The 58,045-nt window shown below is 38.3% G+C and overlaps 2 protein-coding genes across 3 annotated transcripts; one reads left to right on the top strand and one right to left on the bottom strand.

Moving 5' to 3' along the window:
* Positions 1–2,404: 2,404 nt before the first annotated feature.
* On the bottom strand, positions 2,405–4,347 carry LOC311295546 (vitelline membrane outer layer protein 1-like). The gene is made up of 6 exons (XM_084416997.1): positions 3,945–4,347; positions 3,435–3,550; positions 3,212–3,325; positions 2,765–2,956; positions 2,660–2,695; positions 2,405–2,490 (listed from the first exon to the last, which is right to left on the bottom strand). Exons 1-4 carry the CDS (start codon positions 4,140–4,142, stop codon positions 2,770–2,772), a joined length of 615 nt encoding a protein of 204 aa, XP_084273123.1. The 5' UTR covers positions 4,143–4,347; the 3' UTR covers positions 2,405–2,490; positions 2,660–2,695; positions 2,765–2,769.
* Positions 4,348–14,161: 9,814 nt separating this feature from the next.
* On the top strand, positions 14,162–53,329 carry gprc5ba (G protein-coupled receptor, class C, group 5, member Ba). Of its 2 annotated transcripts, none has more exons than XM_084433643.1 (5): positions 14,162–14,668; positions 30,011–30,039; positions 42,549–43,566; positions 43,678–43,790; positions 51,066–53,329. In XM_084433643.1, exons 3-5 carry the CDS (start codon positions 42,549–42,551, stop codon positions 51,108–51,110), a joined length of 1,176 nt encoding a protein of 391 aa, XP_084289769.1. In that variant the 5' UTR covers positions 14,162–14,668; positions 30,011–30,039; the 3' UTR covers positions 51,111–53,329. The 2 variants fall into 2 exon arrangements, with proteins under 2 accessions (XP_084289769.1, XP_084289770.1); XM_084433644.1 differs by having other exon boundaries at positions 14,186–14,668; positions 30,011–30,075.
* The last annotated feature ends 4,716 nt before the right edge of the window (positions 53,330–58,045 follow it).

Below are 58,045 nucleotides of genomic sequence, written 5' to 3'. Positions count from 1 at the left end.
ACAGAAACAATTCTTATGAATCTGCTTTGATCTACAAATGTAGCCCTATTCACATAAACTTCAGCCTCAGTCCTAATCCTATGAGTTCATAGGCAAGGCTCATGTAGGCATGTATAATCAAAATAAAAGAAAATTGTGTGGAATGGTGAAGCGCTTGTGAACTGGGGAGCTGACATTTTATTTTGTGGGTTATTTAATAAATTAAAGTTTTTTATTAACCCTGGAGAACCCAATAACCCTTTTCTTCTTTGGAAAATTATGAACTATGCATTAAATTACTGCTATAAGTTCACTGAACACCAAAATATCCACTTTTTCAATTTTAACCCTTTATTCCCTAATTTTGGATTTGGGCCAAATTTGACCCATTGGGCTTTAGGCGTATTAGGATTAGGGCCAAATTTGACCCATTGGGCTTTAGGCGTATCATGCCATCCTGGTACAACTCAACCTGTTCACCTTGAAAGTTCATGTCAGGCAACTCAAAGCCTTTGTTTCGCCAACTGTAAGTTTTTGCGGCACGATTTGGCTCCATCTGTGGGCTAGCAGTCTCGGCAAACGGCACATCTTCATCACTGGACGAGTCATTGGACGAGTCACCGTCTTGGGCAGAAGATTCATCACCATCACTTTCATGCGGTTGAAACAATTCATCAATTCATCGCTATCGCTGTCCAATTCAGGGCCAAAGTCACTATCATCAGTTTCAAGTTGCTCCAATACTTGTCTTACAGTGATCTTTCTCTGTTGCTTTCCCTGTCCTGAAATGGGAGCTGCCATACTCCCTGAAAAGATATACTACTTTATTAGTCTCTGGCCCTGTACTACTGAGGTAACTTATTAAAATATATTATACTAATGAAATTATTTCAAGGCTTTAGCCAAATACAGGCCTGTCACCATTCTCCATCAAAGTCACTCAAAGAACCAAAGGGTCATTTTTGACCCGACATTTTTTTAACCCATACACCCAGAGGGTCATTTTTGACCCGACATTTTTTTAACCCATACACCCAGAGGGTCATTTTTGACCCGACATTTTTTTAACCCATACACCCAGAGGGTCATTTTTGACCCATCGTTTTTTGAACTAGCTCAGAGTCGCTAATTTATCCAAAAAGAATATAAAACGTACTTCTAGGCATTCTGCAAGCTAATACTAAATAGATTAACAAAAAATACACAATTTTACCAACCGCTGGTTTGCTGAGAAGACGATTTTGTTTGGGTAGGTTTCCAGCTCAACAAAACAGCATGTGGTCAGCCATCTTGTAACTACCACTCTGGCACTTGTGAGTTCAATATTCATCCACTAGGTGTCTCTATGCAGGGGCCAGAAGTGGAACGCTGGGCTTTTGAAGTAAAAAAAAAAAAATAAAAAAAAAAAAAAATTGTTTGTTCATTTTGGGTAGCAGCAATTAACAGCGGCCACATTTGACCCCGTGGGTTCTCCAGGGTTAAGGAACAGGACTTGCATGACACTCGAAACCTGCTCAAGGGGTTTGCGCTATTTTTGAATCTGAATACGAAGCAGTCACGTGACTGTGTGTGGAAACGAAAGGTGTGTTCGACATCGGCTGCGGCTGGATGCAACAACCGATCGGCGAGAGTAGCCGCGTGCAGGCGGGGAGGAGCTGCAAACGGAGACGTGAAGTCGGACACTTTCTGGTTCCCGTAGTGACCGCTCACGTGGTGTTTGCATACTTTACCACAGCTGCAGTGAAATAAATGCAATATTTGCCAAATAATACACAGATGTTTCAGAGACATTTTCATTCAATACTTTTATGCACTGCTTCACACAGCGTCTGTTTGAACAAGAATAAAGTTCAACATAAGCTACTAATGAAGTGGAGTCTACATTTAAGCAGTTTTAATTTGATATCTGTAAAAAAAAAAAATTATATAAAAAAAAGGCCAAGTCCTTCCACATCAGAGAAATTAATATTTTTTAATAAAAATCTATATATATATATATATAAAAAAAAAAAAGACATTGTGGCTTGATTTGTTCTATTAATATTCATTTTTCATGACCAAAATAACATTATGCACAGTGAGGAGCCTACAGGTTACAAGCTTCACATATTAGAAAAAATACAATAAAAAAAAAAATAAAAAAAAAAAAGTGTAATTGTCACCATTGAGATGGGTGTCGGATTGTTTCAAGCCTCGACACAATATGGCACATTTGCTTCAACTGTTTCATGAAGCCTCGATCTGCCCACCACTATGGACAATTACACTTAATGTAGTGTTCCTGTAGATTACGCTGATCATTCTCAGGGAATGCATGAACGGATAAGACAATTTAGTGCAGATGGTCTAAAGTGACTTATTTAGCATTCAATGTAATGAATGATCTGATGTAAAATGTTGTGCAAAACAATGTGAGACTCCAATGTTCTGTTTATGAAGTCTTTATTGCTTATATTTGGCAACCGTTTGACTGACAGCAGAAGTTCAGGAGTCTTCAGAAGAATCACTAACCTACAAGAATGAATAACAGTTCAACTTCAATAATAGGCGGGATGTAAATGTTCTGATCATCTGGTTAGACTTTAATTTGTGATAATGACCAGCTGACTTTACATTATCCCTTTAAAATTGTATGACATGGTTCATGTTAGTTTATCATAGTATGATGATCAATTATTACCATCCATTTGGTCTTCTTGCCGTCATCCTCCCACACCTGAAAGAATAAACAGATTTAGTTGATCTGCAGTGTGTCAGTCTGAGTTTTTGATTGCGATCACGTCACCTTAATCACACCGGCGAACAGCAGAACATGCGCGCGTCATTGAGAGTGGTGTCGTCTCCACTTCCCTGTGAATCTTCTACCAGTGTCTGGATGCCGCAGATTCCTTTTCCAAGACACTTTGGACTCCAGAAGCCCCAGTCGCCCCAGTCTGTGCCGTCACCCTCCAGCACATTACCGTCAGTGCAGGTGAACCTGGAAAAAATTCAGATGTGACAATATTATGATAAAATACGTAATTGTGCTGTTGGATTGAATGTCAGTCACATGATCACCTGCAGCCGACGGCCTAATCACTGCAATCTTGAACAGCAGCACGACTGAGAGCGTGATATTAACTAAACTTGAGTTCATTTATGGGGGAAAACTGAGTCCTTAAATAGTCGAATAAAACCAGGATGGGTAAGAGATGGTGCTATAAGTTATAACATCCCTTTCCCACACACTCACCTGATGTTATTTGCGGCCGTATCATCTCCATCTCCTTGGGAAGATTCAACTTTCAGCCGGAAAGATTTCAAGACTCCAGAAGCACACCATTTGATATCGGTCCACTCACCCCAGCTGAAGAAAACACACAAGAGGTTGCCTGATCAAATCAATTGTTAGTCAAAAAAAAAAAAAAAAAACTTAAACACTTAATACAAGAATGGTTAATAATTGAGTCCATTACCCTCCTACACTGGACTCAATTGTGATGTATTCTGATGGTCCTTTGGACGGATCGATACAGTGAAGACGAATCCCGTTGAGCGCTGTATCATCACCAGCACCAATTGGTCTTTCCACCTTAAAACATTTATGCATTTGGCAGACACTATCATTCAAAGCAACTAACATTGCATTTCAAGGTACACATTTACATTATTATCAGTTCTTGCTTTCCCTGGAAAATTAACCCATGACATTGGCGTTGCAAGCACCAACACTCTACTGTGTGAGCTACAGGAAAGCAATGACACATCACAAAACAACAAGACACTCTTCCATTTGAAAAAGTAAATAACCCAACACTTAGTAACAGTTATCTTCATGCTCTTTAGTATTACACAGACACTTAAATCTTAAGCAGTTGCAGTTAAGTGGAGTAACCTGGAATCAAATGACAAACAGCAACTCCACAGTTTTGAACCTTTGAAGCTCTTCCACCCCATTAGCAAAATAGAGTCAATGCCCAACTTACCCTCAGACTAAACCCTGCGGCGAACTTTCCACTTGGACACATGTCCTTAGACCCCCACGATCCCCACTTCATCCCATTTGACACCGTCAGCTCAGATGCGTAAGCTAAGCTATAGCTGAATGGACTTTCTGCAGACGTAACGCTCACATGCCCAATAATGGCTAGCAGGGAAAACGTAATGGAAAAGAAGCGATGCATTGCTACAGCACTGGCCTGAATACTGATAGTTAGATTAATTTCTTAGCAGACTATCTGCAGAGAATGATAGAGCAGAGACAATATAGTACCATCACATTCTCAAGTTTATTAAGGACGAAGCCTCATATTTATACACAAGATTAAGCAAAATCATCCATTCCATCCAATCATAATACTCAAACCTATTAAGATCAACCCCTACCATATGTGGCATATTAAGAAATGATGTTTTATTAACAAAGTTCCAGAGGAGCACGTTCAGATAATTAAACCTAATTAAACACCTGTGGAGCACATTCAGATAATCAAACCAATCAACGTGTTAAGAGGTGTATATATACATACACAGCAGATAATCACGCTTTGAGAAGGAGGGGAAGGACCTTTGTGAATCCTGAGTGATTCACGCACGACCCGGGGGTCTCTTGAGAAACGGGCGGTTGGCAACACTGGACTGTGACTGGAGCACTGATGGCAGGAAATGACGGTAGCTCCGGTAGCGATCCGGAAATGGAGGATGAATCATGTAGCGGGAGTGTTGGAGGGAATGAATGGAGTAGAATAGCAAAGCGGAAAAGAAAGAAAACCAATAGCCAAGGATCTTTTATGGATAGTGGAAAGGAGGATCACGTGAGTAGGATTGACGTGGAAGAATTTAAAGTAATGATGAAATTCGGAGAACCCGGAGTGACATTAAACCCAATTAAATTGACCAAAGCTCTGAAAAGAGTGTTAGGAGAAATAAATAATGCAAAGACCCTGAGAGATGGAAATGTGATTATTATGTGCAAAGACGAAAAACAACAAAAGAAGGCACTGGGTATTAATTCAATGCTTGGATATTCGGTGTCAAGCACAGTGATGACTAGGAAACCATGGTTAAGAGGTGTCATTTATGGAATTCCAACTGATGTACCTGTTGATAAAATTAAAAGCGCCATTGAAGGGAGCAAGGTCGTTGGAGCAAAAAGGCTCCAATATGGTAAAAACAAAGAAAGGAAGGATAGTCTGTCGGTGATGCTTCAGTTTGATGAAGAAAGAATGCCAGAGAGGATTAAAATAGGATATGTAAGTTATCAAGTAAGACCTTACGTTCCTCCCCCACTAAGATGCTTCAAGTGTCAGAAGTATGGACATGTTAGTGCGGTTTGCAGAGGAAATTTACGATGTGCGAGGTGTGGCGGCGAACATGAATATGGTAAATGTGACGTAGGAGTGAAGGCAAAATGCTGCAATTGCGGTGATGAGCATAGTGCTGGATTTGGGGGATGCAGTGCTCACAAACAAGCGGTGAAAATCCAGAATGTGAGAATTGCGGAGGGGCTGACTTATGCTGAAGCCGCAAAGAAAGCAAAACGACATGAGCAGAGACAGGGAGAGGTGGTTAGTAAGGAAGGCAATGAAATTTCTTTGGTTCAGGAAAAGACAAATGAGGATAAATTGGTGATCGGAAAAATGGAATTCGTGTCATTTATGGCCGAAGTGATAAATTGTTCGGCTCAATCGGAAAGTAGAACAGAAAGAATTAAAATCATAATAAGGGCAGCAGAGAGATACTTGAATGTAGCCGGAGTAACTTTGGAAAAAATAAATGACATGCTAATGACTAAATCAAGTGTTCAAACTTCATGTGGAAGTACATAATATTTATGGTTTTTACGGTTTTGCAATGGAATGCTAGAAGTATTATTGCAAATGGACCAGAATTTAAGAGGTATATAGATCAACAAGATAAGAAACCTAATATAATTTGCATACAAGAAACGTGGTTAAAACCTCACCTAAATTTTGTACTGCAAGGATATAATATAGTAAGGAGAGATAGAGGGGCAGGAAATGGAGGTGGGGTGGCCACTTTTATTAAGAATGGTATAGATTACAGAGTCATTAATGAGATTGAAGCATATGAGCTGGTGGTGATTGAAGTATTTGCAGAGAATCAAACTATTCGAATAATAAATTATTATAATCCGTGTAGTAAACTAAGTAAGGTATTAGAGAAGGTTATTGGGTCAGGAAATACTAAAGTAATTTGGTGTGGAGATTTTAATGCACATAGCACTTTATGGGGAAGTAGTAGTGATGATTATAATGGGGGGGTAGTAGAAGAAATTTTAGACAGTAATGGGTTAGTATGTTTAAATGATGGCAGAAACACAAGAATAGATTTGGTTCGTGGAGTTGGGTCAGCAATTGATTTAACATTGGTTTCTGAAGAGATAGCAAATAAATGTATATGGGATGTGTGGGAAGAAAATATTATGGGCAGTGATCATTATATAATTTTATGTAAGGTAGGGATAAGTGTATTGGAGCATAATGTGTTTTTAGCACCAAGATGGAGATTTAAAAAAGCAAATTGGGAAGTGTATGAGTATTTAAGCGAGGTAGAAATAACATCATTAGATCTAAACCTGATAGAGGATATAGAGGAGTGTAATGAGAAATTATGTAAAGTTTTGTTTGAGGTAACAGATAAAGTTATAGGTAAAAAGGGATCATGTAAAAAAAGGAAAGCAGTTCCGTGGTGGACAGAAGAATGCAGTACCGCAGTTAAAAATAGGAATAAAGCATTTAGGAAAATTAAACAAACTAATTTATTTGAAGATTTTATATATTATAAGAGAGCATTAGCTGAGGTGAGAAGAATAGTAAGAACAGCTAAAAAGAAGTACTGGAGAGATTGGTGTAATTCAATAGGAGGAGATGTTGACATTACTGAAATGTGGGGATCAATTAGAAAAATGGGAGGAATATATAGAAATAACGTTATACCAGTTTTAAAAAATGATGTAGGAAAAATGGCTGTGGCAGATAAAGAAAAGGCTGAAATGCTGGCTAAAGTATTTGTTAAAGTCCATAGTGATGATAATGTAACAGAGGATATTAAAAAGAATAGAAATAAGAATAAGAGTCAGCATCCAGACGTGTTGATGAAAAGGAACCCTACTGGAGACACCTTAGATGCAGATTTTAGTATTTATGAATTAAAGATGGCTTTAGGAGGAGTCAAACATACATCTCCTGGAAGAGATGATATTTGTTATGCAATGATACAACATTTATCAGATAGATCATTGAAAGTGGTTCTAAATTTATTCAATAAGATCTGGAATGCAGGAAAGCTTCCTTCTTCATGGAAGCATGGAATAATAATACCAATAGGCAAACCTGGAAAGGACAAATCCAATCCAATTAATTATAGGCCAATTGCATTAACTTCTAATTTATGTAAGTTGATGGAAAAAATGATTGTACGTAGACTAAATTATATATTGGAAGTTAAAGGATTTATGTCACCATACCAAAGTGGATTCAGGGCAGGTCGGAATTCTATGGACGCTGTGTTAAGCCTAGAAGCAGATATCAGGAAAGCGCAGGCTAATAAAGAAGTAATGGTAGGGGTGTTATTCGACATAGAGAAAGCTTATGATATGCTTTGGAAAGAGGGACTTTTAATAAAAATTAAATGTATGGGAATTGGAGGAAAGATGTATAATTGGATTATGGATTTTCTTCTTGAAAGAACAATTCAAGTTAGGATAGGAGTAGAGTATTCAGAGACATACAAGATAGAGAACGGAACTCCTCAAGGAAGTGTATGCAGCCCAGTTTTATTTAATATTATGATAAATGATGTTTTTTGTAATTTAAAAGGTGATGTAGGAAGAGCATTATTTGCGGATGACGGGGCAATTTGGAAAAGAGGACGTAATATTGCACGTGTAACACAAAGTATTCAAAAAGCAGTAGATGAAGTGGAGGGGTGGGCAAATAATTGGAGCTTTAGATTATCTGTGGCTAAAACTCAGGTTATATGTTTTACTAAAAGGAAAAAAATACCAGAGATTAAGTTAAAGTTATATAAGCAGGAATTGGAGCAAGTGCCAGTAGTCAAATATCTCGGTGTATGGATGGATTCCAGGATGACTTTTGCTATACATGCTAAAAATCTGATTAAGAAATGTAAAAAAGGAGTAAATATATTAAGATGTTTAACAGGGGTTGAATGGGGAGCTTGTAGATTATCGTTGAAAAGAATATATAATACTTTAATTAGATCAAGTTTAGATTATGGAAGTATTATTTACGGTTTTGCAAACGAGACTACACTCAAAAAGATTGAAGCAATACAAAATCAAGCCCTAAGAATATGTTGTGGTGCAGTCAGAACATCCCCCATAGCAGCTCTACAGGTAGAAGTTGGGGTTGCTCCGGTAAAACTTCGAAGACTTAAAATAAGACTGAATTATTGGGTTAATATAAAAGGTCATAAAAAGAATCATCCAGTGAAGGGAGTACTAGAAGAATGCTGGGAACATGGGAATAAAAACATTAAAAGCTTGGGATGGAGTGTTCAAAGAGAAGTACAAGAAGCAGGTATTGAAGATTGTGATGTTAGCCCTACTGTGATATTATCCAGTATACCACCATGGATTTTTCCAATGCCAATAATTGACCTACAAATTCAAATGAAAATTAAGAATGAGAAAGACATCCTAAAGAATATTATAGCACAGCAGTATTTAGATCAGACTTACTCATCATGGGTGCAAATATTTACTGATGGGTCTAAGGATCCTATCTCTGGAAGAACAGCAGCTGCTGTATTTATTCCTAAGTTTCAAATTAGTATCAAGAAAAGAATAACTGATCATATCTCAGTATTTGCAGCAGAATTAGTTGCCATGATGGTTGCACTTCATTGGGTAGAGGATGTAAAACCGAGATTAGTAGCTATATGTTCTGATTCGTTTGCAGCAATCACAAGCCTCGTAAGTGGAAATAAAGTATCAAGGCAAGACATTATATATGAAATACTTGCAAGTTTGTTAAGAATAAGTAGTGTAAGCTTAATAGTGTTTGTGTGGGTTCCTGCTCATGTGGGATTGGAGGCCAATGAAGTGGTAGATAGACTAGCAAAGCAAGCAGTAAAACATAATGAGATAAATGTGCAAGTGACGTTAAGCAAAAATGACGTTAAAAGTAAAATAAAAGAATTCATAAACAATAAATGGCAAGAACTATGGAATAATGAGGTCAAGGGAAGACAGTTGTATAGTATTCAGAAGCAAGTAGGAAACGGAAGAAGTGTTTTTGGGAATAGGAAAGAGGATACGATTGTTTCTCGTATTAGAATAGGGCACACACAATTAAATCATTCCTTGTTTAAGATAGGAAAACATGATACGGGAAAATGTAATTATTGTGATCAGGCAGAAACAATAGAACATGTTTTAATAAAATGTTTAAAATATGGAAAAGAAAGGTTAGTACTTAAGAGGAAAGTAAGAAAATTGGGTGTGGTAGTATTCAGTATGGAAAGTCTATTGGGAAAGCAAGTAGAACAAGTAAAAATATATAGTGCGATAATGAAGTATCTTAAAGCAATAGGAGTAGGTTGGAGAATTTGAAGTATAGGGGTTACTTTTTTTTTTTTTTTTTTTTTGAGTTGATTATTGTTTTGTTTTTTTGTTATTAGTGCTTCACACTCCAGTCCAGTTGGTGGCGGTAATGCACCGGAAGTTGGTTTGCCAACCGCCATAAAACACCAAATGAAGAAGAAGAAGAAGAATCACGCTTTGAATACATAGATTACATAAAGAGAAGGTTCTTAAAGAAAATAGAGATGTGTTTATTAAAAAAGCTTGTGAGGAATGTACTATGGATGCAGAAATAAACTTGAATGAACTAGTGATAGTATTAAATGATATTAAGAATACTGCTACAGGAGAAGATCAACTAAGTTACATCATGTTCCAGAAAATACCTGGGAAAGTATTGCAGATAATATTACAGTTATTTAATAAGATATGGGAAGAAGGTAAAATGCCAAAAAGCTGGAAAAGAGCGTTAATATTGCCATTTAATAAACCTGGGAAAGACCCAAATAATGCTGGTAATTATAGACCTATTGCCCTAACGTCACATCTCTGCAAGTGGATGGAGAAGATACTAGTTAGAAGACTTAACTACACCCTCGAATATAGAGGATTATTTGCACCATACCAAAGTGGATTCAGGAAAGGGCGTTCCACAATGGATGCTGTTGTGAAAGTAAGTAATGAGATAGAGAAAACTTTTAAAATGAAAGAAATAATGAGTATTGTGTTTTTCGATATTGAAAAAGCTTATGATTCCATGTGGAGGGAAGGGCTGTTAATTAAAATGAATCAAATGGGAATTAGAGGTAGGTTTTATAACTGGGTATTAGACTTTCTGTCAGAAAGAAGATTTAGAGTTCGAGTGGGTTCAGGAATTTCTGAGGAATTTGAAATTGTTAATGGAATTCCACAAGGTAGTGTTATTAGTCCAGTTTTATTTAATGTTATGATCAATGATATTTTTATGAATCTGGACAGAAGGATTGGATCAGCTTTGTATGCAGATGATGGGGCCATCTGGGCAAGAGGACGAGATCCTATAAGGGTAAGAAATAAAATCAAGGAAGCTATAGGAAAGGTAGAACAATGGTCGTATAGCTGGGGCTTTAAGCTTTCTCCAAGTAAGTCTTGTCATATGATATTTACAAGGAAGAAAGGGATAGAAAAACAGAACCTACAGTTATATGGACATAATATGGAAACAGTAGATAATTTTAAATATCTTGGTATGTGGTTAGACCAAAAGGGAACATGGAAAATACACATTGAAAAGGTGGAATCAAAATGCAAGAAAGTCATAAATTTAATGAGAGCAGTAGTGGGGAAAGACTGGGGAGCAAATAAACAATCACTAATATATATTTATAGGGCTTTAATGAGGTCAACAATAGATTATGGATGTTATGTATATGGAGCAGCAGCTAAAACACATTTACTGAAGCTGGATAGAATTAGTAACAAAGCATTGAGGATATGTGCAGGTGTAATGAGATCAACACCAATTAAAGCAATGCAGGTTGAGTTAGGAGAAGTGCCTTCAGATCTGAGAAGAGATAAGCTCATGCTTACATATTGGAGTCGTTTAAGTGGATGTGGACATGAAAATCATGCAAAGAGTATTATTCAAGAATGTTGGGAGTATAAGTCTTTTAAAGGTAATGGCTTTGGATGGGTAACAAAAACAAAATCAGAGGAATATAGAGTGAACAATATCTGGTTTAACTTACCTACACCTATTAGTAATATACCTATATGGTTATTTACTAAAACTGAGATAGACTTAAACATTTTGGAACTAAAAAATGAATGGGAAGAGAGTGAGAAAGGACATCTGGCAAGTCAATATATAAGGAATACATATTATAGTTACTTAGAAATGTATACGGATGGATCTAAGGATGAGAAGGACAATGTAGGAATAGGAATATATATACCGACAATGAACATAAGTATTGGAAAAAGATTACCTGATCAGGCTTCAGTGTATACGGCAGAGATGATGGCGATTATTGTAGGACTACAGTGGGTTGAGGAAGTAAAACCAGACAGAGTGGTGTGTTGTGTTGATTCTGTAGCAGCTCTATTATTCAAAATATGAAATCTAATAGAGAAGATCTAATGCTAGAAATCCAACAAAGTTTATTTAGATTACAGAGACTACAGATAGATGTGAGATTCTGTTGGGTACCTGCTCATATAGGAATAAAAGGGAATGAGGGAGCAGATAAAATAGCAAAAAAATCAACCAGGACAAATGATACAATAAATATACCCCTTGGAAAAGGAGAGGCTAAGGCAATAATCAAAAAAGAAATGATGAAAAAATGGCAGGACAGGTGGGATGTGGATAAAAGTGGAAGGAAATATTACAGTTTGCAAAAATCTATTAATGCACAGGGGGTGAATAGAAGTAACAGAAGAGAGGAGAGTGTTTTAACCAGGTTAAGGTTTGATCACACAGGTTTAAATAAAACATTGTTTTTAATGGGTAAAAGTCAATCTGATGAATGTATAGAATGTAGATCCAATGAAGATGTTGAACACGTATTATTGCATTGTAAGAAATATAGGGATGAGAGGATGAGATTAAATCAAAAGATAAATCAGGTAGGAAGAAAGTGGAATATTGAAGGTTTGTTAGGCACAACAGGAGATGGGGTAAAGGATGCACAGAAAGCAGTTGTACAATATTTGAAAAATATAGGAATATATAATAGGATTTAGGTAGTATCTAATTTTTTTTTTTTTTTTTAAATGATATAGTCATGATAATATTGTCTCATGTTACATACTCCTATACAGTAGGTGGCGGTATGCACCTTTATAGTCATGGTTGCAATCTGCCATAAAACGAAAAGAAGAAGAAGAATCACGCTTTGAGTCAAAGCTATAGGAGTCGTCAACTCTGGACTTATTGTCTTTCACTTGGGGTTTCTTTTCCTCAGCTCTCGGCATCGGAGATTTAAGGCTTGTTCGTCTTGAACCGGCGCTGCACAGACCGATCGGTTTATGACATCAAAATACCGCGAGAGCGATTCAAAAGCATAAGGAGCCGTGTGCTCTCTAATTGCTCTCGCGGTACTTTGATGTCATAAACCGATCGGTCTGTGCAGCGCCGGTTCAAGTCGAACAAGCCTTAAATGACGTATCAGGCCTATACGCTACTGTATTTTCATATTGGTCATTATGGTGGTACTTGGAGAGCCAAATATTTTCTGAGGTGGTACTTAGTGTAAAAAGTTTGAGAGCCACTGATTTAGATGATTTAACGAGTTTAGACAATTCTATCTCTCCTATTGCAATGAAGGAATTAAATTTTTCCTCAGGGAGGCTACAATGCACTGCCTGATGCGATACTGTAGTAGACACTTGCATAGTTTTAATTTTCTCTCTAATATTATCAATCTTGTAAGTAAAGAAGTTCATAAAGTAATTTCTGCTGTGCTCTTTGGAAACTTAAGAAGTAAAAGCTTTTATTTCTTGTCAATTTAGCCACTGTATCAAATAAATACATAGGGTTGTGTTTATTATCTTCTAAGAGAGTTGAAAAATAAGAATATCTATCATTTTTAAAGCCTCTCTGTAAGCAATCGAGCTCTCTTTCCATGAAATGCGAAATACCTCTAGTTTTGTTTTCTTCCAGTTGCGCTCCATCTCTCTGGCTGCTCTCTTAAGGGCCCGAGTGTGCTCGTTGTACCACGGCGTTGGACTATTTTCTTTAATCGTCTTTAAGCGCAATGGAGCAACTGTGTCTAAAGTGCTGGAAAAGAGAGAGTTAAAAGTTTCTGTTGCAATATCGAGTTCTTCTAAGCTATCTGGGATGCTGAGATGATGAAACTGATCAGGAAGATTATTAATAAAGCAATCTTTAGTTGCGGAAGTTATCTAACACATAACACGGAGTCGGCTTTGCAGCCTTGGCTAAATGAAGTTTACACGAGACTAGGTAATGATCTGAGATGTCATCGCTCTGCTGCAGAATCTCAACGGCATCAACATTGATTCCATGTGATAATATTAGATCTAAATTATGATTATGAAAATGAGTGGGGTCAGAGTTCAGAATATCTCTAAATGCCAATCCCAATTCATCAGTGTCGAATTCTCCTTTGGGACAGAGAAAGCTCTATATGGATTATTGAATTTTTAATAAAGAAATTGTGTATGAAATGTTTTCATTTGAAATATCCACAGCTTAAATATACAACCATGTTGAATTTCAGCCCCCAAAAATGCAAGCCCTGAAAATACTATGCATTAAAATGCAAGCACTGTTAATTGGATGCCCCCCCCCCCTTTATTATTATTATTTTTTATTATTTTACCTCCATATTAATCATAAAGCTGTTGCTACGGCACAGAATCTGCTCTATTCCTTAATGGACAGTCAGGAGTAGGCTATAAAATTAGAATAAATTGTAAGTATTTCTGTAATTATTTCTCTTTTCTCTTGCCTCCTTCACATTCTTCATTAAGTATCTACCTTTTTAAAGATAACATAAAATCAATAAAAATAAAAAGCTTTGTAAACTGCTTGTGCTCGTGAAAGACAGTGAGGGGCGGGGCTTGATTGTGAATGACAACGAGGGGCGGGGCCTGATTGTGACTGACAGCGAGGGGCGGGGCCTGTGCTGCGCTGATTGATTGAATCAAACAGCTGAGAACGCGCGTGATTGTGAAGACAGAGGGAAAGCAGCAGATGCAGTGAAAGAAACAGCAGCACGTTAAAACATTAACCGACGAAGAAGAAAGATTCTGCGGCTAACAGATGAAACACGACGAATGTGTGTGTGTTCGGTGTATGTGTGTGTGTTGAAGTCGATGATGGTGTGATGAAGAACGAGGACGCCTGACATTTTCGTTTCTCTGTGTCAACTGATGAACTCAGTGCTCGAGGCTGAAAGGGAATACGCGTTTTCTCACGGTTTTTATTTCCAGCGCCTTTTATTTGTTGATGTTTGACCTCGTTTATTAATCGCCCGACTACACTGAAGACTAAAGGGGATATAGCCATTTTAAAGAGCTCGAAGAGGAGTAATTGTGCGACCCTTCACTGTGTGAATCAGCTGCAGGAGCCGAGATGTGACATTTCCCACACGCGTATTCAAACATCTCTCATAGCGGACGCTTTTATCGAGAAAGGTACGTGTACAGGTCAGATATAGGCTACTGTAATAATCATATGTATATCATATATAAGCTATTGAAATTACAAGAGCTGTTTTCGGGCAGGTTTCATCAAATGTCGTTGCTTATGTGATTCGAATATCGTGTGTGTGTGTGTGTTTATCTATATATGAAATCAAATCGTTCACACATTAACGTTTTATTGGTCGTTTTAATGTGATTTATTTATGCAAAAATTACATAACGATTCATAAGATGCCTCTGTGGAATAGAGGTGTATAAATATGAACAAATAATCATCACATTGGAGATGATTCCCTCTGACAGACACCATCAATATAAGAATGATTTTTTTTATTTTTATTATTATTATTCTGCATTAATAAATAGTGTATGCAGTTATACGGCAGTATTATCATCTTGCTTAATGCGACGATGCGTGATTATGTGACATGAGGAAAATGGGATCTGAAATCTAAAGCAAATTCAGGAGGAGAAGAGGATTGAACATTTTTAAATATTATTACCCAAATTGATTAGCATGTGTTCATGCATTAAAAACTAGTAACATATTAATGTTATAGCGAATAGCAGAAGCTGGAAAGCATTCATACCCAACCACTGAAAGAGCTTGTGTGATTTTGGGGTGTTTCTCTCTCTCTCTCTCTCTCTCTCTCTCTCTCTCTCTCTCTCTCTCTCTCTTCTGCATTTCATTTGAGCATCCATGTTTCTAGTGTGCATCTGAAGATTCATCATCATCATCATCATCCTGAGCTTAAAAACTTCCCTCTGCAGGCAATGGACCCTTTTCTAAAAGCTGAAGTTGATCACATTAAACCTGCATCTGTGGTTCAGCTCTGACTGATTCCCCTTCAACCACAACTACACAAAACATCTCTACACACTCAGCCTTATTTATAGCACACACACACACACACATCTCAAAATAAATCTTAACATTTAGAAATGTATACAAAACTAAGCCTGGAGTGGGATATCAGTTGCAGACTGGTTTATTATTTTTGCACACAATCCAGAGAACAGGAATAATAGGCTGTCTTTGAAACTATTATGAATGAATTGTGGTTTATTTGGTTGCATTTCATCTGATTTGAGTAATCTGCTAGTGCTGGGCAGTAAAGCGCTTTTAATTATCACCGGTATGTATTTTTTTTAAATCTCCATGCTCGATAATAATTGCTGTGTTTTTATATGGTTTAATTAACATGCAATTTAGGGTATATTTTAAAATAATGTTTACATGAGAATGCTAAGAAGAAACACGTAAAACATTAATATGTTTCTGCCTCGTATGCCACGTTAGTTTGCAATGACACGTTATTACAAACTCAAAAGTGCTTTAAAGTGAGTTTTTGAGTAAAAGCATCTATACTCGTGATGCTAAATGTGGTTATGATGCAGCTGTTACCCTGTTGTGACTCTATATTTGTATTTTGGCAGATGGATTTCATGTAAGGCCCTAAGAAAATGTTTTGAAAATGAATGTTAAAATGTTAGCATAGCATATCTATTTTCTGTTTTTACTGCATTTTAAAAATGGTTTACATTCTGAATGCTTCATATATCGTCTTTATTATTATTATGAATTCATTCTACACACAGTACACAAAATACGAACAAGTTAAACAATAAAAACATGGAAATACATACATATATGCATGACCATAAGATACACATACACATTGCTGGGTAAAACAAAAACATGACAAATAAACATGTCTACACAAAAACAACAAATGCACATACACTAAACATCTCATTTATCCACACCTTTGATTATATGCATTATTTCATGTTTCATGATCATCCATCCAGGAATTTTAGAAGAGGATCCATATTTTTTTTTATTTTTGTGAGCCAAGCAAACCTGATATGACATTACAAACCATTATAGACGTATATATAAAGGCATAAAACCATGCAAAGAGACAAAACTACTTTGAAACCGCCAGAGTCTTAAGAAATACAGTTAACAGGTTTTTGGTGTTACCGCCCAGCACTAACTATCCCTGGAGAAAGTTACAGGTGCATATTTGCACATTACTTGCCTAGTAGTGTTTACGAATGACATTCATCTAAAAATGTAAAAATAAACATTCTAGGGGGGAAGATATTTTTAAATGTGCATAAAATGCATGATGTAAAAGCGAAAGAACCACTGATTTTCCATCTGGTATTCCCACACATTATATTGAATCAATGGGAAATCGTCTGATTTTAATGAGAAAACGTTACATTATGAGTCTGTGTGTTTACATCTGAAGTCTCCCTGTATATATTTGTACTATGCAAACATCCTAAGCATGTAAATGGTTGTTTGTTTGACCTCCTGGGAGCCGGGAATAGACGTTTGTCCTCTGCAGTGGACATTATATATTTGACACCGCACATGTCTCAGTTCTCAGAGACGCCAAATGTTTGGAGGTTTCCCCGTGAAAACAACTTCTTGGTCTTTAAAAATGACTGACATTAATTTAGTGATCAAAGTCTTAATGGAAATATGATAATATATTGTAATTATCATTTAAATCTGAATGCCTTTCCAATTGTATTTCATAAATCAACATCTCAGGAAAACATTATGGGGTTTTAAAATTAAAATATGACTTTCTGTTACAGAACAGGGTATTGATTTCATACACACGTCCACTGTGGAAACACCAGGACTCACAGCATGTTCGTCAGACACACAAGAAGTGAATAGGGAAATTATAATTATACATTTATGGCCATTTTACCCACATATTGCAGAAAGTAAAATGGTGTATCAATTCATTCCATTATATTTTTCCTAACATCATCTTTATGCAAAGTTTGGTAAAAAAAAAAAAAATCCTGAAACCTAAAAATGTAATGAAATAAGTTCATGTCATTTTAATTTTTAAAAATCTGATTCCTGGTGTCACTACACACAGCATAACATATGAATAAAATATAATTTTTCAAAAAAAATTTTTTTTTTTACTATTTGTTTAACAATGTGAACAAACAACAAACGTGATAAAATTCTAAATTCAAAGAACTTTTTTTAACCCCTGCTTATTAAAAAGTTACGTTCATATTTGAACATCAGATTGGCGGACGGAGACCATACCATGATTACAAATCTCATAATGCTCGTTCTGGAGTGAATGATTGCAGATATAAGCTTTGTATGGCGTACAGTGTATGTGCTGGTGTGATTAAGTTGGGTTGTACGGTATTGTACAGTAACTGTAAATGATTTAACTATCATTTCATTAACAGCATGAACTGTATTTTGAAGCAGTTAAGATAAAACGACTTTATGTTGGTTAAATTAATATCTTAATTCAGCAAAATATGCCTATAACACGGAGTAAGATGATACATGATCATTTTTTTAATACAATATAATGCAATGTAGCAACAAAGGTTGTTTGTTCATGTTTAAGAGCATTCGTACATCGGGAGAATTTGAAATTTTGGGCGAGCCATCCCTTTAATGATCTCTATATATCGCTTGAAAAGACCATAAACATTACAGACAACGCCCGAAGTAGCAATTAATTGACACAAATATCCTACAAAAACGAGTTCTGTGCAACTGAACCGGTTCTGTCAGTCAGTAATGCTCTCTGTGGGTGGGGAACATCATTATGGTGCTGGGACTCTCCCAGTGCTTCTCCACCTGCTGGCACTTCACATCGCAGTGAGCAAACCAGTCATATATGTATATTTAGGTCAGTGGAAACATGGCAGCGATCCACAAGTGTTCACGGGACCATTCAGACGGGCGTGTGAGGAAACTTAGACTATGGAGTTAACAGTGCTCAGCTGTTTCCCATGGTTCCCTGAACCATTCCCAGTTTGTTTGTGTTGAGTAGCCTTGATTTAATGTGAAAAGCTTTGTTTGAACTTTAGGGTTCACTTCTCTGAGTATTATGTGCACTTGCACTGACTTCAGCCCGTTAATAGTCGCTCAAAGTTGCTTTTATCAACTGTGTCACGTCAGCAGCCACTTCTGCTGGAAATCAATCAGTGGGATCATGTTGCTGTGTGGCTGCGGGTGTGAACAAGCCTTCACTCAAACTAGAATAAGGGAAGGGAACACACTTACTGTAGGTTATTTGAACCACACAGTGACATGACATCATTGACGAGATATGCAAATGAGCGATAGAAACCCAATCAGGTCACAGGATGATTCCCACACCTAAATCTGTGACCAAGCTGTGACTGGGCAAAATAATCCCACCCATACAATATTTGATCCAGAATCGGGGCTGGGTGGCGATGAGCATGCAGGACTCGTCAGTGAATTAAAGTTTGTGCGTCACCAGACACGCAAGAAGCTCTTTTTTAGCCACTCGACAGCTTAATGTTGTGCTGGGTAATGGGTTAGGTCAAACTGTTTTAATAAAGAAAGAAATAATAGCTGTAATTGTAGGCTTTTTTAATTTGAAAAGGGATTTGGTAAGCGAGCCATTCTTGTTCTAAGACATTTTCTTGCTAATAATGGAGAAATACTGTGCCTGAAAGTAATGTGAACATTCAGTTTAATTGTAAGTTGAATATCTTAGTCACCCTGTGTTAGAAATCCAGCTGTTAATGTTATGTCTATGTGGTGTTTTTAATATGCTTTAAGACAAAACATGTGCGATTTCATAAGCCAACACCAATAATGAGTATTTTCTCCTTAAAACTGCTGTAAAAAATGTATTTTATATGAAAAATCGGGTACATTAGCAATATAGCGAGTGTATGGTGTATTTTGCGATGTTTTGATGAACTACGTGCCTTTCCTTTCTCCACTGACTTTCTGAGTTGTTCTGATAATAAAATAATAGTGTCAACGCAGGCAGATCAATAGCCTATTATTGTTGAATATTAAATTAAATGTTAAATGTAATGTACCCAACTAAGCAAGCCAAGCCAATGGCAACAAAGGTGGAAAAAGGTGACAGTGGCAAAATAGTCATTTTTTTACAAATCAACCCTCAACAAACTACTTGTCTGGCCTTAAAAATGTATAATACCTATAAAAATGTATCGCGTCCGTGTAGCCACGTGGCGAACAATGTATGATTATGATTCAGGCAGCATTATAGGTCAGAAGTATAGATGCCATACTTCCAGTGGTGGGCCGTCTCTGCTGGCCTAAACACTATCAGAATCACTGGCTTGCATTGTAATATATTTTTCCCGTGAATGTGTATTGAATTATTCCCAAGCTTTTTTCTTGGTTGCGCTGCTTCCAGTAGTCTAAGTTTATGTTAGAGCTTTTATCCAATCATATTTCAGCCATTATGTGTTGCCATGATCAAAGAAATCTGCCTTGAGGCCTTCAATAGTGCAGGCGCCTGTAGCTTAAAAATGAATGGCAATGTAATCAGATACTCAATCAAATTTAATCAACCAATCGGATTTCGAGATGGCGACACCGGGTCTACCTAGCAGGCTTAGAATAACGTCGGCCTTTTCACGTCCTTTGATTGGATGTTCAGAACGCGTACCATTACAGTCAGCGCAAACGGCATCTGTACAATATAACAATATATTCATGTAGCGATTAAATAACGCTGTTTCTATTTTACAAACCACAATGGCTGACAGAGGAGAAGAAAGATTTACTTGCAGAGCCATTTTCAAGATGGACTTTTCAAGAAAAGCGGGACATCGTAAGGAAAGTTCGGCCAACCCCGAAGCTAGCAAGCCTGTCCCAGCCGGGGAAAGGGTTTACCCGCCACTTCCAGTGCAGTAACTACGAGCGGTACCCCTGGCTCTCAGCCTCCGAGGAACTCTGCAAAGTGGGAATGCCTGTTATTTGCAGTCGATCGACTTGGTGTTTGGAGCCACACTGGGTTTGCAAACTTGAGTTGTCTAACCAAAGCAGCAGCAAGACACCAAATCACGTCCGGACACTTACCAGCAACAGTGCTTTTGAAAACTTTTGGGGAAACCCGAGTGGATCTACAGCTCAATGAACAGGTGCGCAGGGAAACGATAAGGTGAAGAAAAACAGGGAAATATTGAAAAGACTGATAGATTGTGTCATATTTTTGGGTAAACAAGAACTCTTGTTTTGGGGACAAGATGAAAGCGCTGGATCCACAAATAGAGGAAACTACATGGAGCTTCTTTCTTTTCTCACTGAAAACAACACAGACTTACATTACCACCTGTCATTACCACATTACCAGTGTTTTGAGGGACGCCAGGCAAAATACAAAACGACCTGATTAATGCCATTGCTGAAGTGATGGGAGAAGAGATTAAAAAGCACCCTTTGTCGCTGTAATGGTGGACGAGACGTCTGATGTGAGTAACGCAGCTCTGGTCCTGCGTTATGTGACGGACGCGAGTGTCAAGGAGTGGTTTGTCAGATTTGAAGATGTCACTAGTGGCAAGCGAGCCGATGACATTGCTGCTCTTATTGTCAGTTTCTTGGAGGAATATGAATGTCTAGATAAAGTTGTGGCACAGTGTTTTGATAGCGCACCGGTCATGTCATCTGGACTAAATGGGGTTCAGGCTAAAGTTTAGGAGAGGGCACCTATGGCCTTATTCATACACTGCTATGCACATCGACTGGATTTAGTACTGACTCAAAGCTTAAGCAATGCAAGATCTTTTTTGCCCTCCTAAATGGCCTAGCTGCATTTTCCTCCAGATCCCCTAAGCGCACGCAACTACTGGACGAAATTTGCCAGCGTCGCCTTCCTCGTGTGGCACCAACATGGTGGCAATACTCATCAAGATTGGCCAGTACAGTTTTTGAGCAGAGAGTTGCCCTAAAGGAGCTGTTTCACCACATGAACGTCATGATGAGTATGACGAGGACTCTGTGCTGATGCATTTAATGCACGTCTGGATGATTTTGAGTTTAGTTTTTTGCTTCACACATTTCATGGGATTTGAGTATTCAGATGTGCTTTTTGCAATACTACAGAGGATGTACAATTCTGTCTGACAAGGGTGAATGAGTTTTGTGACACCATTGAATGAGAGAGGGGCCAATTTGGTCAGATCTATGAAGCCACTGCGCGCATTTATGTTTCTCTCCCTCCTCAAACCCCAGCAGTTTCAGACATACCGGAAAAAATTCCCGCATACAGCCTTCACCAGCTTGACACAGAGTCACGGATCATTGTTCGATGTGTCCCGGCTAAAAACAGAACTGACTGTAATGTATGCCATGACTGACTTTGAAGGCAAAAGTCCAGCTGATCTCCTTGAGAGCATGGGGCAGCTGCACACATCGTCATGTTTGGCGCGGACTGTCCCGGTGTCCACTGCGTCTGTCGAGCCATTAGCCTCCATGGCGATAGAAAGGGGATTATTGCTGGAGCTGAAACACACAAATAACCTGTACAACAGTGTAATTGAAGTCTTCTTGAGAAGAGAAAGCAGAGTGGATTTTGTGTACAGATAGTCAGTAGTTTTGGTGAGTAGGCCTAATAGATTTTATTTAGCCTACATTTGTTTATAGTACAGTCAACCCTGACTAACCCGGGCCCGTTTTTTTTCTGTGCTGAATATGATTTCTTTTTTTATTGTAAATTCATGATTGAAAGAAAAAAAAAAAAAAATCATTAAATTATATTATTTTATTACAACATTTTCATACTATTAAAATCATGAATTTTTTTTTTTTTTAAATAAATGTCGGTTTAAATCATTTTTAATGAAAAATACTTTATATATCACCTGAAAGAAATGTATGTACTATACTTTTAATTGTTCAAAACAGTTGGTAAACTTTTTTAAGAACCATTTATGCTTTTGTGTTTTCTTTCCTGTAGAATTTGCACAAAAACACACAATTTGCCTTAATTTCAAATCCCCGGGAAAACCGTAATTCCCGAGGTTTCCGTGGTCGGAGAACTCAAAAGGTACTACAAAAATGCACGGAAAACCGAGAGCGGATGCTTCTGCTAGAGATAATGTGTGTGGTGCAGCTGTGGCTGCAGTGAAAGGAGACGTGTTAAATTTAGTTTTTTTGTATGGAGAGACGCCATTGCAAGCACTTGTGGAAAGAAGGAGAAAGCGGCGCGTTTTTAGACGCGATATGTGATATGGTTTCTTGCTTTAATAATAGCATTCATTCTCACTGCATGAGATACCTGTCTGTTACCCCTTTTCCACCAAGGCAGTGCTGGTGCCGGTTGGAGCCGGTGCCTACTCGCGAACAAGTTCTTTGTGTTTCGACAGCCAGAGAACCGGTTCTCAGCCAGGAAAATTGGTTCCAAAGCAGCACCAACTCTTTGCTGGACTAGAACCGTTCTTTTACCACGTCATGCTTACGTCTGGGACTGGGGGCGGGGTTATTGTCGAACTTCTTCTCGAACGTAACCTCCGTCTATAGTAATCCAGACGATCAGCACAAATGTGATCTAAACGTCTTCTTAGGATCACGAAGCCAGGAGAAACATTTGCAAAAGACGATGTAGTCCGCCATTGTAATTGTTATGCTTGAAGTTGACGCAAGCGTTTCTGGGAAAGCTAAGACGTATGGCAACGTACACAGTGACGTAACGACGTCGTTCGCTGGGCTCTCTAGTCAGTGGAAAAACAAACGGGTTCTCAGAAGGTTCGCAAGTTGAACCAACTTTGAACCAGCACCAGTTCCAAACCAGTTCTTTTTTGGTGGAAAAGGTGTATGTGATGCAGCAGCCTGTTATTCTGCGTTTCTGTATAATATTGATGGTTTCTATAGCCGTGGCGTCATGATGGTATTAAGAGGTGGATTCATTTGGGTAGGGCACCACTGAAGGCTTAGGTGTGAAATGCATGGCCCGCCACTGCATTCTTCTTTTGACATAACGAGTACATCGGGTGTTATGGGAAGTGTTCCCGGTTCCGGCTGTCCTAATTTATGCAGCCTAATAATCATTTAACTGATTTGAATAATAGGAATGTATAATTTTCTATGTGTATGCCAGGTTAAAGAGATGTGTTTTTAGTCTAGCTTTGAACTGACAGAGTGTGTCTGCTTCCCGGACAATGTTAGGAAGACTGTTCCAAAGTTTTGGTGCTAAATAGGAGAAGGATCTACCGCCAGCTGTCGATTTTGATATTCTAGGTATTATCAACTGGCCGGAATTTTGAGATCGCAATAGATGTGACGGACTATAATGCGTTAAGAGCTCGCTCAAGTACTGCGGAGCTAAACCATTTAGTGCTTTTTGTAAGTAATCAGCAATATTTTAACATTTATACGATGTTTAATAGGCAGCCAATGCAGTGTTGACAGAACCGGGCTAATATGGTCATACTTCCTGGTTCTGGTAAGAACTCGAGCTGCCGCGTTTTGGACCAGCTGTAGTTTGTTTATTAAGCGTGCGGGGCAACCACCCAGTAGAGCATTACAATAATTTAACCTTGAGGTCATGAACTAATTGTTCCGCATTTGTCAATGAGAGCATATGGCGTAATTTAGATATATTTTTAAGATGGAAAACTGTGGTTTTACAGATACTAGAAACGTGGCTTTCAAATGAAAGATTGGTATCAAAGAGCACACCCAGGTTCCTAACCGACGACGAAGATTTGACAGAGCAGCCATCAATTATCGTGACATGAGGGTATCATTACACCCCTAGTTTTAAGGGATAAAATTGACCACAGTGGGACTTAAACACCTCACCAGATTGCACATGCATTTCTTCATGTACTAAAATGCGTCTGTGATTTGCTCAGCCTGTGTTTGAGATGCCAGTCCTGGTTGTGTTCATCAGCAGAACTGGTGCGCGCTGGATCTGCTTATGTAAGAGGAGTCGCGAGCGAGCACAAAAGAGTGGGAGCAGATCTCCAGGGGAAAGCATGTCTTTCACTGCACACACACACACACACACACACACACACACACACACACACACACACACACACACACACACACACACACACACACACTGTCTCCAAACCAGAGAAAAGCATGTCTTTCACTGCACACACACACACACACACACACACAAACCGTCTCCAAACCAGAAAAAAGCATGTCTTTCAATACACACACACACACACACACACACACACACCATCTCCAAACCAGAGAAAAGCATGTCTTTCACTGCACACACACACACACACACCGTCTCCAAACCAGAGAAAAGCATGTCTTTCACTGCACACACACACACACACACACACACACACACACACACACACACCGTCTCCAAACCAGAGAAAAGCGTGAGAGACGAGTGTTCAGATGCTGTGAACATGAGGCGTGTAGAAACACAATCTATCACTGAACAGCCAATCAGTGTTCTCTGTTTCTATACTCATGACATCCATTATCCTTCAGTTTGGTTAATGAGGTTGTGTGTGTGTGTGTGTGTATTGCCCAGTTGCACCATTGTAAAAATATTAACCAAGCAATCGGCGAAGTGTGATGTTGTATAACTCATTAACATGGAATGAATGCTAATATTGATTTATAAACACTTTTTATTGGCTTGAGTTTGTTATAACTGGTAGTGACAAGCGTCAGTACATTTGTTGGTCACTTTGTTTCTATTTCTACAACATTGCACACACACACACACACACACACACACACACACCCTCACACACACACTGATATCTCACTGGACTGAAGCGCTGTTCCTCTGGATGTTGAATATCACACATGGACAAGGATTGTGGAACTGTAAAATAAAATATGACAAGTTTCACAGTGAAGCATCACGGATGTCACAGAAAGACATGGAGTGTGTGTGTGTGTTGCGAGTGTGTGTTAAGGTTGGGACGTGCTGTTGATTTGCAGCGGATGGGCAACCCCCCACCCCACCGCTTTCTGGCTCATGCTGTTACCATGGCGATCACTGCACAATTACACATGACATCAGCTTTCCCTCTTTCCCAAACAGTGCAGTGACATGGAAGAAAGAAACACTGCAGTTCAACTCTTTGCAAAAAAAACAAGTGTCTTCTTCAGAGTCAGAGGCACTGTGATCGAATAGAGGGTGAACCCACTTTTATAGTTACAATTTCTGTAGTTTCGCTGACCCGGTCCAACAGCTGATTTGTACGGAGGCATCTGATGAACTATATTGGATTTTGCATGGATTGAGCCTGGAGCAGTTTGTGTTCACGATGCCGGTTCCTAGTGAGCCACACCATCAGCTGAAAGCACACCGTACCCAGACCCCCTCACAAGACCGAGTCAGTTCGCTGGGCTTCGAAAGGGTCTAAAATAGTTTGAGAGTGTTATATAAGGTCCACAAATCCTGCAAACTGAGTTCTGACCCCTGAAAACGACCCGACTGCACCTGAAATCACACACTTCCACACTGTGTAGTAGCCGAAAAACAGTATGGCATTCATAGAATTCATAAAAGAGTAGGAGAAAAGTCCTCGTATGATCGATATACTTCCAGTGAGATTCTGAGGTGTGTGTGTGTGATGGACACTGTCCCATGAGGCCACGGGAGAGGGTTTGTGAACGGTCACATGATGAATGTAGTACATCCTGGATTACACTCATACTATATAGAACATACTGTACGTTTTTAGAGGCGTTGAAGTAATTACTTATTCAATACAAGTACCTACTCAAGTGAGTATGTGGTTTTGGACACAGCCCAAGTGTTTTCCCACAGCATCTGTTTCTTAAATAAATTAAATAAACTGGAAGCATGCAAGATTAATTCAACTTATTCATTGATTTGCAGCCAATGTATAATCTGAGACGGCCTCTGTAATACATTGGGTATTATAACAGTAATACAATCATAATTGATAATTACATTTCTGTTATGCGGTGGAACTCTTTTAGTTATCAGATAGATAAATGTTTTAACATTCATGATGAAAGCAGAGCGAAGCATCTGAGACGTATGGAAGCTTGTTTCCGCCACAGAATAAAACATTTTAAAAGATAATTGCGACTTTTTATCTCACAATTGCGAGTTTACATCTGACTTTATTTCTCAGAATTGCGAGATATAAAGTCAGAATTGTGAGATATAAAGTTGCAATTGCTTGTTATAAAGTCAGAATTGTGAGATATAAAGTTGCAATTGCGTGATATAAAGTCAGAATTGCGAGATATAAAGTCAGAATTGTGTGAAATAAAGTCGCAATTGCTTGAAATAAAGTCGCAATTGCGTGTTATAAAGTCAGAATTGCGAGATATAAAGTCAGAATTGCGTGAAATAAAGTCGCAATTGCGTGTTATAAAGTCAGAATTGCGAGATATATAGTCAGAATTGCGTGAAATAGTCGCAATTGCGTGTTATAAAGTCAGAATTGCGAGATATAAAGTCAGAATTGCGTGAAATAAAGTCGCAATTGCGTGTTATAAAGTCAGAATTGCGAGATATATAGTCAGAATTGCATGAAATAGTCGCAATTGCGTGTTATAAAGTCAGAATTGCGAGATATAAAGTCAGAATTGCGTGAAATAAAGTCGCAATTGCGTGTTATAAAGTCAGAATTGCGAGATATATAGTCAGAATTGCGTGAAATAGTCGCAATTGCGTGTTATAAAGTCAGAATTGCGAGATATAAAGTCAGAATTGCGTGAAATAAAGTCGCAATTGCGTGTTATAAAGTCAGAATTGCGAGATATATAGTCAGAATTGCATGAAATAGTCGCAATTGCGTGTTATAAAGTCAGAATTGCGAGATATAAAGTCAGAATTGCGAGAAATAAAGTCAGAATTGCGTGAAATAAAGTCTCAATTGCGTGTTATAAAGTCAGAATTGCGAGATATAAAGTCAGAATTGCGAGATATAAAGTCAAAATTGCGAGATATAAAGTCAGAATTGCGTGATATAAAGTCACAATTGTGTGAAATAAAGTCAGAATTGCGTGTTATAAAGTCAGAATTGTGTGATATAAAGTCACAATTGTGTGAAATAAAGTCACAATTGCGTGTTATAAAGTCAGAATTCTGACTTTTTTTTGCGACTTTATATCACGTAATTCTGAGAAAAAAAGTCCGAATTGTGAGATTAAAAAGACGCAATTAGCTTTTTTATTTTTCACTCTGTGGCGGAAACAAGCTTTCATAGAGACGAGATCGGTGCACCGATAACATTTTATTGTGAAAGGTTTCTATGGGAGAAAAATAAAAAAGCTCAACAATTGCTACAAATATATATATATATTTTCTACTTCGATTACAATGTCATTGTTTTAGTAGTAAATTGAAAGTAAAGATGAAAAACCGCACTCTCAGGTTCTATTTTCATACATTTATTATTACCATGTCCTCACCTTATTGCCATTACCATGACCTTGTGAGGACATGGTAAATGTATGAAAATAGAACCTGAGAGTGCGGTTTTTCATCTTTACTTTTGATAAACGTTTTTTATTACTCGCACCCATAAACTAATTTGCGAGTTGAGCGCGCCTGCTCTTAGTACTATTTAGTAGTAAATTGTGCATAAGACGAGAGTGTGATTTAAAAAAAAAATGTATTTCTGGTCATTGACAAACATATAAAAGTACTGTATTAATAACTGAATCATTCATTTTTTAATATGGCTTAGCTATGTTTAATGTCTCTGGCCCAGCAGATCATCAGATTCATGTCCCTGGAAACATATCATGTTTAATGTTAATAAATACAAACACAATAGTTTGTTGTTAGTTCATATTGCATGAACTAATCTGAACATATAGAAATATATTAATGTGTAACCATATAGTAAAGTGTTGCCCACTTGACTGTATTATGTGAATATTATTTCCTTTATGTTCTTGTTGTTGCAAATATAGACAGAGTACAGGCATTTAAAGTCAAATATATGTATTTAATCATATGTCATTCAAACTTTATGATCTGAACTGTGGACAAACAAGCTAGCTTATTAACAATGCTTTCTTTATACTATAACATGTAGGCCTGTATACTACACCTTTTTGCCACACAATGTAGAGCATACAAAAATAAATGTAATTTTTGGTTTGTAATGAATTAGAAAGACATCTTGGTAATAAATGGCTGGTAGGCTCATATTGACAAAAAGCCAGCCGGTGTATTTGGTAGGTTAAGATGACAGGGACAGTCTAAAGTGCCTCTAGTACAACATTAGGTTGACATATTTGGATAATTTGCATTATTAAGACAACATTTAAAAATGAATTGTTGGATCCTTAGAACCTCAAACGTGTCATTGAATCAAACCATGTGATCAATATCTCTGCAGCCAGACAAGCAAAGTTGGCAATAAATACAAAACATACCGTGACTTCATTGCAATTACAAACAATTTTGAGAAAAGTAATCAGCTGACCACAGAAATAATATTGTGACTGATAACAAATTCAAGCTTCAGTAATAAAATGAAAGATGTGCATAGATTCAGTATTTTAATAATTAATGATCTTTACAACAGAACTGAATGAACAACAGCCGAGATACATTATTTTCATGTTATCTCTGTTAAGCTGCAGTGAAACGATCTGTATTGAACAAAGCGCTATATAAATAATATTCTTATAACTGTCTGTATTCTCTACCATGTCAATTTTCACATCTGGTGAAAGTAATGGCCGTTGTTTAAGTTAGGGCCAGTTTAAGGTTTAATGATGTACTAAAAACAGAAGAAAAAAAAAGTTTTTCCTTTGCATTTTTTGTGTACCAACCTGATGCATTGACAGATAAATATGTAGTTGATAAGAAGAAACTGAGCCAGAGAGTGAAGGAGATGGCAGATGATGAGCAGAGGAACAGAGACTATTGTAAACCTGTAAATCATATCTGGCCTGTTTGATCAGGAGCTCAAAATGAATCAAAGGTGTTTAAGAAATCTGAAGCTTTGGCACAGTTGGGTTTCACACATGTACCTTACAAGCCCACTTTAGATTTTGACGCAATACACAACATGGTGTTTAGATGAGAGATTCATATTTGATTTAATACTCTTCGAATATCTATAAGAACACATGGAAAACTTGGATTTAGGTGGGCTTAATAGCATGTGGACCGTATCTGTCGTGTACAGTGTCTGGCTGAGCTGAATTAACATTGGAAAGCATGCAGTCAACCTTTAAGATACTTTTTGTAACCTTTTTTTTTACAGTATAATATTAAGTTGTAGAGGACTGTTTTTTTTTGTTTTTTTTTTATGAGATTTTTTGCTTTTGCCCACTGCTATACATGTATATTAAGTTAAGAGTCATAAAGCACTGAGCATGACTGTGCACGATAATTCATCAGTGTTTGAGCGGTCTCACAGAACCATAGCATTAATACGTGAATACTATACCCCATTTCTCATATAAATACCATAAAATGCATAAAAGTTTGAATCCTATCAAAGTTTTAAGAGACGTTTAGTTTAGAGATGCATGTTTTTGTGTGTGTATGTAACATGCAAAGTGTGAACACTAAAACGGTTTCTTTTGTTGTGCAGGGTCCATCTCTTAGACCATCATTTTCAAGGTAACTGTTTTGCCGCTGAATATATCTTATACTAAGGTAAGCTGTTGGCTTTATTTAATGACTCCCTTTATGCTAAGATATTTATGGGGATCGATTTGCTAAAACTACTTACACATACTGTACAGTGGCCACAAAAATGTTTGGACAGCTGAGTCACACCTGTTTGAATGTCACCGCATTAAAGTATCAGGCGAAGGCATGAGCGGACGAGGCACCCTATGGAGAAAGTCTTTTCATTTGCATATATGCAAATCATTTTATTCACAACGTCAAAGCGATTTATATATATGATGATCTGTGTGTGAAGGAAATATACAAAATACTAAATAATGAGTCCATATAATCCAGAGCTATTAAGCACATGAAAAACATTCCAGAACTTAATTTTCAGTTGTAAAAAAAATAAAATACATTCCAATTTTCATAATTCACAATGTATACAGTGCATCAGCAAAAACTGTGGGGGAAAATACATGTTACATTTGTTTAGAGCTTTCATTTATACAAATGACTACAGTCAAGCTGGATACATAGAGAAGACAAAAAAACTATATAGCGTATCGCTATACAGATCGTACATGGTTTGTTTGTTTGTTTGCGCATAAACCCTCATCCTTCCCTCGCACTGTGTAACAAATCTTTTTCTCACGGGTCAAAAAATGACCCAAAGGCCTAAAATTGGACTTTTTTTTTTTTTTTTGTCCACAAAGCTTATTTTATTTCATTTTGATAATATTTTTTCTATTTTTAAAGCACATTTTTTGGGGAGATTTTTTTATTTTTTATTTTTTTTATTTACCTTTAAATTACTAGATTTGACCAATAAATAAATAGTAATTTAAGCACAATCCTCACATTCTTTCAATTTAAATTCAAAATAACTCACAATTTCATGCATAACCCTTTTAATTCAGCTCTAAATATCTTACATTGGGTGTCTTTGCCGACCTCTTGTGGAAAAATAATAATATAAGATGATATTTCATGACTCTAGATGTCCTTATAGCTCTATATGGAGCAAATGAGCTGTTCCTCTGGCTCCTAAAGTCAGTTTCCCTCAGTGTGCATTCAGATACACATGTAGACATTTTAAAATAATGTTTTAGTAAAGTTTAAGCATTTTTTGTTTGAATTTTGAGCATTTTTAGGTTTTTCTATGTGTGCTGAAGCATTCCTCGTATTCCATTCATTCCTATGGGGGTCAAATTGAGGGGTTTTTGTGTGTGTATTCGTGGTTCAAGTGCAACAAAAGTCCAGGGGCCTGTACCATGATGGTAGTTGAACAAACTCCGGGTTACAGGATTAGTTTTGAGTTGACAAAACCAAACCAATCCAACCAGGCTTTGTTGGTACCATGATAATCATCAACTTTCTCTGTCAACTCAGGCTTTGATCCTGAGTTTAGGAGTTTAGGTGTGACATCAGTAGCGAACAGCCAATCACATGCTTGGGAAAGAGTGAAACTGCAATTCACTTCTCTTTTCTGCAGAATATTACGAGATTTAAAAAAAATATTAGGAATTTAAACAAATTTACACAGCAAGAACAAAATGGCTGTCTATGAAAGAGGACAACTAAAAGAAAAAGTCTTGCTACATCAGTGCAAGTAAAAGTTGTGACGTTAGTTTATACAGTTGATAAAGGTATAGAGAGAATTGAACTTTTAAGCTCACATGTAGTCATTTTATAGCTTAATCTATTGATTCAGAAGTGTATTTATATTACCTTTATATATGTATTCCTTTAAACTGTGCGTAAAAATAATTGATGAACTAAATTTGTACATGTGAACGATTAATAATATTAATTACTAGGGATGCACCGAAATGAAAATTCTTGGCCGAAACCGAAAACCGAAAAAGAGGAAACCAAGGCCGAAAACCGAAAACCGAAACACCGAAAGAAATTATGCCAATTATTGTTAGTACCATTGCATTTATGGCTATGACTGTGTACTAAGTTTACTAAAATCAAGGCATTGCAATTGCATAAATTAATATTAAAGTTTCAAAGAATAAATCCATTAAAATTTTATGCAAATATTTATTTAGCATTTGCAAAGTATAAAATTAAATGTTTAACTTGACCCCATTCATGTGTACATTAAATAATAATGTAAAAGCCTACTGGCCTGGAGAAAGGTTTAAAAATGAAATGTTCTCTCATAAAAACAAAGTGCATTTAGGTCAATACTGCCATAGCCCAAAATAATATCTGCAGTTATATGCTCATGGACGTGAGTTGCAAAAACCATAAACAGCTCAGGTAAACCTCTGAGAAATGACGGCTGCTCTGCACACACACGCAAAGGTCTCTCGCTCCCTCTCTCTGCCGCGCGCGCTACGTATGCGCGCTCATGCTCGCTCGCGATTCCGGGAGATTTAAACTAATTTGCGGGCATTAGGGAGCCGGTATCAATACGCGGGAGACTCCCGGAACTTCCGGAAGACTTGGGATGTCTGTGTTTTGAAAATCGCTGTCCGTGGGTCACTCTTAGATATATTTAAATACGTCCACACCGCAGATATGTAATGTTGCTTCAGACAAGCACGTGCAGGTCGCGGTGTCTGCTGTTTGCGTCATCACAACATTTCGGCCGTATTGTTTCGGTGATAAAAGTCTTTCGGCCGAAAACCGAAAATGCACTTTTGGGCCATTTTCGGCCGAAAATTTTCGGTGGCCGAATATTCGGTGCATCCCTATTAATTACATAAATAATATCTAAATCATACAAAATTATTATTCTAAATATCTTGAGTCAGGAATGGTCTAAACTGCTTCATAAACCATCTCTCTATCGCCTCAGCTGAGCTTGAGACATGCTGGGAAAGCAGACATTTTACACAGATGATTTTCTGTCACATCGTATAAATATCAGTTTATATTTCAGCCGAAGATTAAGAGATTGAAGAAAATGAAGTACTATATAAATGCATTTACACAGCAAGAAAATATCTTGTTGTATCAGTGCAAGTGAAAGTTTTCACCTTTGTGAAGTGTGGGAAATCACCAGGAGAATATTTGGTAATGGTCCTTTCAAGTCCATGAAAGGTTCAAGGTCCCATCATAAAACATACAAATCCAGAATATTTTCATTGGACAAATATTTCACATACTGAAAAAATAGGAAGAGATTATCAATATAAAAATACTGATAAAATGTAAATGTGAGGAAGGGAAAAGGAAAAGGAAAACAAAACAAAAACAACAGTACACTTACATAAATATGTCTGGGTATAATGTATTTAGAAAGGACAGAAATAATGGGAGGGGTGGGGGAGTAATAGTGTATGTTAGAAATGCTCTAAAGTGCACAATGATTGAATGGCCAAGTGAAATTGCTTTGGAATGTGTGGGTGTTGAGATATCACTTTCTGCAACAATGTCTTTTGTTATAGTGTGTGTATATATAGAAAGCCCACTGCAAAAAAAGATTTTTATGAACAACTTAAACTTCTCCTTAATCACTGTGATAAAACCAAGGCAATTATTTTAAAGTGGTGGTATAATGCCCTTTTCATAAGATGTAAAATAAGTATTTGATGTCCTCAGAGTGTGTATGTGAAGTTTTAGCTCAAAATACCCCACAGATATTTTTATATAGCATGTTAAAGTTGTCACTTTTGAGGCTGAGCAAAAACACACCGTTTTGTGTCTGTTCCTTTAAATGCAAATGAGCTGCTGCTCCCGGCACAGGGGGCGGAGCTTCAACAGCTTGCACTCAAACAGACACGCGCTTAAAATTTCCAAAACTTTTAGTCTTTTATGTTCAAACCGCAGTCAGACAATAATGGAGAGACTCAAGAAGAAGTGACAACATGTTGAAGCAACAGGGCATTTCTGAATGGTTAGTTGATTAATTTATGTAGCTTATGTGTTGTTATCTTCTAGTCATTGATTAGCATATTCTTTCTTTTCTTACTCTGTCATGATAATCTATAAATCGTGTTCAGGGGGCGGGGTTTATGTAAATTTTAGGGTTTGTGTTGTCACTAACCTGTGAGGAATGTCATGTAGTCTCTTCCAGCCGTTTGTTGTAGTCCTTAAAAACCGTTTATTTTAAAGCAAATATCTCCCTTTGCTTTGAACTCTGAGCGTTGTAACTTTGCAGATGTTGTTTATGATCAGACAGCAACATTACACACTAACTAAAGTTAAAAAAGTGAAATCATAATCAACCACCCCTTTAATGGGTGATTTTAACATTAACTGCAATGTAAAGAAGGAACGAACAACTCTTAAACAAATTACTGACTATTTTAATTTAACACAAATAATAAAAACACCAACCAGAATAACAAACCACTCGGAAACTCTAATAGATCTGTTATTCACAAACCATGCTGGTTTTCCACAGGGCTTTCTGATCATAATATTGTATTTTTCTCCCGAAAATTAGCCTAAGTAAAAAACGATTCAACATCTACATTTAATAACCATCACAATTTTATTCCAAAACATCTACATCAAAATCTTGATATTACTCTAAATTAAGTAAGTTGGTCTGAATTGTTCTCTGATAATGATATTGAAACCAACTCCCAGATATTTAACTAAAAAATTACAAAAAGAGGAAAAGGTGAAAAGAAGAGGAAACCATCTAATCACTGCAAAATACTTATGAAAGAAAGAGACATCTTACTCAAAGGGTTTTTAAAATCTGGTCTTACCATTGATAGGCAAAGATTTACTTCCATGAGAAATAAAACAACTCCTACCTTACGTAAAGCCAAGGCAAAGTTTTTCTTGGATGTCATTACAAGTGCAAATGGAAATGGCAAAATCATATGGCAAAATATTAATAAACTGATTGGAAAGCTAAATAAAATGGACAATGATAGATTGGAAATAAAAGTTAACAACGAGCTGCTAAATAATCCAAAAGAATTAGCAACTGAATTTAACAATTTCTTTATTAAGGCGAGACACGGCAGGCAAAAACATCGGGTTTTTTTTCACTGGTCAATTTGGAGATTTTGGACTATTTGTCTTCAATAACATGTCTTCTTTCAGACTTGTGGTGAAAAAAAGTCTGAAATACACATTTAGGTCTTTATTTTACTACACTTTGTCTATTTGCGTTTGTAGATTTCTCCTAAATTCAACAAAAGTTGTCGTTCTAAATCACCCCCCTGCTTCGCGATCGCTGTCTGCACACTGTCATCACAAATACCGCTGGAAAGCTCTCTCTCTCCTGTACAATGCTGTCGGATCCAAATATGGTAATTTTCTTTTTATCAGCAACCAATTGTGAAAGTACAATGGGGCATTTAACTCTAAAAGCGAAATCTCATTGGCTGATGTCAATTTCTGACAACGTGATTCGTTCAGATGCGTCACGTGACGTGCTCTGACATTTCCAGAGTGTGTTTTTGACTGTTTTTCACTGGGGTTCTGTTCAGTTGAAGGTCATAAATGCTATGTTATATAAGTTTTTATGTGTTTTAGGTGGTTTGTATTGCTGATTGCTAATGATTTAATAATAATAATAATAATAACAATATGTTTATTTTTTATAGCGCCTTTCAAGAAACCAAGGTCGCTTCACAAAATAATACAAATAGTAGACAGACAAAAGAAACAAGCAATCAGCTTATTAGGCTATATCAAGCAAACAAGCAGAAAACAGATGGAAACAAGCAAACACTACAAATAATGAACATAAGTCAAAGATAACAAACATATAAGCCTTTTTAGCAAAATATAAATTTCGGCAAGGTATGTGAAATAAAATAAAGGTGAGAGAGTGGTAGACAGAGAAAAGGAATTGAAGATTATTTATTGAGCATGGTAAATATATGAGTTTTAAGTTTTGATTTGAAGATCTGGAGGTTGTCGATGGCACGAAGATTAGGGGGCAGTTTATTCCATAGTTTAGGGCCTACAACACTTAAAGCCCCACCACCCACAGTAGATAGTTTAAACCTGGGGACGACAAGCAAATTTTCGTTGCTAGATCTAAGAGTCCGGGCAGGAAGGTATGGTTGCACTAACTCAGCGAGGTATTGAGGTGCGGGACCGTGACAGGCTTTATAAACTAAGACTAATAGTTTAAACTGGATGCGATTGACCACAGGAAGCCGGTGAAGTTGATTTTTTATTATATGTAAGTGCTCGAGCAGCAGAGTTTTGTACCATTTGAAGGCGATGTATTGCTTTGGTGGTTAGGCCGCTGTATAAGGAGTTACAGTATAGTCCAATCTGGAAGTTATGAAAGCATGAATAACAGTTTCAGCATCTCCAAAGTTAAGAGAGGGGCGTATACGAACAATATTCCGCAGGTGAAAGAAGCATGATTTAACAATCTGACCGATGTGTGAGTGAAAGCATAACGTGGGGTCAAACAAAACTCCCAGATTCCGCACAGTTTTTGAAGGCCTAATCTGAACACCATCAATATCAATAAAAATGTCATGTCCGGGTAAACTCTTTGATTTGGGGCCAATTAACAGGATTTCAGTTTTCCCAGCATTAAGCTGTAAGAAGTTATCAGACATCCATTTTTTAAGTTCCTGAAGGCAGGAGATAACAGAAGTGAGTGGACAAGCTGAGTTGGGGTTAATCGTGAAGTAAATTTGAATATCATCAGCGTAACTATGAAAGTTGAGACCATGCCGTCTGATGATCTGGCCTAGTGGCAGCAAATAAATGAGAAATAGAAGAGGAGGACCAAGTACAGAACCTTGAGGTACACCATGAGAAATAGTGACAGTACGGGATCGATTCTCACCTATCCTAACAAATTGCTGTCTATCCGATAGATATGAAGTCAACCACCGAAGAGCCGCACCAGTGATACCTATTGAAGACAGTCGAGAAAGAAGTGTAGAGAGGCACACAGTGTCAAATGCTGCACTGAGGTCAAGAAGAACCAGGATACTATGTGCACCAGAATCAGAAGCCAGAAGGAGATCATTTAGCACTTTTAAAAGAGCTGTTTCTGTGCTGTGATATGGACGGAAACCAGATTGTAGTGGTTCGAATAGATTATGTCTCTCTAAGTGTGACTGCAGTTGTGCCGCAACTACCTTCTCAAGTAGCTTGCCAACGAAAGCAAGGTTCGATATTGGTCTATAGTTGTTCTGAATGGCGTTGTCGAGGCTGGACTTCTTGAGAATTGGAGTGATGGCTGCTACTTTCAGATTAAGCGGGACATAGGCAGTAGCAAGAGATCTGTTAATAATGTGAGTAATAGGATAAATAAGTGAAGGCAAAAGAGTTTTTAGAAGATATGTTGGAATAGGATCAAGTGTACAAGAGGTAGAATTAGATTTGATAATCAGTTTTTCAACCACAGATGTATTTGTGAGTAAAAAAGTGTCTAATGGACAACCTATCAAATATGGAGTTGAATCCCCATTCAGATTGTGGCAGTAGAAGAGAAAGATTGATAAATGTTATACATTTTTTGTAGGAAAAAAGACTGAAAGCTTTCACAGAGATCAGCAGACCCAGCAATAGCTATAGAGGATGGTTTGACTAGTTTGTTTATCTCAGAGAAAAGAGCTTTAGGTTTGCACTTAGCTTTGTTGATAACAGTAGAAAGATAGTTAGAGCGTGCAATGTTAAGTGCTTCTTTATATTTCAGTACTGAATCAGAAAAAGCCATGGCAGGGACAAGAATGGAAGATTTTTTGTGAAGTCTTTCAAGACGCCTACATTTTGTTTTCAGAACTCTAAGCTCAGTAGTGAACCAAGGAGATGAATGGGTAGACGGGACAGTTCTAGTTATTAATGGAGCAAGATCATCCAAGACATTACCAATAGATTTATCATAGGTTGAAACTATCTCATCAGGACTCAGGAGATTGAGTGCGGAAGGAAGAGCAGAGACAGCAATAGCACTGGATTTGATAAGATATTTTGTCTGTTAATAGTTGTTTATTCTCAAGGTTTTTACCGAGGGGTTTGTTCATATATCGTTCAGATTCTCATTTATACAACATTTTATACCTAAAACCGGGGCGAAACTGGATTTTTTTGGCTGTTGACAGTCTTTTCTGATTAATGGAGTGATAAAAAGAGATCCAAAATCCCCTCTGTAAAAACCTTTGACTCTAATATGTCAACAAAATGAAACAACAGGCTTTGTTCAATGTTCAGATTTCTCTTCTGGAAATATATGTAAATTAGTGCATTTTTAATGAGATAATACCTCATTTGCATAAATATTAAAACATAAATATTCTAAAAACTTGTAATACAAAAGATATGTGTCTTAATGTCAGTAATCAACTGGGATGTTTCATGTTTCATGTCTCCCCTTAACTCTGTCAATGAAATAACACAAATGTTTAGTTCTTCAGAGATAGCTCGTAAGCGTGTTAATCCTGGACAGCCGGTTTTCAGGTTAGAGCAAATAACTGATCTGGAAGTGGCTAACAGTATTAAGTCCATGAAACCCTCAAAGGCCAAAGATGCGTATGGCCTTGACACACTTTTTTAAATACACAAAGACGCGCTGGAATGCCCGATAACACATCTATCAATTAAAATGGCAGGATGGAAGGTGGCTATAGTCTCACCAATATTTAAATCAGGAGACAAAACAAACATTTCAAATTATCGCCCCATCTGCATCCTCCCTGTTGTATCTAAGGTTGCAGAAAAGTGGATCGCCAAGCTGCTGAATTAACACCTCAGCCACGGCCATTCTCTCCTGCACCCCATGCAGTTTGGGTTTCGCCAGTACCACTCCACAGAGACGGCAAACTGTGTCTTCATAGAAACAGTGAAATCCTTGCTTGATAAAACCACATGTGTTGGTGCAGTCTTTTTGGATTTAAAGAAGGTGTTTGATAGCCCTTCTGTCTAAACTGACTCACTTCAACTTTACAGAAGATGCGCTAGCTTGGTTTCAATCTTACTTGTCCAACCGAAGACAATCTGTGTTGGTGGCACTATGTCGTCTTACCTTGAATGTTCAGCAGGGGTCCCACAAGGCTCTATTTTGGGACCAGTATTGTTCTCTGTATATATAAATGATCTGCCAAACGTTTATCAAAAAGTCAATTTCCAAATGTATGCTGATGATGCAGTTAAAAGCACACAGGAAGCATCATCCATCCTCACATCACCACTGGAGAATATACAGCATTGGCTCCTTAAATCCTGCCTATTATTGAACAAAAAGAAAACTGTTGCTATGATTTTCACAAAAAAATCCATAAAACTGGAGCGGTCCAGTGTGTTCCTGGGGGGAGTGGAGCTTGACATTGTAGAAGAGTTCAAGTACCTCGGGGTTGTACTGGACCCAGCACTCTCATTTAAAAAACACAGCGAACAATCAAATTCAATTTACATAACTTTAAACAAATCAGACCATCAATGACAATTACTTCTGCTAAAATGTTCCTACATTCAATTATATTTTCACATATAGATTACTGCATCACAACCTGGTCACTCACTGGAGATACAATTTTAAAACCCATAGAAATGTTATTCAAAAAAATCTATAAAAACATTTGATCAAAAGCCTCTGCCATCAGTGTAATATTTTTGAAAAAATACAATATGCTCAATTGTGAAATTTTTTATTCATTTTAAAAATAGCTGTTCATTTGTAAAGTTTTTCACCTCCACTTTCTACATGCATTAAACCAAGGTCTGACCAGAGGTTTTTGCACCAGAGCCTCATTAAGAGGAGACCTAGAGATCCCGCACAGAAAAACTACCTTTGGACAAACTGTTCTGTCTATCAGAGGAGGTCACCTTTGGAACAGCCTCACAACAAACATTAGAGAAAGTCCCACTTATTGCACATTTAAAAAGCACCTTAAACAGTTTCTTAAAAGTTCCTAGTTATGTCCTCATTTAGACAAATTTTATTGATGTAATGTAATTTGTCTGAATGCGTTAATGTGTTTCTTGCTTGATACTGTCTGTTGTCTTATCCTTTTGTGTTGTGTATTGTCATATTATCTTTTTGTGTTGTTATCTTCCTGCCTCGGGACTGCAGGTGAACATTAGCATTTATGCTAACTAATTTTAAATCTATATCTAAGCTGCCCTTTCTCTCTAAAATCCTGGAGAAAATAGTATTAGTTCAGTTTCAGTCTCATTTGAGTTCAAACTGCATCTCTGAAAAGTTTCAGTCAGGCTTTCAAGTACAGAATCTGCACTTTTACAAGTTTTCAGTGATCTACCCCAGTTTCTCTTTTGTGTGGTGTACCTCACAAAACCTTTTCATCTCTTTTTACAACGTAATAATAAGGATTCTTCTGGTCCACAGGAATTAAAAGTTTAGCTCAAACAGAACTGATGTTATCTTGTTTGGTTCCAATGACTGCCATAATACTTTTGATCGTTGGCATCTTTTTTCTATGGAAGCTTGTTTCCGCCACAGGATAAAAATAAAAAAAGGTAATTGCGACTTTTTATCTCACAATTCTGACTTTTTTTCTCACAATTGTTAGTTTACAGCCAGAATTGCATGATATAAAGTTGCAATTGCGAGAAAAAAACTCAACTCAATTTCTAAAAAGTCGCAATTGTCTTTTAAAATTTTTTATTTTATGGTCAAAACAAGTTTCCATAGTTGCTTCTCATTTTACTCCTTGTGTAAAAATAATAGGATTTTTCAATGACTTCAACTTACAATTTGAAAAGCAAATCATTGCTGTGGTTAAATTAAGCTTCTTCCATCTTCGACACTTTGCGAAAGTCAAGCGTTTTCTCTTTTTAAGAAATCTTAAATACATAGACATTAATAGGCAGTTGGTCACCAATATAACTGCTTCCTCTCTTCAGCTTTCCACAAGATTTTGGAGTGTTTCAGTGGGATTTTTTTACCCGTTCCTCCAGTAGAGCATTTGTGAGTTCCAGTTTATCCCAAAGGTGTCGGACCAGAGTCAGCTTAAACACTGGCACTGCGATCCGGTCGATCGTGAAACCACTTACTGGTATCCACTCTTCTTCCTTCTGGAACTTGGAAGTTGTCAGGACCTTCTCAAATGATAGTTGAACAAGATGAGCTTTTCGCTGGCGTTACTGTGCCGACAAAACCAAAAGTATGTGGGTTTCACTTCTTGTCTCTGGCTTTTTTTGAAAGTTCATTCAGGAAAAATGTATGCGCTACAGTGAACTCCGACTCCACCGGTTCAGTTTTAGTTAATAGCAACAGAGGCTTGATCTTGTTTACGTCCAGAATAAAGGGCCTTCAGTGTCCATGGCACACAATGCCTCTACCAGGTGTCAGAATTATTTGCCTCCTTGGTAAATATGATCAAAGATGGCTGTAAAAAATAAATATGCATAGTTTATCCTTTTGATATTTTATTTTAAAAAAATGCAAAAATCTAACCTTTTATTGAAGTAAAAGAATTGAAAGTGGGGGGAAAATCGCATTATGAATTAAATGTTTTTCTCCAAAACACATTGGGAACAATTACTTGCCCCCTTTTATTAAATACTTTTTACAACCTCCTTTTTCCAAGATAACAGCTCTGAGTCTTCTCCTATAATGCCTGATGAGTTTGGAGAACACCTGACAAGAGATCAGAGACCATTCCTCCATACAGAATCTCTCCAGTTCCTTCAGATTCCCAGATCCATGTTGGCGCTTCTTCTCTTCAGTTCAGCCCACTCCTCTTCTATAGGGTTCAGGTCAGGGACGGGGATGGCTATTGCAGATGCTTGGTTTTGTGCTCAGTGACCCATTTTAGTTTTGATTTTGATGTTTGTTTTTGGATCACTATCCTGTTGGAAGATCCAAACATGGCCCTTTATAAGAGTTCTAGTAGAGGCTGTCAGATTTTTTTATGTGTTGGTATTTGGTCGAATCCATGATGCCATGTATCTGAACAAGATGTCCAGGACCTCTGGCAGAAGATTAGGCCCACAGAATTAAAGATACAGCAGAGTATTTCATTTTACACATGGGGTACTTTTTTTATCCCTTAACCAAACCCATATTAAGTGTTTGCACTTAATGGTGCAGAGGTGGTTTCGGTACGGTTCCAAACGAACTCTGGTACGGTTAATTTACGGTGTGAACATGAACCGACCCAATTGCAGAAAGCACTGTGCCTTTAAGACTTTATTTGACTGCTCTTATGAGGATACTTAACAAAACGGACATTTTGGCATAATGGTGTGTGTTATTGTTCGTTCAAGCACGAAAGAGAAAGAGAATTATGGCGCGCTGTCTGTGCACATGATACTGTTGCGCGTCTTTCTGCGCATCGTGTGTGCATCAGGACATTCACAGACAGAGCGTTCTCTTTTTTCTTATCGCGCTTAAATGGTTTAAAAGCATGTTCTCTCTGCCGGAACCGTCTTGCAGCACATCGTCGTCTTCTCAAAATCCTAATTACAACATCGTATAGATGACATTGTATCATATGATGCTCAGTTTCTCCATATTGCGTTTGTAGAGAATAACACCAAACACGTCCACACTTGAAGTGGGATTTAGGTGTCCAAGAAAGGTGTCAGGCCATGTTTTAAAAACACAAATTGGACAAAGAATTGCTCTGTCATTCTCATTTTCTCTCTCTCTTCCTCAGATGCCATTTTCCCCTGTGCTGTTCCTGCTGCTCACCGGGCTGGATGTGAGTTGTTCTCAGGACGAGAACCCGACGGTCCCGTTTGGCTGTGGGTTTGGTCTCCAGCGCCCCTACACTCTCCTGTGCGACCTGGATGCTGTGTGGGGCGTAGTGGTGGAGGTGGTGGCGGCGGCCGGTGTGTTCGCTGCTGTTTTACTGCTGTTGGTGTTACTGTGTCGCCTGCACTCAGTGACCGAGGCCCCGAAGCGGAGTGGCATCGGCCCCGTTCTCCTCCTGCTGATCGGCATCATCGGGCTGTTCGGGCTTAGCTTTGCGTACCTTATTGAGCACAACGAGAGCATTTGTTTGGTGCGCCGTGCCCTCTGGGGGGTGTTCTTCTCTCTGTGCTTTGCCTGCATGTTGGCACAGGGCGTCAGGCTGCGCAGGCTAGCTCGCGAGTCTCGTAGCCCAGGCGGCTGTGCCCTCGTTGGACTAGCATTAGGGTTGACGGCAGTGCAGGGTATTATCGCTGCAGAGTGGCTCCTGCTAACCGTGATTCGGGAGGGTAACCCGGCTTGCCAGTATCAGCCTCTGGACTTTGCGCTTGCGTGCGCATATGTGCTAGCGCTCCTGCTAGCAGCCCTGTTAACCGCAACATTAGCGCTGTGTGGGAAGGCACGACCGTGGCACTGTAATGTTGTATGGCTTCTGGTCTCCTGCTTGCTGTCCATTCTCTTGTGGGTGGCTTGGGTTGGTTTCTACGTGTATGGAAACACAGTGCTTGGGAAGTCTCCAGACTGGGATGATCCGGCATTAGCTGTAGCGCTGGTAGCTCAGGGTTGGCTGTTGTTGCTGTGTCACGCTGCTCCTGAAGCCCATGCATGTCTTCGAGGACCAGCTCAGCCTTCTGCTCCAGACTATTTCGACACGTCCCAGAATTCCTCACGCATGAGAGAGGCCAGCCTTGATGAGGACATCCCACTTTCACACAGGCAGTTTGTGGAGAACCAGGGATATGCGTTTGATGAAAATACTGCAGGTATAACTAGGCACAAAGATTAATAGAACACTTATTATATTTTAATATATAATAATATCTAATATATTCATATATTTTATAGATCCTAACATCCATCCTTTACTTTTGTAGGGTTGAGGAGTGGCAGTCATCATAATGGCAACACAGGGGCCAGACCCAGCGCGCCTTTCAGAAGTAACGTCTACCAACCGACTGAGATGACCATGATCCTAAACGGAGGAGCAGTGAGTATTTCACTTTATATGTTTTGTAAATAGTCCTGGAGAAACCTTATTCCCAAATTCCTTACTACATCTGACAAGTGTGAGACAAGCTTTTGACTGACTCGAGCTTGAGACAGGCCCTGTCAGAGACAGCATTTACTTTACACTATACTTTGCACATGAAGATTGATCCCTTTTTGTAATTAAATTTTTAATAAACAGTAGCCATTATTTTTAAAGAAAATGTCGCTAAACAATTCCCAAATAAGAAAAAACGTGCGGAGGTTTTTGGTTCAATAATTAAAATCAGTTTTTTTTTTTCAGAATGAATTTGTAGGAAATTAGTAGTCGTCAAATTTTTTATATCAGCTATGCATTCCGTACATTTTTTTAATTGATTGGTTTCGTCAGGGCGTGAAGAAATATAGAGCTGAGTATCATCAGCATAACAGTGAAAACTAATGTCATGCTTCCTAAGGGTAGCATTTACAGAGTGAACAGCAACGGTCCTAGACCTGAGCCTTGTGGTACTCCATACTTAACTTGTCATCGATATGACACCTCTTCATTTACTCTGTGTGTGTGTGTGTGTGTGTGTGTGTGTGTGTGTGTAATGTTTTGTAATTAGGTAATTATTGTTAATATTTTCACTTAACTTTTGAATAATTTTTTTGTTTAACACTATTTTACTTTAAAGTCCCCCTGTAGTCAATCATTTTATCCCTTAACTCACCTTTGATCACCAAAATTACATATTTAAAAATGTTTTCCTTGAAAAAAATTCTTCATGCCTTCAATAGCTTGAATGTAGTTTGTTTATTATGCATGTAGGGCAACCACCCATAAGAGCATTTCAATAATCTAGCCTTGAGGTCATGAACGCATGAACTAACCTTTCCACATTTGTCGTTGAAAGCATATGACATAATTATGTTTTTAAGATGGAGAAAGCGGTTTTACAGATACTAGAAACATGGCACTCCCAGGTTCCTAACTGACAATGAAGACTTGACAGAACATCCATCAAGTGTTAGACAGAGGTTTTTAGTTCAATAATTAGAATCTCTGGGGTTTTTGGGGTTTTTTTTGGTAAGACATTGGTAAGTTGGTAAGTTTCGTCAGGGCGTGAAGAAATATACAGCTGAGTATCATCAGCATAACAATGAAAACTAATGCCATGCGTCCTAATGATATCTCCCAAGGGTAGCATTTACAGAGTGAACAGCAATGGTCCTAGCACTGTGCCTTGTGGTACTCCATACTGAACTTGTGATCGATATCATATCTCTTCGTTTACTACTACAAACTGATAGCGGTCAGATAAGTATGATTTAAACCATGCTAATGCAATTCCACTAATGCCAACATCATTTTCGAATCTATTCAAAAGAATGTTGTGGTCAATGGTGTCAAATACAGCACTAAGATCGAGTAACACTAATAGCGAGATATAACCACGATCGGATGATAAGAGCAAATAATTTGTGACTCTAATGAGAGCTGTCTCAGTGCTATGATACGGTCTAAATCCTGACTGGAAATCCTCGCAGATACCATTTCTTTCTAAAAAGGAACACAGTTGTGAGGATACTGCTTTTTCTAGTATCTTTGACAGAAAAGGTAGATTCGAGATCGGCCTGTAATTGACTAATTCTGTATGATCAAGTTGCGTTTTTTTCACGAATGGTTAAATCATAGCCAGCTTAAAAGTTTTTGGTACGTACCCTAATGACAAAGATGAATTAATATTAAGAAGAGGATCTATGACCTCTGGAAGCATCTCTTTCAGTAGCTTAGTCGGTATAGGGTCTAACATACATGTTGTCGAGATGATTTAACAAGTTTAGACAATTCTTCCTTTAAGCATTCGTCGCCGACAGAAAAGACTATACTATACATGCGACATGAAGTGCAAGTGAAAATTAACAGGAGATGACATTACTCATCGTGTTTGTTGACTGATCCAACTCACCACAGTCGTTTGATGGACTTATAAAAGGCACGAGTGGAAAAGTTGGCAAGCACGGATAGCAGGTTAATAGGCTAGCGAAATTCTAGCGCGTTGTGCTAGCCATGACTATTTAGTTAAAAGCTAGCGATGTCAGATTAATGTGATAGGCAATATTAGATAATATCTGATATGGTGATGAGTAAGTTATATTTAGCAATATAAACAACAAGGAATGATAGTAAATAGAGATTCAAAACAGAAAGCTATACAGAGCTTACAGACGCAAACCACTCAGCAGCAAGGTAGACAGGAGCAATCGATCAAGGAGCCTTGTAAAGTACCACGTGATGAGTCTGAGGATGGCAACTGTTGCGCTTGGCCGCACTGCAGTGGGAAAATAAAAGTTGGATTCCATTTCAACAGCATTGAACATGAAGTGCTGGGGAATCCAGGAGCACCAGGAGTTTCAGACAAGATGAGTTCCTGACATCACCTGTATTCCTGTATTCTACTATGCTCATCTATATAATTTACACCACTGCATTAAAACCTTGATATTGTCTTGATGGCTTTTAATTATTTGGAAGGGAGGATTGAATGCCTCACAAAAAAAAAAAATCACATTTACTTTTTTAATTAAAAAAAAACATGGACAGATTGTTCAAAATATTTTCCATGTATTTTTCTTGTGTATAGAGAGAAAAGGGAGGGGGTGGAAGAAGTCATGAATCTCGCCTTACTGCTTGCGTAATATTTACATATGCCAAATAATAATATGTATAACCGCTAAGAAGAGCTGTACATGTGCAAGCGTTGGGATTTCGGGTGTACGAGCACCATTTGAACTGCCTGTGATTTGCCACTTTTTGTGTGTCTCTCATTGAAAATGAACTAGAGACTTGCACTTCCCGTCTCCCGTATGAAACTGCCTTTATATTGAAGTGTTACTACCGGCCCAATTTATGAGTGGCCCACTGGGAATTCTCCCAACTCTCTCGATGGCTACTCCGGACCTGCTCGAAAGTATGAGGGTTACAATGTATTGGGCACTGCTTAACAGTCTCAGTGGTGGCTTTCTGAAGACTAGTGGCATGGGAAGGGTTAAAGTAGTGCGTCACATTCTTTTTATGGACTGAGACAGGACTGCGAACATAGATGTAGCTGTCTTTACACCTGTCTTTTCTACTAGGGATTATGGAGAAGAAAAGTTTGGGACTTTACATACTCTTGTTTTGGCACACACAAACTCAACAAAGAAGAAGAATGGTGAGAAACTGGGAAACTTCAGATACAGAGAACACCAGACAAAGGAACTACTTTGCTCTCTCCCTTGTGTTTAATTATGAGTTTTAATTAACCACCTGCTCAGTAAGGATTAAAAGGTTCTCTTCTCGTTTACACTGTCAGTGAAATGTGACACAAATTCCGATTTTTTTGCTCATGTGTGACACAGATCGGATGTGTTCTATGACAGTGTAAACAGGAAAAAAATGCATGCATTCGGATATTTCAAGATCGGTTTCAGGCCTCATTCATATGTGGAAATAAATCAGATATAAATCAGATATTTGCCAATGCGACTGTCATGTAAACAGGCAGATCGGATTTACTGAGGCATTAGGCAACGTCTCCACGGTTTAATGACGAGAGAAACCCTGACGCGCTTCTTCATGGCCCGACGAAACGTTGTGTCGTCGTAGGAGAGGAATGTGGACAAACGTTGACACAACATATCAAAGGTTGGCTAAAATTTCGGACCCACTGCTTCTCGTTAAAGCCCGCCACAATATGCTCCCACCAGTCCTGAGATCTCTCTCGCACACAATAACTGATGCATATGCACATGCTGCAATGATGGCACTTTTCGCCTTCTCCGCCTCATAATCATGGTGATGTTTGGCGAACTTCGCATATATTGCAGAACTAGCATCAATCATATTTTGCGTTCATCCATCTGTGCAAGATAATTTAACCCTTTAAGCATGCGCAATGTTTCAGATAGTATGGCAAGTGTAAACACATGAATCGGATATGTGTCACAATTGCAAGAACGTGTAAACGGACGGTAAAAAAAAAAACGGAAATAGGCAACAAATCAGAATTGGGCATCAAGACCTGCACACTGCAAACGAGGCCTCTGAGACAAAAGGAGAATTCTGAAAAAAGAAGCTAACTGAAACAAAAATAAAAAACAGGCAAGAGTTCCAAGTCCTGAAACTAAGGAAGTTTGTGGAGTTTGAAAACAGCAAGAACGACAAACGTATGTTGCACCCTTAAGCAAACCTTCTCTTCAAGGGTCCTCTATCTACGAAATTCAGATTGTCTGGACCTTCTGCACAGACTTCAGAACTTTCACTTCCAAGAAACCTTTATCTGTATGATTCCAGATATCTAGTCTGGAATTCATCTAGTCTGGAACTCATCCAGTCTGGAACTCATCTAGTCTGGAACTCATCCAGTCTGGAACTCAACTAGTCTGGAACTCATCCAGTTTGGAAGTCATCTTGTCTGGAACTCGTCTTGTCTGGAACTCATCTAGTCTGGAACTCATCTAGTCTGGAACTCAACTAGTCTGGAACTCATCCAGTCTGAAACTCATCCAGTCTGGAAGTCATCCAGTCTGGAAGTCATCTTGTCTGGAACTCGTCTTGTCTGGAACTCATCTGGTCTGGAACTCATCTGGTCTGGAACTCATCTGGTCTGGAACTCATCCGGTCTGGAACTCAACTAGTCTGGAACTCATCTTGTCTGGAACTTATTTTGTCTGGAACTCATCTAGTCTGGAACTGACCTTGTCTGGAACCTATCTTATCTGGAACTCATCTAGTCTGGAACTCATCCAGTCTGGAACTCACCTTGTCTGGAACTCACCTTGTCTGGAACTCATCTAGTCTGGAACTCATATCATCTGGAACTCATCTCATCTGGAACTCATCCAGTCTGGAACTCACCTCGTCTGGAACTCATCTCATCTGGAACTCATCTAGTCTGGAACTCATCCAGTCTGGAACTCATCCTGTCTGGAACTCAACTAGTCTGGAACTCACCTTGTCTGGAACTCATCTCGTCTGGAACTCATCTAGTCTGGAACTCACCTTGTCTGGAACTCATCTCGTCTGGAATTCACCTTGTCTGGAACTCATCTTGTCTGGAACTCATCTTGTCTGGAACTGACCTTGTCTGGAACCCATCTTATCTGGAACTCATCTAGTCTGGAACTCATCCAGTCTGGAACTCCTCTAATCTGGAACTCACCTTGTCTGGAACTCATCTTGTCTGGAACTCATCTAGTCTGGAACTCATCTCATCTGGAACTCATCCAGTCTGGAACTCACCTTGTCTGGAACTCATCTCATCTGGAACTCATCTCATCTGGAACTCATCCAGTCTGGAACTCACCTTGTCTGGAACTTATCTAGTCTGGAACTCATCCTGTCTGGAACTCATCCTGTCTGGAACTCAACTAGTCTGGAACTCACCTTGTCTGGAACTCATCTCGTCTGGAACTCATCCTGTCTGGAACTCATCTAGTCTGGAACTCACCTTGTGTGGAACTCATCTCGTCTGGAATTCACCTTGTCTGGAACTCACCTTGTCTGGAACTCATCTAGTCCGGAACTCAACTTGTCTGGAACTCATCGAGTCTAGAACTCATCGAGTCTGGAACTCATCCTGTCTGGAACTCATCTAGTCTGGAACTCACCTTGTCTGGAACTCATCTAATCTGGAACTCACCTTGTCTGGAACTCACCTTGTCTGGAACTCATCTAGCCTGGAACTCATTTAGTCTGGCACTCATTTAGTCTGGAACTCATCTTGTCTGGAACTCATCTAATCTGGAACTCCTGGTGCTCACTCTTTTCTCCCACTGCAGTGCAGCTCAGCGCAACAGTTGCCATCCTCGGACTCATCACTTTACTACTGTATCTAGAACATAAATATCACTTAGCCAAACCTCATTCCAGAGGTCATTAGTATATGATTTATAATTTAGTATATGATTTTATAATTTGCATTAGATGTTGAATAATTGACGTCTGTTAAAAAATAATAAACAAAAAAATCATAGTTTATTTGTTGAATTTAGAAGAAGGTTCTTCACTTTTTTAGTTTCAGAGAAACAACAGTTTTGTTACTTAGTTAGCTTTAAGTTAACTTTAGTTAATTCCTTTTATTACACTTGTCTCTTCCTTGTGTTGATAATATGGCAAGACAGGCTCTACAAGTTACATTCATTCAGGCCCTTTGGCAGAATTTCTACGTTTAAAACAGTTTCTACTAATAGCCGGTGAATAGCTATTACTCCTCGGGTGAATAGGATTTAACCAAACAGGACATGTTCCTGGATCAATATCCTTGTAGGTCCTGAACAACATCCCTACGAACAAATCAGTGAAATGTGAATATTTGGATTTGGCTTGGGTTAGGGGTATGTACACCATTCATATCAACCTATAATTTCTCTGAATTGATTGGTAGGTTAGGGTTTCGGTTATGTGTAGCATTCAGGTTTAGACTGTTTCTTTGACAGGAATGTTGATCCAGGACCAAACTTCTTTCTTTTTGTTCTTTTTTTTTTTTTTTTTATCAAAGAACACATCTTACTTGGCATTATCACAGTGACTTGGCTACTTCACCACCATATTCAGATATCTTAGGAGATCTGAAGAAAGCATGTTCTGGGGCGAAACTTGAAGTCATTTCAAAATAAAAGGTTTGTTGTTTAGCAACCTTGCATTCACTAAGGTTCTAAGGAGCATGAGTCATTCAGCAGACAGACATTTATGAAGCTAACTCTCTGATTCTCAGCACCTGAATAAACAGAGAAATGACAAAGCAGAGACCAGATGGCCAGTGTGTAGGATCTGTCAGAAGAGTCGGCATGCTCTTGCTGAGATCACAATGAGATCCTCTGTGGAAATACTGGGAAGTATGTAAATCCCAGAACAACACAATTTTAGTCATTTCAACAAAATGAGGAATTCAAATGTTCTTAATACAAAGATGAGTAGTAAGACCATTTTGGGAAAAAGGATAAAAGCATAGAAAGACAGAAGTCCCTATAGCAAGACTCAAAAAGGCTAGAACAACCTAGAAAACAAAACATCTTACCACTCCATCTAAACAAGATTTATTATCTTGTGAACACAATTTCATAAAAGGCATTCCAAGAGGAGAAAATCCACACCAGAGGGATTGGAGTCATGTCAGGTGCTGACAGATTGTGTGTTCTGTCTAATGCGCTTGAGAGGTCTTTTTCCCACCTATGAAACACCACAGTAAATGTCTTGACTGTAAATATGCCTTCTTCTTAATGGCTAATTTTTTTTCTTTTTTTTTCACAGGTTCCATCCGCCCCTCCCACTTACACAGGAAGACAGCTTTGGTAAAAAAGGAGACTGGGAAAAGGGTGAATGGAAAAGTGGTGCAAGCTCCTGAACTGTAAGAAAAACCTCTGAAGTGAATACAGACTACAGTTAGAGACAACAAAAACAGGACAACTCTTTGCATTATCAATAGTTGTGGTTATTTTGAGTTGGTGTACTTGGAAAAATATTCATGCAGTTTCTCTATTAAAAGCATTAACGGCTTTTAATTCCAACAGTATTTTAAAAGCAGCATTATCTCAAATGATTATGTATTTTGCTTTGGCTTCAGATTCACACTGAAGTCATATCGGGCTCTGTATGTTACAGGTCTTTCTCTACTGCAGTAAAAGTTGGACATCTTATTCTATGATAACAGGATACAGTGCTTTGGTCTCTCTGGTCAAAGTAGTTTTTTTCTAATGCGAGTTGTCTGTGTATGAATGAGTGGAAGCACTGAAGCAACATGCTGTGACAAATCTAAAGCTTTCTTCTGTGAACTAATGAGATCAAATCTCACTCAATTCTATATGAAATCTTAGCAACACCTTGTTGTAAATGGGTTGTATTTTTAATTATCAAGGTTCTTGCATTTGCCACTGGAGTTGCGTACTACTTCAAATGTTTTGATCTCTTTGCTGTTTTACACAATTATACGATTAACCTTCAGATACCTACTACTGCTGGACAGATACCAGCGGGAATAACTAAGTTGAGATGACAGAGCAAAGGAAGGAAGTTAGGACTAATATAGTTGTGTTAATATAGTTTTGGGAGTAGTAACTCAAAAAATGTCATCAATTACTCACCCTCATGTTGTTCCAAACCCGTATGACTTTCATTCATCTTCGAAACGCACATTAAGATATTTTTAATGAAATCTGAGAATGAAAACGATTTCAGCCTAAATTAAATCTGTTCATCATATAAAGCGATAAAGACTCTTCAGAACATGTGGACTAAAAGATCTCCGTTCATGTTCCAAAGATGAACGAAAGTCTTCCGGGTTTGAAATTACGTGAGAGTGAGTAAATGATGATGGAATTTTCATTTTTGGGTGAACTATCCCTTTAAGACACTGAAAAGAGTGACAACTGCAAGTATTTAATGACTAGAGTAATGGAGATCAGAGAACTGTGGTAAGAGGGTGTGGTCAGTTCATTTTTCAGATGGTTTTCTTTTCAAATGAGAGTGATAATGTTGTTAACCAGTTGTGTTCTTTTCAAATGAAAGTGTTTTGTGTTGTTGTTGTTTGCTGCTTAGACTGTGATGTAACCTTCTAAAAGGGACACTGAGCTGTAGAGAATAACTATGATTTGTTTTATAGTTATGCATGCAGAGTCCTATAGCACATCACATAAACTGATATATGATATTCAGTATTAGGCTGTTTTCACAAAACCAAATGTGAACATTTGGTTGATTGCTTGGTCCAACTCGAAGTTCAGTTTCACCCTCCTCCCCTTGTTATACAAGGTGCAACAGCCAAATAATATGTTGCGGTTAATAAAAGTTATACTCTGAGAATGCAAAGATGTAGATTACACATCATCAATTGCTGGAGTCTATGTAAACCTCTTAAAGTGAATTCAGGTGTGGTTCACAGCTGCACAGCTGAGCTTGTGAAACTGAGGAAGCTGTTATTATTAGGGGCAGACCACCAAGGGAAACCTATTGTATCTTTAGTTTTCTTCTTCTTCTTCTTCCGCTCTTAAGTCAATGGCTCGCCATTGAACCGCATGGTAAAAAGTTATGAAATTTGGCACACTGATAGAGGAGAGTCTGAACATTAACCACAGCAATTTTAGAGTCGCTAACTCAGTCTATCTAGCGCCACCAACTGTCCAAAGTTTCACTTACATTTATGTTAATAACTTTTGAATGGCTAAAAACAAGATTCCTTTTTCCTCTGATTCCGTGGCTCAAGTCGATTCGATTGGCATTTTGCCTTCCGATTTTCACAAAAATTGGCTCAGATCATCTTCAGACTGTGTTGGCAAAAAGTTATTAAAAGCTTTTTGATAAACCCAACCGTTTTCGACTAACGCGCGGACGAATTCGATGAAGAGATATAGCCAAATTGGATGCGAGGCTATATCTCCTCAACACTTTAGCGTATTGAGACGAGTTTTGGTACATGTCATCACAAGCATGACCTGAGGCTACATGCAGCGTTTCGCTACAGCGCCACCAACTAGTCAGGAGATATCTGAACGGTTTGCCCAAAAATCATAAAATTGGTTAAAAAAAAACTTTTTCGCATTTAATTTTGAACACATCAATGAATTTGATGGCATGGTGCTAAGCTGATTCTGATGCTGTAACTCTGCAACGCTTTGCCAAATTAAACACCAAACTTTTGATGTGTCACTAGCCCCTTTCCCACATACAGTCTTTACTGCTAAATTACCGGTTAGAGATCATGGGCCCTATTTTAACGATATGAAACGCAAGTATCAAACGCGAAACGCAAGTAACTTTGTGGGCGGATCTCGGGCGCTGTTGCTATTATACCGGCGGGATAAATGAGTCTTGCGCCCGACACAAATCTAAAATGGGTTGGTCTGAAGTAGCTTCATTATTCATAGGTGTGGTTTGGGCGTAACGTGAAATAAACCAATCAGAGCGACATCTCACATTCCCTTTAAGAGCAGGCGTGCTTGTTCCGTGGCGGTTTGCTATTATAACGGCGGATTTGCCAGGCGCACGCCAGGAGCGGTTCACAGCCGAGGAGACTGACGTTCTCGTCAGGGCCATAAAACACAGAGAAGTGACATTGGGGATGGAGAAACACACCCAAATTAGCTTCGGTTAAACAGGCGTATAATAATTTGGGTAATTGTGTTCGCTAGATTTATGCCTATTTTTTCACATCTTCATGGACACAACAATGATTTCCCTCATGTGGAATATTTTTCCTTGTAATAACGTATGATTTGCAAAAATGAAAACTGCTGCTTCTGTGTAGATGAGAGAATCAAAGTGTATGCGCGTTGTGCACACGCTACATTGATTATGGCCAAGCATGCGCCCTTAAAATAGCATCTGAACGCGCCACTGCCTTTAGACCAGGAGAGGTTTCTCCTGGTCTGTGGCGGAATTGTTTTCTGAAACTGCAAAATAGCATCAGGGAACGTTTGCGCCGGAACACGCCTCCTCTTTTTGCTGAACCGCCCCCGGGAGCGCAAGTTCATTCCCTAATTTACCGACGTGCGTCTGTGGAGGGAAAAGTCCGCTGTGCGTCGGGTGCAAAATAGGAATGATACATGCGTCGGTGTACAAAGTCAATTGCGCTGGGTGCAAGATAGGAATGATACATGCGTCGGTGTACAAAGTCAATTGCGCTGGGTGCAAGATAGGGCCCCATGTGTGAACAGGACCTTTTCAAAAATACCGGTCAATTGGTTCTGGTAATTTACCTGTAATGGAAGTTGTAACATTAGCAGGAAATTACTGGTATTGTGCTCTGTGTGAATGCAGAATGAAGATTACCGGTATGATCGTGTATGGAGTTGACGCGCTGATGTAAGAAGTCTGCTTTGGGCCAATCATAAAGTTTTTATGGAGATGACTTGATGACTCAGCACTGTTGACAGTAAGCTTTTTAATAGTTTTATTATGTAAATGTGCGCTAGGTGGACATCTTGAGCCACGTCCCGCAGCTTTTTCAACGTGTCGCGCTCGAGACCCAGCCTTCTTTTCTATTCATCAGCACTGTGGCTCTGCCGTTGGATACTATTATACGCGTCTCCTGTTTTTAAGAGCAAAAGTGCATTCTGTCTGATCATCCTTTATGCCTGTCACTCAGACTTAAAAAAATGTTGTCAAATTGATCAGATAGTGAAACTAAAATGCTCATGTGGGTGAATAAAGACAACGGTGCAGCTTTTAATGAGCAAATTCGATGGGGAATTCTGCTTCGAAGTTACATGCCAAATCTGCAAGTAACCATAGTGATGTTCCCTAGGGAGATCTGAGATATGAGATATGATCGGAGATATGATAACAAATGTCAGTTCGCAAATATCAAGTAGCATAACGGACAGTTTTTGGAAGCGGATGAGACCGGAAGCCTCAACACAATCAAGTTATTCTTACGTTAAGAATAAGTCTGATACTGTTCCCCTCCGTCTCTGAGCGCCTGTCAACGTGCAAATACAACATTTGAGTTCCCTTTCTCAATATAATGCACTGTCAATACCTCGCCCACTAAAAGCTGCACGGATATATTTGAATACCGCGAAATAGAAACAATATAGAAAAAGTTCAATCATATTTCATCATATCACCCAGCCCTAGCAGCCAATAATACTTACTCGTTTAAATGTTTACATACAGTAGATATTTTAAACCAAAAACCAAAAGGCTAACGCTATTTTCCCCTTGCCAGTGCTCTTTTATTACTTCATGTTAAGTGAAGGCAAATCTGAAGCAGAATCGACTATGACTTCCTCACTGTATCTTGAGAAAATTGGCTCAGCCAATGCTTGATGGAGTCGAACAGTTCACAGGCATGAAAGTTGGGGTTGGGGAACTGAAGTAGTTTGAAGAGGTTGACTTTTCTTTGCAGCGATTTCCTTGCATGTGAGGCCATTTCGGTGCAAAGTGTTGATAACTGCATGTCTTTAACTACTGTTAACACAAGAACACAATGACTGGAAGCACTTCTTCCCTCCTTTTATCGCAATTGGTCTGCTCTTATAATCCAGTCAGAATGATAGAGTGATTTCACATGACTAGCACTTGTTCACACCGACCCATGTGCTGATGATATGATTAGTGAAATTATGTTAGCTGGTCACTTTGTGCCAGGGCCAAAAAATGTAAGCGTTTTGCAATTATTTAAAATGCATCTGATCACTCTAAAAACAATGTGAATCAACACCACAACAACTGAAGCAGCGAACTTTGTGAAACACACGGCCAGTACTTTTGGCCATGGCTGTATCGTCTTAAACTGAGATAGATACACATTACAAACAACATTACAAACAACATTAGCATTAGCGCACTCATAAATACTTCTAGCCAGTAGTTCTCAAACTGCGGTACACACACCACCCGTGATATTAATGTATGTGTGCGTGTCTATGTATAACCCACGGTCAAAGCCATCAATATAGCCCGTTTACATAGACATTATAGTTTGTATGAATAATGTTCATCCTGCTGTCTCATCACTTGGTGCCATACATGGTCCATGGATTGTGTTGTTTTACTTCTGAAACGTAGTTTGCTTGTATGTTTTATAGAACAATTAACATTTATATGTCAAAAAATCGAAATTTTAATTAATTGTCATGACCCCATTAATGTGATTTACTAGTTGTCTCTACATTTCAAAGTAGCGAATCAATCCATTGGTGGACGTTTACAAGCTTATCCGTTGCAGAAAGAGATTTATTGTCAAAAGTCTCAATGGAAAATGCGAACCATAGTGAAACTGGGACAGTTGGCCTGTGGTTTCATGAACATCAGGATCAAATCAAATAGCTGTCATGACATCTCATCCCCAGTATCTAACATCCATTTACAGAAGGTCAAAGCAGTAGATCAATACATTGCTCAAAGATACTCCATGCAACTATGTGAACACACACACACACACACACAGTTGTTCCATTTGACGTGTGAGGGAGCAGTTCGTAACACAGGACAAGTACTTTACATGTTGCATTCTCAGAACAGGGATGCTATAGCACACGTTAGCATGAACTTCCTCCTTGTACGGTCACTTTGTTTTTTCTTTTAGGCCAACTACTGTCATGGTTGGAGCAACACATGAAGAGAATATTGTTGAATACGTTAAATGTGTTTACCTACCTGAATAATAACGTACAGTTTAATGGCACAGACATTTGAAGGTTATCAATGAGAATCTCACTTGTAATGTGTTGATGAAACATTTGTGTGTGTGTGTTTTTAAGGTGTAGTTTCCCCTCTACACTGTTCAGAATGACTGAAGGGAAAGGGTCCCGTTACTTATTAGGCTCTTTATATTAATATATCTGTTGTTTATGTTGTTTTGTCAAGCTCCTGTTTATGTGTGTGTGTAATAATATGCACACATGACGTGTTTGTCAGGGTTTACATGACAGTCATAAAATAATCTGTGTATTTCCACATGACTGAAAATAATGAGCAAGGCAATGCCAGCTTGATATAATGAGATGAGGGTTTTTTTTTTTTTTTTTTTTGAGGTCACCTGTGTTCATTAAATTAACAGTAGTGAGATATGCACATATCTGTTCCCTGAATCTTCCATACTACTGAATTTCCCTTGTTTCTGTATTATTCACATATCTCCCTCAGACTCGATCATCTGGAGCTGTTCAGTGATGCAGCATGTCTATGTTTAGAACATTTCCCCCAAAAACAATATATATATATGGAATAAAACCATTCAACAACCAGTGACTGTGTGCTTCCTGCTGAATTCAGAGAAATGTAACTGATCAACTGTTTAAAAAAAAAAAAAAAAAAAAACACCTTTCCATGACTGTGATTACCAGATGAGTATTTAAGGGATAGTTCACCCAAAAATTAAATTTAACCCATGATTTACTCGCCCTCAATCCATCCTTGGTGTATATGACATTCTTCTTTCCGACGAATACAATTGGAGTTATATTAAAAAATATCCTGGCTCTTCCAAGCTTTATAATGGCAGTGAATGGCCGTTTCTGTTTTGAAGTCCATCAAAGTGCGTCTATCCATCATAAAAGTGCATCTATCCATGAAAAGTGCATCTTTTTGCATGCATTTTTATGATGGATGGATGCACTTATGATGGATATATGCACATTTATGATGGATGGATGGACTTTTATGATGGATGGATGGATGCACTTTTATGATGGATAGATGCATTTTTATGATGGATAGATGCACTTTTATGATGGATGGATGCACTTTTATGATGGATAGATGCACTTTTATGATGGATAGATGCATTTTTA

The sequence above is a fragment of the Rutilus rutilus genome (genome assembly GCF_951802725.1).
Source record: "Rutilus rutilus genome assembly, chromosome: 1".
NCBI classification, from domain to species: Eukaryota; Metazoa; Chordata; class Actinopteri; order Cypriniformes; family Leuciscidae; genus Rutilus; species Rutilus rutilus.
The sequence above is the reverse complement of the archived record's forward strand: the minus strand, read 5'-3'. Positions and strand labels throughout refer to the sequence as shown.

What these genes read in the sequence shown, in the direction of transcription:
- LOC311295546 (XM_084416997.1), bottom strand. Translation starts at nt 4,142, where the DNA reads ATGCATCGCTTCTTTTCCATTACGTTTTCCCTGCTAGCCATTATTGGG. An exon ending in CCGCAGGGTTTAGTCTGAGG is followed by an intron (nt 3,551 to 3,944) that starts GTAAGTTGGGCA and finishes AAATGTTTTAAG; the next exon opens with GTGGAAAGACCAATTGGTGC. An exon ending in ACGGCCGCAAATAACATCAG is followed by an intron (nt 2,957 to 3,211) that starts GTGAGTGTGTGG and finishes AATTTTTTCCAG; the next exon opens with GTTCACCTGCACTGACGGTA.
- gprc5ba (XM_084433643.1), top strand. Translation starts at nt 42,549, where the DNA reads ATGCCATTTTCCCCTGTGCTGTTCCTGCTGCTCACCGGGCTGGATGTG. An exon ending in GTTTGATGAAAATACTGCAG is followed by an intron (nt 43,567 to 43,677) that starts GTATAACTAGGC and finishes TTACTTTTGTAG; the next exon opens with GGTTGAGGAGTGGCAGTCAT. An exon ending in TGATCCTAAACGGAGGAGCA is followed by an intron (nt 43,791 to 51,065) that starts GTGAGTATTTCA and finishes TTTTTTTCACAG; the next exon opens with GTTCCATCCGCCCCTCCCAC.